Below are 72,089 nucleotides of genomic sequence, written 5' to 3'. Positions count from 1 at the left end.
AATTACACAGCTTCTAAAGCTTCTTTACATTTACTGTGCATATGACTGTAATGATACGATGACTTGTATTTGACACTATGCACAGTACTGTATCATTGAGGTCAATGGGGTCATGGCCTTTGGAATGTGTCTGTGATATATTCATGAGTGATTTTTTTTTTTTCCGGATATTTAGAAGGATTTGCATTTTCTATGTTCTATGATTGAACACATATCTCACGTTTGAGTCTTTAAAGCAGATTTAGACAAATAAAACTTAAAAGAACTTAGTCAAAAATAATAAAAGGGAATTCATATCTTCACCAAACTCAATGACCAAATATTTTTAACACAGCAGTTAAGTGCATAAATAAGATGGGACAATTTGTAATAAACAATACCCCCAAATAAAAATTAAACAACGTGGTTGGTGGTTAGTTAGTTAACCACTAACCGTACCTTAGTATAGAAATTCTTGGCTACAGCCCTGACATCATGTCATGAAATAAAGGAGAACATGTTTGGCAAATTGACCCTGACCACAGACAGGCAAACAGAGGAAACACACATACTGATATCAAGTTGTCAAACACGCAATTATGAAGGTATGACACACACACACAAACACACACACCCACACTCACACACACACAGACACACAGAACTACCTGGCTGATTTAGAGCCTTGAGCGACTAAGGTTGAGGGCAGCTCTGGCAGTCCAAGCCAATGGAATCCCCTGGTAAAGAGGATGCTAATCGTTGCTTCTTGTGCCTGAGCATGTCTTCCTGGGCCAAATGAGATTAGAGGGAGTGGGATATGGCGAGGCGACGTGCGTGGGGTTCTGGAGGTGAAAGGTAAAGGCACTTATCAGAAGGGTTCCCCTCGGGGTCCTCGACGGCTGACTCAATCAAAACCCTGCACGCACTTCTCACTGGATTAGACTAATCAGGAAGGAGCAGGGGATGTATAGACCACTTATCTGAAAAAAAAACATTGGGCTCCCTTTCCCTGTGAAAAGACCCTACAGAAATGTTTGTTAATTTTATTTATTACAGGATGCTTGTCGATGTGGCAATCTTCCATGGAATCATTAAAAAGGGCTCTTCCACTCACTGAAGGCACGCACTGTTTACATGCCACAAAGATAGAGCACTCTTTGATGTACCAAATCCCCCCTGTTCACTCTTTGTCATTATTATTTATATATTAACTCCGTTTTTTTTTTTCTTAGTATGTTTTTTCCGTTTGTGCTTCTTTTGCCACAGCCGATCCCACTGATGGAAGCCAGTCAACGTAACAAAGACCCTGAAAGGTATATGAATATTTATTACAGAGACGACTTCGGAGCCAGACAGGCCGTTAGCACTGAAAGGAATAGTGAGAAGATAACAGCAATTTTCACACTTATGATTACCTTCAAATTAATCTCTATTTCTTGAAGGGATATGGGGATAGCATGGTTATAGTCTATCTTTCATTGCTGCGATTAAAAAAAGTTATTTAATATAAGTTTCAGCGACTCGTTTGACAAAATGATCCAAAAACACTTGTACGTGTTAATGTTTGCACCTGAATTTTGCTACACCCAAAACTTTAGTTTCATTTAGAGCCTTCTATTATTAAACTATTATATAGAGCAAAGGAACATGCAGCTTCTGTCTAGTTTCCTATTTTTAAGTTGAGATAGTGTGATTACGGTATATTAAATATTATTACATATTTATTCCATATTCTTCTTAGACAATGAAAAGCTGAATGAAATAAAACCCTCTTGTTCAGATCATCTCTCAGTCTACACTACACGTGTAGTTAATGGTGGCTTCTATTAGCTAATATTACCAGTAGCTAACCACCACACACTAGATAGTCCTGTGACCTTTTCATATGCAGTCTATGGGTGTGATACCACCAAGTCAGTTTTCTCACTGAAAGACTCTTCTCTACTCATACTTCTGTTAACCTGTGTATACACAATGTATAAATTATCATTTAACCTCATGTAATTGCTACTTGACCAGAGCCACTGCTCAGAAACGAATCCATCCGTCCAACAACAACCAACAACAACCTTTTATCTGTATCGTTTATTCTTGGAGGGTCTCAAAGAGGGTTGGGGGTTGCTGTAGCCAATCCCAGCTGACATTGGGCGAGAGATTGGGTCCACCCTGCACAGGTCGCCAGCTTATCGCAGGGCCAACATATATAGACAAACAACCATTCACACCTTAAGTAAATTAACAATTTACCTAACCTCATGTCTTTGGATTGTGGAAGTATGCCCGAGTACCAGTAAAGAAACCATGCAGTTGTGGGGAGAACATGCAAACTCCACGCAGAAAGACCCCCAACAGACCCAGGATTCAAACCTGAAACCTTCTTAATGTGAGGCGACAGTGCTGACCAGTACATCCAATAAATAAACAAACTAAACATAGCCAACATTCATTAAGGGTTTTGGTATGAAAAGCTCAGTGAGTCTGTTATGTTAGGAATCAATCTTTTTCTCCATCCTGTCTCTTAGAGATTACGAAATCTAGTTTACAAAAGCCTCACGTAAATTGTTCACTGAAAAGTTTTTTTTTGTTGCTAAAAAATGTCTGTTCCTGTGGAAAATAGCAGCATTATTATGATTATTATGACTGGAGGCACGAGACACAACATTTACCTGTCGGTCCCAAACCTCAACCAAAGTGCTTTTCTCCCCGAAACCAAACCAAACCTCACACTCAATTATCAAGGTCCTGCATTTTGAATGCCAACCATTATATACATTAACATTAAATTAAAATAAATGAAACTGTTCAACTGTTCAAACTGTTACAATTTGCAGTGGCCATGCTGCTGTACATGTCCTGATGAGCTCATGTTTGTCCTTGTGTATTTATGCTGTAAATCCAGGTGAATACAAGTTGTCAGGGCCAGACCCACTGAACTGAGCAGCTCCACCATCTGACGAAACAAAACAGAACGGCCTTGAGTGCCTTACAGCCGTGGTTTGTGATCACATTGATTGTCTTACAAATTCTTAAACATATTCGGATGGAATTTGTATAACCATTTAGATCATTTGTAGAAAACCTTGTATGCAAAATTATACGGTAATCTTTTGGTTCGCTGTATTGATTTAACTTGAATGAGAGGTGCACCCTTTTACTCTCCATTCAGCCTGAAGGGCATGACGGGCACTGTACGACATTGTTCTCCGCACAAAGCAGTACAGTGTTGATTATGCCGACTCATTATACCAGAAAATACTGGAGGAAGCGCAGCGCAACAGATGAATAAGATATCAGCCTTGTAGAGAGGATTGATTCGCTGTATTGTTGAGTGTTGTAAGGAATCAGGTGCCTCCCAGGACCTGACATGATAGTGAGCTTCACACAAGGTGAGCGGTGAATTTCACAATGTTTCCGTTGCTAAAGTTGCTTTAGTGACCACATCCTCATATCACGATCTTTAAAGCTTGTTACACTCACATCAAGCTCATTATGAAGTTATGCACTCTGTGCTCTACTGCACTTTACTGATGGGTTGCAGCAGTTCTGAATTAACTTTAGACAGTTTATAAAGATGGTCGACAAGCCGACCTTCCAAAAGTGAATCCAAATAATCTTAATCGTCCCATGGTGGCTAGCTGCAGTGCGCCTCCTCCATGTTAGTGAATGGGACATAGCCCAAAGTAAAGTATGTGTAAAATATATCTTTCTCAAAGATGGTTTCTGTCATTTTAGATAGTTCTTTTCACCATGATGTTTTATTTAGTGTTAGTTATTCCAGTAAGTGTGGGTTGTAATAAGTTTTTTGATGCTATAAAAGTGGGAGTAAAACTTCATGACACAGCTCAGTGATTGGTCAGGCACATGTATTGGCGGAACCTCAATACCACTGCTCTCCGAAATTGCCACTGTACAGACTCTGGTTCCCAATGACGTCATCACAGTAAAATGGTCTCCCCTTGATCTGAGATATTTTGGTTTAATTTTTGTACAATGGGAGGTAGTGGAGACATGTTGAGCCTCTTTATATACAGTCTATGGGATTAACAGGCAAATTAGTTGACTTAATTAATATATATAAAACTGTGAGTTCACGCAAAACCAGCATACAACCAAACTCCACCAAAATATATGTATATAAAGATTGAAAAGTGATTAATTGAACTTATTTGTTAGCTGTAACAACACTTTTCAGTATTCCTGAAGGCAAGAAGCAGTTCCCCTCAAAATGAGCTTTATACTTCACTCCACCTTCTCCCTTATGGTAAATCTATGGTCTCTATTTATGTAGCGCTTTTCTAGTCCTGATGACCACTCAAAGTGCTTCACAGTACGGTTTTACTTTCACCCATTCACACACACATTCATGCAGTACTTCCGGAGTAGGGAAGACTGGGATCAAACTGCAGACCTTCTGGTTAGAGGAGGACCACTCTAACCCCTGAGCCACAGCCACCCTTACTTCTTTTTGTCAACATCTGTTTGGAGCAGGCCACAAAAGCTTGGCTTCAAGGGATCAAAGCAAAGAACCACCACTGACTGTCGAGCCAGACATGTGATAAGAGCAGGCTAAGAGCAAGATTGAAACCAATAGAAAGACCAAACCCATTAGTATAAAGTCACGTCTTACACATGATACTTAATTGAGGATCACATCGAGTTTCATTTAGCAGTTTTCATCTTCCAGGCGATGGAGCATGGTGCCATGAACAAGTGGCCAACTAGTTTGGGGAACATTTCATTTGTGCAGCAGCGGTGATGCAGCCTTCTGTGGACTGAGTCAAGCAGCACGTCTTTCAGACAGAAAACGAACCAGTATCACCACAGAACAAGTGAACAGCCCATTCCAAACCAGCATGTGTGGAATGGGCACTTCACCCGTGGAACTGAAGCTGGGTAACCAACAGGCAAACACAGGCAACTGCCCAACACTTCCAGATAATGAACTGTGCAACATAGAAAGAGGGGTAAAACCCAAGAAATATTTCCCCTATCAGCAGTGTAATGACATTATAGTAATACCAATAACAACGTCTTTTTTTGTGTTTACTTGTGATATGTGGGTCAGGATTAGTTTGGATGTGAAGGACACCGACTTGCTCTTTGCTGAAAATGTCTAGCACTGGATATGACTCTGTATTTAAATGTAAAGCCCAATGTGAATCTGGAGGAGGATCTCTTGGGCCTCACAGTCACTTTATTAACTGTGCTGCCCTGTGTTCAGGCACTGAGGCAGTTCCTTAAAACAGGTTTCTTAAGACTGGTCAATGTTTTGTCAGAATCGTTGCACCAACAAGCCCAAAGCACAACGTAATGCTGAACGGGTGCCCATGGTAAAGTTGTTGTTTTATATAATTACCTGGCTTCAGCCTCAACAGAGAGAGGAACAGTGGAAAAGGTGTTGTTAAAGCCTTGGTGACGCACAGACTATACAAAGTGACTGTGGTAGAGTAATGGGTTCGCCAGCTGGGAACATGCCATACTGAAGAGGTGTGGTTGTAATAGGGAATCCTGTCAGTTACTGTTGTGTGTACAACTGGCAGAGAACACCATGTTCCCCATGTTTGAAAAGAATAAGCAGCATGTCAATATTTAATAAACGTTTTTTAACAAACCACTATGTTATTGTATGTTGCTATTTTATGTCATGCCAAATGTGTTTTACTCGCTTATCATTTATTATTCCCTCCACCAGGGAGGTTATGTTTTCACCTGTGTTTGTTTGTTAGCAGGATGACACTAAACCAGTTCAACCGATTTCATGCAATGAAGAAGCTGTTCTGTGTACAGCCAGCAAAAGGTTTTGGATCCAATGATTTTTACTTCACTTTCTTTAACATTGTGAGACAAGTGTTTTAAACATTTTTTATCAACAATAATTCATTAATAATTCAGGCATGTTTAAGGCACTGATATTTATGAGATGGCGCAATTTGGTGCAGATCCAAATGAAAATTCTGATCTAGTGAATTCAAAAGTAGTTTGGTAAGGGGACTGTTGGGCTTTAGCTGAGGTATGTGCACAAGAGGGGTATAGTTGTCGACCAATAAATTAAAAAACACTCATCTTTATACAACTACATGACAGTGTGTAAACTAGTTATCACATGCTTAGAAATACAGCTTATACTATGAATATGAAGCAATCAACGTTTAATTTAGCTGTTGGTTTGACTGGGCCCCTTGAACATGTACTGTGACGTGTCACCAAATTACATTTTAGCAAAAAGATAATCAGCATAGTACAAAAAAGATCTAACATTATTATTTGCAGAACACGCTGATATCAGATCAAATGGCCAGTCCCACATTGATCACAGAAACAAGCTAATTGAGACAATTTGGGGTAAATAAAAGAAAATGATCATTATACTTGTAACAATGTTTCCACCCTTATATTTGTAATATAAACAGTAACTTGTGCACCATGTAACAGGGACAACAGAGCTGGAGAGTGGTCCCTCAGCTTCCTGTGAGGCAGCTTCCTCACCAGATGATATGTGGTCTGAACTGCCTGAGTGGAAAATGCTGGCTTCAAGCAGCTGGAGATGAGCAACTCACTGGACGACCATGGGAATGTAATGAATAAAAACATGTTTGAGATTCTGTGAGTGTAAAGGTGAAGCTGAAACTTCTCGGCCAAGTCGTCTGAATTCACAGCCAGATCGGACACAGCGTTTTATGTAAAGTGGTATAAAAAAAAACATCAAGCTGTGGCACTGTGATGATTTGTACCGTTCTGATGATTGTGAGTTTGAAAGCTTGAAGATTTTTACTCTTAAATTATTTGTGCAGTTCCCACTGTTAATCTGCCTGTTTGGAATGTTCTGTTCTCTTCTCCTGTGTTGACGCTCCTGATCTACGTCAGAACGATTCTGAGTCCTCCTCAAACAGTTCTACAATATACTGTCACTTATTGTAGTTTGTGTGCAGAGGTTTTTATAAACAGTCTGTGGTGCAGAGTGAAGTTATACAACTTTGTGTTCATCCTACCTGGTTTAGCTGCAGTGAAGATTTTATAATCAAAGTTTTTCGTGATGAAACAAGAAATGCCTTAATAATGTTTGTGTGCAACTTTATATGAGTTTAATAAAGTTCAAAACTTTAACTCTGTAATTCAACACGAAAAAAACATTAAAACAACAAAAGGAACATTGTGCCCTTATTTTGTAGAAAAATAGATGAATGTTGTTGCCATGATGAGATCAACACCCGCGTCAACAGTAATTTGCCTGTGTTAGTCGCAGAATACGAAAATGATCTGGCGGCGATTTTGACCATGCGGTTGCTGTAGTTTATTTGAGGACGTAGAAGAAGACGTATTCAACTGGGAGGCAGACTGCTCCGCCCCCACTGACTGCTACCAAGCACTAGGTTGCCTGTTCATTCGAATTTTGTTTATATTGAATTTATCGCGTTTCCAAAGCGCACCAAACTCGATACCGCACTGTCTCTGGCCATTAAGGTCACACATGCCGAGTGTGAAAGCAACAAGATGAAGGGATCATGAGATATGCTTTCCACATACAGTACATACAGACGTTTTTGGAATTACTAGTTAGATTTCTTTGCTCTTATACATTTCAAATTTACAGTAGTGATGTAATTAGACAACCCAGTTGGTGACTTTCGAAGAGGTTGCCGTGGCCCCAGCACCACTGCATTGTGGGGTATAATACGGGCCTCTTTTGTCTCTCTTGAAAATGTCATGGCGTAATTGATATTTCTCAGCGGGCCCTTTATCTTTGTGCCATGTTTCAGGTTCTATGATCTGGGTCCACGCTGACCTTTAGCAGTGCACTCCTTTCTCCGGCTTTTTTAGGGGCCTTACTGAAAATAGCTCAGTAGGATTTCAATGGGTTGTCTTTCATTTGAGACAATCTTCTCTTCCTTTACCGACCCGCAGCCTCTTTGACGGCGGCTATTTATTTCGAGACCCAACTTTTCAGCATGTTGTTTGATCTGGGATTTACTCTGGCTGCTTTGTCCGCCGTGGTCTGAAAAATCCTCCTGTTCCTCCGCAGTGAGAGAGGAGATGTGCTGCTGCTGCCGACTGTCCTCTGCTGCTAACTCATCAAGGTAAATATGATTGACATTGTCTGATCACACAACACAAACCTGAAGTTGTATTATATCAAGGGACACATTTAAGGAGTAAAGGTGCAATAAATGAGAACATCAATTTGGCTCAAGCTCAATCCAGACAAGCCAGAAAAATGCTAACTCGTTCTTCTTTTCATGTCATTTCTCACATTATTGTTTGTGGTAATAATTTGGTCTGACACTGTCACCTCTGTATTCACCTTGATATTTCTTTTAATTAGTCTCTTTTCTCTGCCTTTAAAACTACCTGACCGAGAACTACAACCTCGAACTAAATCTGCTCCATGTGCTGAATACTTCCATTGTCCACTAGGTTAATGGAGTTACACAGAAATGCTCTGGCCTTGTTAGCTCAGTAATATCACAATTGGCTTCACTGCTGCATTGTTTTTAAAGTTTTGTAGAGACACAAATTAAAAGCACAGCTGCTCATTTTACATCAACTCACACGTCTGTAGCTGGGTTTATACAATATTAAAATTACTATTCACTGGTAATAAAGATGCTCACAAATACCTGCATTTGCTGACTTATTGGCTTGGTCATGATCCGGTGAATGCAAACATTTATTGTGTAAATAGTCAGAGAAAAGAATCCATGTGAACCACTTCCATGTGCATGATCCATTCACACAACAGAAGAGTCTGCTTCTTCGTGTAGAACCCAAAGATCATAGAGGGTCTGAGTCATGTAGCAACACAGCTTCGGTACAAAGATGCAAGAACCTTTAATGGCTGCTTGCAGCTTCAATTCATTTAAATGCATGTCAATATTTGTATTTTCCTTATACAGCATTGTAATTCTTGTAATATTTATTAATGACCTTGGATTTCAAATTTGTTGAAAGGCAATAAACAAATCAAGATTTATTCGATTTGAAATGGTCAATAAATGAGGAGACTATCTTTTATAACCTTCAGCTGATTGTTTACAGACTTTGAGAGTGATGGACAGGGTAATGTCTTGACAACCCAGCCTTTTCACATGACCAGGACATAGGCCTTATGGACAAAAGAGGGTTGAACATTTATGAAACATTTTCTGTTCTACAAGATGTTCAAGCCACAAAAGAAGGTCTGAGGAACTTTGAAGTGTCACTGCTGTTGATTATCAGAGCTCTGCTGGATAGCCACTCGTTTCAGACCAACTGTTCTCTAGTTATCTCAAGCTTCTCTGAAGGACTTTACAGTTGAAAAGTTATAGCTAAGTAAGAGTCTGTTAACCACTGGATGAACCTAGTATGTGACAAATCAAATATAAAGAAAAACAAAGCTCCAGATGTATCATGTAGGTAACACATGCTGTATTTGTAGGCTGTACACCGACTAATCTGCAGTTTTAACCTGCCTCACACTCTTTCTGACTCTCAAAGTCTACCAGAAAACAACCAAGAAATACATTTCAGGAAAAATAATGCAGCAGCCTTTTTGTGGGACACATAAAACACATCCCACTCCTGGATGGTTAAGCATACCGATAAGCAGGTTTGGGGATGGATGCAAAATAAACTGTCTGCAACATTCTATTTTTTGTGAATACAACAATAAAATCCAGATTTCTATTTGTAGACACACACTGTGAAGATTGTGTTTTTCACCACTAAAGCAATAGATGCCATTTTAAGGAAAATACTTTTTGCTTTTTTGCTTACTTGCTAAGAGAGAAATGTCTTATCAGTCTCATGACTTAACAGTGAATATGAAGCTAGCATAACACATTATGGAGACTTTACAGCTGTCTTTGCTTGTTGTCTGGCAACCTCACAGTGATGACGTGACTCCAGGAAGTCCCTGCATCCAGCCAGGACATAATCTGTCACATAAACCCCTCCAAAGCCACAATGTTTTTTTTACACTTTAGATTTTGTACATATTGTAGATGTCAAACTACACTGTGATCTAATTAAAGGTCTCAAATTGGATGACAATCAGATATTAAAAAAATCATAGACATAATGATGTGTTTCTCTTTGCCCGGGGCTGTTTGCTTATCATTAAGACTCTGCAGACTGTGTCTATTTGTGAAATCTGCCACAGAATCTCTGCTCCTGAAAAAGCCTGATGCAGACACTTCATTGGATACTGAGCCCAACCATTTACTCTTGTGGACACGGCACAGTAGTACATCACTGGCAGTCTCCAAGCTCTTGCCTATGAAATGCTGGTGCCACCAGCTTTCTTTGAGTTCCTCTAATGCAGCATTTCCTTGGCAATGGTGATCTTCAGACCAGGTCAGGGAAATGTATCAAATCAGGCACCTGATGGGATCCTCAACTGGTTCCATGGTTGCCAAAGAAAACATTGCGGTTATGGTTGATACAACTTGAAGTATTATTTAACACTTACAGGACTTTGATGAAGATGTGGTAGTGTGTACGAATCTGATGCTGAATGCCAAAATGGTTTGCTATATACTTGGGATATCAAGCTAATATTTTAATATTTTGTGGGGTTTTTTGGGAAGGTAAATGTAGTTTCTTTTTTGGAATTAAGGGCAACAATATAACACTACTCGATGAAAGGTAAATTCGCAGTAAGAGTTGGTGAGATGTTTAAAAGGACATGCAAATCTTCTTTATCCTTAAAATGTGTCCTGATCTACTTGTGAAAGATATTCTTTGTTAACTTAAATAAAGAATATTAGTCCTTGGTTGAACTTATTCTTAAATGGAACCTATGATTTATTAGTAGGTGTCCCTGGATCAACAAAGTTGGTAACCACAGACCTAACTGACCCTGAATGTCTCAAAACCATGATAAAATATAACAAACACTTATGCTGCATTGTGTTGACTTACAAAATGCAAAAGTAGTGCTTGGCTTTACGTTCCATTAATGTACGTAAGTGATGATCAAGATTTCTTTGTCAACCGTGTTCTTGTGTGTAGGGCCTGGCATGAAACAATATCAATACATATACATTTTTATAAACAGCAATACAGCAAATGTCCATTATAGATCAATATAATTCTTATACACATTATTGATTTACCTCAGATTTGTAAAATGTTGTGTTGTTATCAAGTGTTTTTCAATCTCTGGTCGTAAAGAAGAGTTTAAAACCACAGTATCTCATCAGTCAAAGTCTAATTTTCAGTCTCAATCTAAATTTTAGTCTCAGTCTAAATTTGAACAGAAATAGTAATGTGACATTTGTCATGACAATTATTAACATTGACTGATATGGATATTTTTGATATTTATGACATTTTTGACCATAATCACCCAGCTTTGTGTAATGTGGCTACTGGCGAGATATAAATATACAAGAGTTTGTTGATCTATTGACATTTAACCACTTAAACGTTGAGAAACTGATTAGTTTTAGGATGTGAACTGTGTGATTACTCTGTGATTTTAGTGTACAGTACATTCTAAATGTTCTGAATTCCACATTTACACGTCACTGTTGTTAATAATGATCCCAGTTTTCTATTTACCAGCTGTTGTCAGACCCAAACAACCTGAACATACTTCTTTTGGTTAACATGCAGGAGTTTCCTGGCCAATTTAGACTGTGTAGTTAAACTATTGTAATTTGTTTGTGTATTGATTTTCCAGCACCAGAGACAGAAAGAATGTCTGCTCGGTGACATTAGATTCAGTGAGGAGCACTGACGGATTCTTTTTCTGAGGCGTGTGCAACTGTTGTCATTTCCACAAGGACTCATTGTGCAGTTGAATTTGTAATCCCTTTTGAAATGCAAAAATACGTTTTAAATATGATATGGTTGAATGCATCCAATTATGGCCTTTAATTTTTAAATGATTTGCTGTTGAAACATATTCCAGGCAAGTGTTCCTCACTAAAATGCTTGTACCCTTTAATCTTGCACTGAGTGTGGAAGAAAAGGAAAACTTAAGTGAAAATCACCCAACCTCACACAAGTGTTGCTGATGGCCTTGCAGTAGTGTGTCATTAGCATTCATTATAGTCCTATAAGCCAGAGTAATTACAGGCCCAAGTGCAGAGAGGAATAGCAGTTTACACTGCTAGTAATTTGATTTGCATCTACGCTAATAACTTCTTTTGTGTGTGTTTATGTGCCGTGTCAGAACACAAGTGCCATTTGGCTGCAGGCTGTATGAGGCAAAAAAAGCCTTTTAAATTCTAAGATTGAGTTGCCTTTGCTTTCAGCACTCGAAGCTCTCAATCTGCTAAGGCGTTCAGATTAGCGTGATCACAGAACAAGTGATACTGCGTTTTTCTGAAAGTCGTTTTTTGATGGGTTTTTGAACGAAATGTGGGGCAGCAGCAAAAGGAAACAGGAAATCAGACGGGCAGCTGAGCATTTCTCTTTGCAACCTGCTAAATGTGTCTGTGTGTGTCATGGAAATCATATCAGTTTCACAGTTTACAATACATGGAATTTATTTTCATGGAATAGATCATCTGATTATCTCTGAACAAAAGCCTTTTCTGCACAAAAGGGTGCGGTAGCATCACTGCCTCCTTCATGAAGCTGTTAAATGCCATTAAAGCAAACGCCCATGTTGCCACAAGTTGCAGTGCGTGTATCCTGTTCTGCAAGTGCACCAGTGGCTCCTGAGGGAACTAATACCTGTGCTGTCTGGGCAGTGTCTTGAAAAGAGCCAGGCTCCCTCTTCTGATGACTGACTGAGAATAGAAAAGCATTCCCCAAAGCTGATGAGGTCACAGGGTTAAGACTATGCTTTTGTCGTGGGACAATGACATCCTATTTACCTGGCGGGGTCCTGCTTTCTTCTCCATGCAACTGTGACCTCGCTGTGAAAACCAGACCTTTGTCTCCTTGACAAATAGAGGCTCAACGTTCAGATTCGCTTGGTTACACCTCAGTGGCCCCTGGTTGCGAGGCCTGCGGGCTCCTTCTGTGGACACAATGTTAGCTTCTGCTGAAGCTTTTCAGCAACAGCTTTGCTTCAGGGCCAGGATTTCTGATCTGATTTAGTGGTTATATCAGCATATCTCCAAATCTCTTTAATTGTATCATGAAGCCAAATAGTGCAGTTTACTCTTTACTGTAAATGTTTGAGTTAATACTTTCTTCAATGCCGTTGAAGCCACTTTAATCAATCTTTTGAAATTATCAATGGATCAGTAATGTGTGTATAATTTGAAAGGTGTCACTCATACTGATATACCCACATGGACTTAGTACTTGGTTGTACCTGGTTCACCGTTAAGGTGATCTGATTTTACATGATGCAACTGTGAAGGTTTCTCATTTATGTATGTTCAGATACGTAGCTGAAAGCAGTTTAGCTGATGAGCACAGAGGCGCATTTAGCTGCTAAAGAGATACATTATTAACTCTTTTACACCAAAGTCAGAAGATATACACTGTTTTTTTAAAAGCATGTTAAACTGGTAAAAGGGCGATTGACCCCCTTTCCCATTGCCAATAGAGGAGTTTCTGTTTTCCCCCCCGTGAGTCATAATGAACGTCACAAACGTGTCGGAAACTGAGAAGCTCTGTCACCTTGCTGTCTTGCTGATGTCGCATTTTGCATCATACAGAGATTTGTATGTTTTTCCCAAGATTTAAAAAACATTAAGTAAAATAAGGTATATGTACCTTTATTGCAAAAGTACACAAACGTTTATGGTTCTTTTTGCACCAATGCCTGGATGTTCAATACACGTCATAACATCACCCAGAAAAGGTGCAGCATCAGCGTCTAGATTGCCAAAATACAGAAGAAGAAAGGGTGTCATGTTTCCATCACTGCCCATTGGAGCCAGAGTTGATAAAACCCAGTGTCTACTGCAGAGCATAGACACGGGAGAGTGGGAGTGAATGCAGATAGTATCCATTCCCATTGCAGACAAAAGCCAGATGTAAGTGGGTTTTTTTGACCAGAGGGAAAGGGTAACACTGTGCCTACTTCTTCATTGTGCTTACTTTTATGACAGGTCATTGAATTATTTGAAGACAGAAGTGATACTTGAGTTGTGTTTGTATGTTTATCAGCTGGTAGCAGTGATAGAATCTTCTGGCTCTGCCCCAACGGCTCCTTTTATGAAGAGGAAGCTGTGGGTGCCGGTGCAGACATGTAAGTCTTAACTTGTTAAATGGGGCAGTGCCACGATCATCAATTCAGCCACCCACTTTGCTTTTATGCTCTGCTAATGTACTCCTGTCAAGGGAGGAAGTAAATGCCGGGTGGAAGGACAGCCAGACTGTCGAGGTCAAGGTTTTCTCTCTCGACCTGGGAAGTTAAAAGCTTTGAAAACTTGAATGACACAAAGATGAACATCTTCTATTTTCTGTACTTTTCTTGTGTAAAAGTTGACATTTGGATTGTATATCCTAATACAACTTGATAAGCATTTTTAAACCAATGGCTGAGCTGGTTTCTAACACTGGATGGTCATCCGAGGACGCCATTTATGAAAGCCACCTGATAGCTCGCCCCACGAGCCCTCTTGCGTTTACTCGCTCTCCTAATCCGCCGCTAATGGTTAGCAATGGAGGCCCAGAGCCCGTTGGTGTGTGGAAATCCCTGCTGGAGTGGGAGTGTCGCGCTTGAAGAAGTGCTCAGTGAAGCGCACCACAGACAGCGGCGGGACCCTCATGCCATGTGCACCGCAACGCTCAAGGTGACCCGGCAACACAAATTTGACAACCTCACACTGGTGTGCACGCTCACACAAAGGGACACACTTTGATTGCGATCGCTGTGAAAGGCTGTGCTGCAAAGACGGGATCTTCCTCTTTGAAAATGTTCAGAAATCTGTCACATTGTGGAAGGGGAATTTCATTTGTTGTGTCCTCTCTCCTGTTGTAGCAGTTATGAGTTCTTGTGGTTTCTGAAACGAGGAATATCTGAGACATGGATCCGCTTTAAGTGAGACTCGACTATGAGACCCAAGCAGAGCCCAGACTCCAGCACAAACAAAAGACCTGAATGAAACCCACTGCAAACAGCCTGAGGGCGTTCAGGGCAGTTGCAGGGAAGTGGTGGCACATACACTGCTGATTAAATGTTTCAGGGTTGTAGCCGTGTAATTTCCTTCATCAGCTGATAAGGGACTTAAAGGTTTGTTCTCAGCGTCTACCTTGCAGTGCTTTGGCCTAAGCTTTCTTAACCACTGATGGATGACTTCATGTCATTATTTCACAGGTCTAACTTTTCATGCAGAATTATTGTCACACTCCAACACAGTGTGCATGAGGAACCTGGTTGTTCCACCTCATTGTTTTAGCCTCAGGGCCCAAGGTCATGTTTAGAGGCCATTTGTTAGCGCCGGGGGTAAGTGTTGGAGGTCCGAACTTTGACCCTGCTTGTGTCTGAGTGGGATGCTGGTGTCAGCGGTGAACAATGGAGGGGTGACAGGACAAACTGATATGGCTCGGCCGAAGCTGTTGCCGCAGGCCTTTGGCGTAACCTTTGGCCAGTGATGCTGTCAACGCTGTAAAAGACGAACCTGAAGCAGCTTCCCATTTCCCTTCAACTCTAGCTGTTCGCACAAAGCCCTTGTTGGTGCATTATTTCCCAACTCACTACATGCAGTAAAACAGTTCATTGGGCGGATTTAAAAATGTGTTTGAACCGGTGGGGGAGAATTGATTTGTTTGGCATCATCTTATGCATGTGTAACTTAGATATGTGTGCGCTCGCAAAACCATCAGTTTAGGATTTTATTCTTTTAGCGCAGAGTATGTTTGACACTGAGAAAAATGAATGTCAGATTGGGGCAGAAAAAGAGGTGCTAATCTCAATGAAAAGACGGATAAAAAGAAGATTGAGATTAATATCAAATAAGGGCATGTGGGGGAGAGGCAGCGTAGCGCGAAATGCTCAATCTAAACCACAGGGACGTCCGTCGAGGGAAGCACTAAATGTGGACTGACCTCCTTAACCCAGCCACCAGGATCCTTTCTGCTGTAATAAATAATAGAGGATTGGTTGGGTCAAGCAAAGCACCACCGGGTGCCCTCTCCTCCCACACGAAGGTCTAGTTTGCCGATCACACAATACACAATGTGTCCCAGAAGCCTCAATCAATTATTGATGCTTGATGAGAGAGGTGCCAAGACAATCTCTTAACTTCTAACTTCTTGGTGATATGAAAGTGAGATTGCATGGTCCTGGAGTACAAGGCACACCCTGCAGGTTAATTGTGGTTAAGCATCATTTGTGTGCACGTAGCGTGATTGCTGCCCAGCACAGCTGAGATGAGACTGACCCTGAAAATGGGCTCTCTGAAATTGGTTCTGCGCACAGATTTTGTGTGGAGTCCTATTAAATCGTGAATTTATTTGAGCTCATTTGTCGCAAGTGTTGCACGCTCGTGCTAAAATACTCAAGCTTGCTCACAAGTTTCAGTTTTCCCTCCTTCTTCCTCCCTCCCATCGGCGCCACCTCTGTTCTCTCCGGCCACCGTGTTAACTACTTCATGGCAGCAACCAGCCGCCGCCTGATACAGATGCCGAACAAATATGTACAGATCAAAAACAACTTCCCATGTAGTCTCGCATTTCAGCCTAAATGCATGTAGTGTCCTAAACAGAGATTATCTGGGCAGCTCATCTTGATTGTCTTCCCCTTTTCGCTCCCAGGTGGCGGCGCGAGGTCCACATGTTTGCACAGGCACAGCAGCAGTCCCTTGGGGGCAATGCTACTGCAGCTAAACCCTCTGATGCTCTGATCGCACATCACTCTGTGTGTGCTTGTGTGTGTGTGTGTGTGTGTGTGTGTGTGTGTTTATCTATCTATGCATACAACACACGGACACATCCACACAGTGAAGCTACAGTTGATAGACTATATCACACCCTATTACGCCACAAAGAGATTGAGATAGCACCAGGTTTGTACGATGCTAATCTCCTTTGCGGAAACACAGTTTTACCTGAAACTCGCCGGATAATCAAACATGGAGACTTGTGAATATGTGAATCTGTCTGTTAGATGTAATATTATGATAAAATAAAGAACAATAAAATTGCATTAGTGGCTTTGTGCTGTGAAAGCTGACTGATGCCATCACTTGGATCCATGACAGTTGTTTATTGATGCCTTGGGGCCAGACGACAAAATGATGAATGGAGAGGAAGTAATCAGAAGCACTCTGAGATGCACTGCAGATACGCTCCCTCCACAGGGTCTGCTACACTGCCATGGAACAATTAGCTGCGTGATTTTATTAATAATAATATTCTCATTAAAATTTATCCTGTCGAGGAAAAAAAGAATAAATGTTGACCTGATTTAGTCTTTTCAGATAATCCAAATTAAAATCAGGATATGTCAAGCCTACATTTGCACTGCACTGCAAACAATGCAGACAAACCAGTTTATTTCCACTCCTCGAATCGCTGTCGTGCTATTTCCTGCTCCCTCCCCATCTTTTATCTTACAGTCTCACACAGTTGTGGTTTATGTGGGGATATTGGTGCCCAAGGTTAAACATATTACGGCTGCGATCGAGCCCGCAGTTTGCTCAGCTTTACACAATTAAAGAGAATTAAACTCTGTTTTCTCCCAAACATAATTACAGGCTAGGAAATGAGTCATAGCGGGGTGTTAGAGACTCAACAATGGCGGAGGAAAAACTTGTTCATCCGATTGTGACTGCCAGAACATTGCCCCGTGGAGACGGCAGGGAAACAAACACACACAGTGGAAGAAAAATAAAATCCAAATTCATCTGCTTACTCTTTAGCTCTTTTATTTGAACACAGATGTATTTACTCCTGTGTCACTCACTCTTTTAAATTTGCTCGCGTTGACTTAAATTTTTTACATTGCGGCTGTATTTGCTGTTCAGGTCGGCTGATGAATGCCAAAAGATTTCACTCTCATTGTGACAGATTTCCTGCTGCTCGGAGAGAGTGACAGACTGAACTTTCCTCCCCCCTTCCCACCAACTCCTTCTTCTTCTTGGGTAAATAGAAACACAAGGACACAAAGATGTGGGGAGGTTGGGTGTGGGTGGGGGGGTAGTACCTCGCCCCATGGGAGGATTTGCCCATGAAAATATTTTTGTAATCAGGAGCACATCAGATAGATAATAAGTGTTTAAGAATCTGTGAACCCTATGGAGTGCGTTCTCTTTCCGTTTATCTGGTGCAACCATCGCTTGCCTTTTCTTTATCAGTCTGCAGAATGGGATGCCACACAACAGCAGCAGCTGCAGCCGGAACAGAAAGAAGAAAAAAAATGCTTGGCTGCAGTGCCCTCTTGTGGTGGCTGGTGGTAACGGTGTTGTGGAAACTTGGAAGAAGACCTCAGAGACTGAAGCTTGTCCAAGCCCGAAGTTGTGTTAGGCCAGACCACTTAAAGAGTGTCATATCATCAGGGTTTTTTGCTTGGTAAAGACAGTGATATGTGTTTTAAGATGATGTTCGTGGTCATCTCTCAGCGGCACAGCTCATCGTGGTGTTGAGGTGAGAAGCACCTCTCGAGATGACTGCTTTGGTCAAGTTTTAAAGAGTTAAAGAGTCCGTCTCAGAGCCAAATCCTCCTGCCATGTTTGGATTCTTTTGTCCACTGCCTGTCCAAATGAGCCTCCCCCTGCAATGGGGACGAGAGGACAGGAGATAGGATTATGCGATGACTTGTGTTTGCAGATGATGAACAAGCCCTCGTTAGCGGGCACTTTAATGTGCGGACAGATAGCGCGCTCATTAGCTCTAGTAATGACCACTTCACAGTGTATTGCTGCTCTAATTGCATGTTTTGTTCTCTCCGAGGCTGCAGCGCTGCAGAGTGGAAGACATCTCTCTCCTTCCCTTCCGAGAACTGAGCGCTATCGCTCTCGAACTTACCGTCCCTTCTCTCCCCCTGCCTCAGCCATCTATCACAGTTTGAGGACGCGGCGTATTTGTGGCCGCCGCTGTGTCTGAATGAGGCATGGCAGATTAGAAGCTCCGAAAATCATGTCGACTAAATGGAACAGATGAGACTGGATGAAAACCCGAGTACTGTCCCTGTAGCTAGGGCAACGGAGGTTCCAACTCAATTGTACTTCGGTCGATTAATTCAGTTATGCAGCAGTAATAATTTTTGAAGATACTGAGCGATACGATGGAGCAGTGGAAATATGAAAAACTTAAGATCTCACCTTTTGATGTGGAATAATATATGAGTAGCTCCCAGCATCAAAAGCCCTAATCATATCACATTTTCTCAACATAAAAGACTCTCTCCCTTCCCTATTTTATTTCCTCTGCTGTAGTCATATGTCATGTCAGTCGTTATATTATGCATAAGTGCTGTCTTTTTTATTGTTGATTCCAGATCGGTTGGAGCATTTGATATGGAGGCTCAGAGGGTTCTGATGCCCTTCTATTTTCCTTGATTTCGTTACCAGTGGGACATTTTTGCCTCCATTTTCTTTCATGTCCCTCCCTTCTCTGTAAAGTAAGTTGTTTATTCTCCATGATGACTATCTCCAGCTCAAAAAATATCTTCTGAAAAAGACTTCTGAGCAAATCTGTCCAGGCCTGGTCCCTTTTTAAATCTAAGGCTTGGGTAGAAGCCTACAATGGCTTAGAGTCCTTGGAGGAGGCAGCTTTCTTTTACTCTCTTTCTCCTTCCCAGTCATCTTTGTGATACTTGTGAACACACAGCTTTATGACAAGGAGCTAACTTAAATCAATTTAAAACAGCTTTTGAAATGCCTTTCGATATGCCATTGTGTTTACTTGAAAAAGAATGAAAAGGAAATCTGAATTGTAACATCTGTCATACTGGGTTCCCCCCTTCCGCGCAGCTTTCGTCACACGCACAATGAAGTATTGATCGATTCAAGTCCATTTAGGTTTTGAAATAAATATAAAAAAACGTATAATCTATCGGGGCTAGAAAGCAGGGAAAGCAGGGAGAAAGAATTGGAGGGCCTGCAGGCAAACAAACGCATTAAAGACATCCAGAGCACAGAGGCAGCCAAGCTATGCTAAGCCAGCAGGATGATTCATTTAAGCACATCTCTCGTTTCTGTAAGCGCCACAGTCATTGTTGCTCAGCTGTGTACACTGCAGTGAACAGCGGCTTTAAGTGGAAGGGAGCCGCGGTGGTCATTCTTTGGAACAACAGTAAAAACTATCAAAGTTTGCAGAATAAAGAGCTGCTCGCTCAGTTCATCTGGTTACTGTATTTCAGACCCAGGCTTGAGTGCCTCTGCACTCCGAGGGGATCAAGTGCTACTTGAAATCATACTGACCATGAAAAAAAGACTTCAGCCTCATGTTCCACGTTATATCTCACAGACCATCAGCCTGGTGCACAATGCAACTTGAGACCCTTCATGTGACATCTTAGTGCGAACAGAACGGCAGAATTCTGCTGAAATACCTCTTTGCAGAAGCCAACCTGAGCTACAAGCAAATCCTTTTAATCCAGTACAGTATACTTAAGGACTGACCATTGGTAAACCCTAGAGAAGAGAGAAGTATTAATAAGCTGTCACAAGGCTTACTCATTCTGTGATTTCCACAGACACTTAACTGCCATGGTGAGAGGCAGGGGAGGGCTTGGGGATGAGTGCTCACCCCTGATCTTTACCCCTCTTAAAGCAGTAGGGAAAATGGAGTCAGGCAGGGGATTATGGAGTGCAGTAATTGTGGAGAGGTGTTGGAGTCAGGATGCAGCATTTCTGCTGGATTAAGACAAGAAGACAGGCTAATCTTGGATTGGGAGAGGAGACACAAGGGTCGGAGTTGTTCTGGAGCCCTGAGGCCGTTTGCAAAGCTTAAGTGGCAAAAAAAGGACTGCTTATCCATACCTCTCTTGTGCTGCAAGATGGCCCTCCGCAAAATCACGCAACGCTGCCATCTTTCAGCACATTCAACGTGCCCATGTGTTGTCATTCAGTGACGATAGAAGCAGACTAGAGCTGCTGTCTCATTTTCTTGCTTCTGATGTTACCAATGCAAAGGAACGGATGTACTGTAGCTTTTGGAGATTGGTCACTTTCGTTTCCTGCGTTTTGATGCCGCCGCCGACATTCAGCAGGCCTCGATGGTTATTAGCAACAATAATCGGGATAGAAGATGCTGGCAAATTGCATTTTCCCCACTTTATTTGCCCCCTCTTTGCCTTCCTCTCGCTGCCTTTGTGCTGGCACAGTCCCCGGTGCTTCCTCACTCCAGTTTGTTGTTGTGCTTCCATTGTCTCCCTGAGGGGAGGTGACCCTGTGTCTGTTGGTTGTATCAGCAGCCCTGCATTGTACTCAGGGGGGGATTTAGACTCTCAAAGCATCTTCCCGCTGCAGCTTTCCCAGCAAACACCCAAAGTGGTATCTTGCCTTTTCTCTCCCTCAGACATTAATCTTGCTCTACCCTTCTACATCAAAAATGCTTGTATTGTCGGAGAGCGCTAATGTTTGCCTCCTATTCACTATATATACACATATATGTATTTTTGTGTCTGAGGGAATCAGTCGAATGCATTGTTCCCAAATCATTGTAATATCTATTTAGAGTGGCAACAGCACTGGCTGCCGATGCTCAGTATTCATGGAGCATAAACCAGCCTTAAGACTTAGAAAAGCTGAAAGGGCTTATCCCTATATTCTTAAACTCCCCTCTTTTATGTTGGTCTTAGGCATTAAGGATAGGATTGTGAATAGCAATTGTTCAACTGCTGCACTGAGTGTGAGCGTGTATACGTGGGTGGGGGTGTTTTATTCCCTGGCAAAATCCTTTCCTTTTCTCCCTTTTTTTTCAACTGTAAATATTAACTGTGTTCTTAACTCTTAACGGTGTATGGGACAGAGTAATGTGCTTTTAAGGATATATTATGTGAAAGATTTTCCACTGCATACAGTGCTGCTTGAAATAAGAAAAGGCTATTTTATGGTGCCTGAAAACAAATTTGCCACGGCAGAAGAAAAAGGAGAAGAAGAAGAAGGAGGAAAAAAAACAGATAGAACTTTGCGGTATAAAGTCGTCAGCAAACAATGAAAGAGAGATCTCAAGGGGGCTGGGCGAGGGGAAAAAATGATTGCATCCCGTTTTTATTTATTCATTTTTTTTCTCCTTCTGTCTCGTTTTTGTTCCGTCGCTATGTTTCAAATCCGTGCTCGGTCTTTCTTCAGAAAGTGTGTAGTGCTAATGCATTTCAAAAGCCCATTTTCAAAGCACAATAGAATATCGCCATAGAAGTTTAGTGGTTCCGCTGAAGAAAGTGGCTCAGTCATTGAGAGCTGTACTCCATTGTGCCCGAGCCTAAGACATTCTCGCTGAAAACTCACAGTTATTTTTCAGTTTTCATAGCAGCGGCTGGAGTTAAAAGGTTGTCAAAAAAGCTTACATACTTCTGTGCTGCCTTATAACCGGTTGTAATAATTACCCTTGTGAATCTAATTGTGTGGGGCATTACTTTACAGCAGAATAAGATCTAGAGTGTACAGAAGATGCAAAGAAGCACCGATTGCAAGTTAAGTTCTGCACCGGTCATGGAGTTGCTCCGTGGAGACCCATTCTGTAACTTGACTTAGTCTATCTTAGCACGGCCTTAGCACAGCCTGTATAAACATAGCATAAGAGGGAGCTTGGAGAAAACCATTACATGTACTGTAAAGTGCAGTCGACTGTGTATAATCAGAATAGAGAGTGGCACTTAGGGGGTTGTGACAGCCACAGCCACCCCTGTTGATATCAAATAAGACCTTCTGAAACCTTAAGGATGAGTTAGCATGAAACAAATTGCTCCTAATTGTCAGGAGGATAAATTGTGACTGTGAGCGTTTGTAATTCTGTCAGCTACCATTCACCCCCCCTCCCCGCATCTCCATTCATCTGGGCCCGAGTGCTTTAATTGACAGGGTCTGGACTGGGGTGAGTGAATTGGTAATAGAAATAAGGGCCGAGTGTGGATATTTTAATCAGCGGTGACTTCTGTACCGCGGCAGAAATGAACCAGCGCAGCGCGGAGCAGTGGGGCCATCCATCTCCAGAGCCTCAGGTGGAGATGGAAGAGTGGCTCCTCCATTGGATGTGACAGTCACTCACGAGGGGGGTTAATGGCCCAACACGCACCACTGATGGTTATTGGGATTTATGCTCCCTATCAAAAACAATCAAGCTACCTCTCTGAAAATGGCAAGGGCAGAAAGAGCGTCACCAAAAGACATAAGAGCTTACTGTTGTTCTACTGCTGCCCAGCGGTTCAGATACTGTAAGAACTGCACTTGCCATTGTCTGCTCTGTCTGCCATTACAGTTTAGATTGAAATATTTGACCTTTTACTCCATTTATTTAACAGCCATCGTTACTGGTTATTTTAAGATTTTATAGACAAGCTGTGGTCTATTACAACCACAATTCATGAAATTATATCTCAACCTCAACCAAATTTATCAATTTATCAATTAATGCATTTAGTTTTCAGCATTTTGTTCGTCTAGTGAAAAGTGTTGTACTAATTGTTGAGGTAAATTGTGATTTGTGAATACAGGTAACACAAAATAGATTAAATTTAAAATTTAGATTTTAATATTCTTGATGAAGAGGGACCCATACACTTTTATTTTGATACTTGAAGTCGTTTTACTCATACAATATTTGTATTTATACGTTAAGGAATCGTTTTTTGGGGAAGTTTGTGTATTTGCCTTCTTGCTATCCAGTTTGAGGATCAGTACTGTCATGTCTTTTCACTAATTATAAAGCTGCAGTAGGAAGGCAGTTAGCTTAGCTTAGTTTAGCATAGCGACTGCAAACAGGGTGTGTGTGTGTGTGTGTTCATCATTACATCATCGTTACACCATTTAAAAACAATCATAATATGTCTTCCAAAACCTCAAAAGCTCAATAATCAATCTTTATGTTTCTTTAATTGTTTTTCACTTTTTTAATCTAATTGTATATCTGTAAAAACAGAAAACAGGTTTTGGGTTAGTTTATTATTACAAGACTCCAGGACTTCACTAAGATGAAATCGACAAATAACACAAATTACCACTTGTGAACTTCAAACCAAGGATCCCCTACAAGATAGAGAATATTCTGAGGACCCCCCCTTCATGTTGGTCCCTTTGAATAATTTGACATACTTCTACTGAGATATATGAAAGGACAACACAACAGAAAAGTCCAGGACAGATATTAGACCAACATTAAAGATGTTCCCACTGTGTCAACACAGAATACACATATATCATGATGATTTTAATGGATCAATCTGGAAACCTGTCATGGACCCCCAGGGAGTACACAGACCTCCATTTGAGATCCACGGCATCACACAAACAAAATGCAATGTGTTATTTAATTAAACTTAAAGCTGCTTGTAGTTAGATTTTTTTTTTTTTTTTACTTTTAGCCAGACTCAAAGCAGCATCTTCCCTCTGCTGTCAGTTTGGGACCAAGCTGAGATAACTTCTCCCGACTGGGGTGTCGTATGTAATGAGACATGACAGTTTTATCATTCTTATTTAGACTGTGGTGTTACAACTTACAACTTCTACTGAAGGATCTGTGCACGTCTTCCTCCACTGCTGCCAGCTCAGCTTTAGTGTGGTGCTGCTGACTCCTATAGACGTGGATATGCTAATCATTCACTTGCTGTCTGCAGCATTATTACACATGACAGCTGAAGCCTTTGTCCATTTAAAAACACATACTCTCGTAGTTCATAAATAGGCCGACAGGACTATTTATAAAATTGGACAACAGGGAACAGACCAGCATGCATGTCTTATTATTTAGCTCCGGGATATTTGGCGTGACTCGCACATGCTAACTTCTACAAATTCTAATTTGTCCTTGTCATGTTTATCATTAATCTTTGGCCCTGGTTTGCCTGAGACGTGGTGATTTGTTGAGATGTCCCCTGGGAGGACTAAAGACATTCTCCACTGTGATAATGGCATTATGCCCGCCTCAGTGAAAATTTATCATATAAATTATACATCATCAGTGACTACACGCGTCATATGTTGATATGGCAGTCCTCAGTCCGGGGCAAAACACTTGCATGTGTCATTATAAACATTTTCACTGGCCCAGGGCCCCAGTTAGGTTTCCTGTCAGAGCTCAAGAGTGCTCTTTGATTATAAATCATATATGCAGCTTATATATAGTCACTTAAGAATACACAGGACACTGAATAATCAAATGACAATGCAAAAACATGAAATAATAGACAATACACAATAACTCAAGATTTAATCAGGCACCATACAGAACCACGTTAGCATTACACTATCATAATTTTACAATAATGTGGAGGACAGTGACAACAACAACAGTGTATTAAGTTTCGAAGGTTGTTGGCAACATCATCTTTATAATATGAACTCCCTTTTTATTAATCATTCATTTGACATATGCGTAAACTGTTTCAGGCTGTTGCTTGACTAAATTCATCAATCAAATGACACAGCACTGCTCACTTGATCTCATTGGGCATTATTCACCATTGTCCCTCAGTGAGTATATTCTCCGAACATCGTGAGCTCATATATCAATCACAAGCATTGTTCACTATTGATTATTTTAACCAGGCGGAATCACAAGATTATAAGGGAATAATCAATCATGAGTTTATGGTTGTAGTTTAATGTGTTTTTTCTCTTGTTTTGTTCAAAATTACTTTTGCAAAAGAGAAGTCGCAGATGCTGATGGCTGGCGGACTCGCTGTGCAGGCCTCATCTTGGTACAGTGGTGAAGAAAAGGAAAGTAGAGACATGATGCTGGCAGAGATGAATTAGAGCCGTGGAAAAGCACTCAGATACGAGCAGGTGACATATTTCGCCCTGCCTCTCTTTTCCCTCTCTCTTCCATTTTCTCTCCAGCGAAAAAAAAGGGAACAGAGGGTAAAAAGGGTTGCATTGTGTGAAATGGGACAAAGTATAAAACATATTCAAAGTAAGTATGAAATTCGCCAACTTCGGAAAGCCATTTAGATCATCCATCCAAGTGACGTAAGGGAAAATAATATACTTGACCCTTTTGTCTGTGCACTTTGAGAAGTTTGTTATAATGGCAAGCCCTGTAATAATTCACTGTAGCTCATGTATATTAAGTAGAAATTCACTGGCTTTTATGATAAATTGCCAGGGTAACACCAGGACACCTCTTTTGCATTTCAATGCGAGAGAGTGTCAGATTCTTATTTCATTACCAGGCGACACATTAGCTGATGGATTTTAATTTCCTTTTTTTTTTCTCCTGCAGGGAGGAATCCACAGAGACCCAATGGAAACAGAAAGGGCTTGAATATAAGGATAGCTGAAAAATGAAATAAATAAATACAACTAAGTGTCAGGTACTATTATTACGATTTGGAAGCCATCACCAAAAAAATAATGATAAAAAAAAAAAGTCAGTGTATGATCTTTGCATACCTTTGTGGATTGCCTGTCCATAGTGTGAAATGATGTCGCCCCAATATCACTGGTGCAGCTCTCTCTTGCTGAGTAGACAGAAAATCAAGGTTTAATTCACATAGTGATAAAAATCTGGATGTGGCTGAATCTAAGACATGCTGAGCAGGGGCAATGTGGAGGAGACACGGGAGCGTAGCCTTTTCAGAACGTCACAGAGTGGGGTGCTGAGCCGCTCCACAGCCCGTTCTGAATTCACTGTAAAAACTCAGCTCAGGGAATCTTTCTGCTCAGCTACAGGGAGATGAGAACAAAACGCAGGTGCCAAAAGCAATTATCAAATTACCTAAGCCTTTCTTGCTCCTGTTTAATCTGTTTGTAGTAAATCCAGCTAACACAATACATCAGGGCAATCAAAGTTGTCCCCTATAGAGGTAATAATTAGTGTGGCTTCAGTTTTCAACAGGGAAAGAAAGAAGAAACTAGGTCAGTGTGAAAACTCTTAAAACACAAGTTCTATTTCGGCATTTAAGGGGTTTGTTTGTGTTTTTGAGGTTCACATCAAACATTTGAAGAACTCTCTGAATGAAGTTCACTACACACTCATAATCTATAGGTCAAAAGCTTGTTAAAGGTCCAATGATGTATGGTCGAAAAGCAGATTATCCTAATAAGTAAGTAATTTAACAACTGAGAGGTGAAAATAAAACGTTGAATAATACATTCATCTTAAATCTTTTTTAATCAGAAGTGGCCAGCTAATTTAGCTTGGCTAGTGGCTTAAAGCCTTTGAACACCATCTGCGTAAATAAATCGCACAAAAGAGGGATTTTTTAAATCAACTCAAAGATTGAATCCACATCAAGTGATGATGATCTGCTTCTTTTACTTAATTTGATGAGTTCCACTGGTTCAGGGGATGAAACTTCAGGACATATTTCAGGATGTTTAAATAACTGCTGCAACAGCTGTTACCATGAGCATAGTTTTTTCTTGAATATTTAATATAACAAAGGTCTAGTTTGTTTCTAAACTGTCCCAACCCAACGAGTTGCTGGTGGACATTACAGACACAGACTAGGTAACACATACAAAATAAAATGTTGGCAATATGGACAACCTAACTTGTTATAACAGATAGAAATCAGCTAATGGCCATAACAACCATTTTCACAAAACGCAAACACCAATCACTTTTATCAACATGTCGATAGAACACGCAAACTATCCACTGATGAACAAGCTACTTCATGCTAACAACACGCTCAGACCCCACAAATTTCAATCGTACTATTCTTTTCTGTCTACGATCAATAGTCACTAAACCAGCAGCCAAACAATAGCAAAAAATTAAGTTATACATCTTACCTCTGATGTTTGGTCACGATAAGTTATGTCAAATTTCATAACTCAAAATTCGGTGCCACTAGGGTGCATACCACCACCTACTGATCCTCTTCTCTCAGTTTCCTTTCTAAAACCTCTAACTTTGCTCTGCTTCACGTACCAATAATTAAAGGTGGCACAGACAATGTTCAGATGTTGTGCTATGGATTGCTAGAGATTGTGGGTTACAACTACGTAATTTCAGGAAGGGCTATTCACTCTAAAAGTGCAAAATTGTGTAAGGAGGAAATAAAATGTTTCATTTATGGTGCCTTATGATGTGAGCATCTCTCAGTCCTGCAAGACTGAACGACCTACACATCTACCTTCAGCATTTGCAAATCGATCCATTTAGTTCACTGTTTAAAAAGTCTCATGTTCAATGGACAGCGTATTTTAGCACGCTCATGCAAAACATAGAATTGGTTAGATGTGTACAAGCCTAGAAAAATTTGCCTTGGTTTAGAAAATAAATCCACAATATCAGTTAGCAAAATTTTGTCACTGATGTGAAAGCTCGCATTGGCTTGATACTTGTTTGGAAAAATATTACTAACATGCAAGTAATTCACATTGTCTTGTGTGCAAAGGCTATTTTGGCTAGATTTAGCAGGCAGTGGGTGTTAGGAGCTAGTTTTTTGGTGCAGCCAGTTTCAACGTAAATACAGCTGCTGGTGAAAACCGCTCCAGGTCTTTCCACAGACTATAATTTTTAACTGGATTTGTCCAACAGGCCATCAACAGCTCCAATTGTACTTAGCTGCTGGGGTTGGGCCTAAACCAGTCGAGTATGTTTTAACTGAGAAGGAGCACTGCAGCTTCTCTGCCTCCCACATCTGACTGTATTCACATTCAGTGACAACAAGATCCTCCCTCATTTCACACCCAGTCCTCCGTCCGCAGAGCATGCTCCTACCATCCATTGTTGCAGCATTAACCGTAGGCTAACATAAAAGTAATTGGAAACTGATGCGAGCCAAAGCTTCAATTAATGCACCACCAAAGTCCCCGTTCTGTGTAATCGGCAATAATGGTTTCATGTTTGGGAGGGCGCATGGTCACTCGCATTCAGCACTCACCTCATGACAGAGACTGTTAAACCCTGCTCAAAATCCCCACTCCACAGTAATCTTCATTTCAGTCATTTCCCCTCTTTCTCCATCTCTGATGACAGCTCCAGTGTCTTCGCATTGCTTGCAGTCAGATTGTGCGCCCGAGTGAACAGGAGGTGTAATTGACTACTGACAACTCAGCGACAGGATTCTTAATTATTACTCTAGGGTATGGTGGCTGGCTGGCCTGGGTTCAGCTTTCTTACCGAGTATGCTAACAGAGCCATTTTCCTCTTCTCTGTGAATATTGAAATGCAGTTTTGTTCGCTGCGTTTCCGTGTCAGACCCTGAGACTCTAAGGGAGGATTGCAAATGTAATGCAGTGGGATGTTAGTTTAATGCTGCACAAGTGCTCTGCGGGTTGTAGATGTGTCCCTGACACTGCAGGCGTATCAATAACTGATCCTATCAGTGCAAAACAAGATATTAAATTTGTCCTTTGTAAGAATTCTTGACTGTTACTTAATAAAATAAAAATATATATAACAGTGAGGCTCCAAGCATGAGACTACATGGTACCTTTTGTTTCCTTTGCCTTTGTGTGTCGACACTTCATCTGCCCTTACAGTGATAAGACATTACACTGAGGCTTCTGCTGCTACTAGTACTACACAAGAGCATAATTCCTCTGGCCCTTGCCTGTTTGTGCCTGCACTGGGCCTGCTCAGTGTGATAGAGCAGAGTAAAGAGGGTGAGCATCGCTTTGTGCTGCAGTCTGTATCTTTTGTGCGGGTGGATATGGAAGAGGGCGTGAAACAATTGGACAAAATGGCCCTAATGTGCTTAAAGAATCTTCTGTCTATAATCAAAGCACACACACATGCACCACAAAGGAAGACAGAGCAAACCCAATTCTCCGCTCCTTCTGCCGAGTGGCTGTTCTTCTCCTGGCTGCAGCGCTTCTCCTCTCCGTGCTCAGGATCAGGTTGGCTTTGTTGTTCTTTTTCCCAACTGTCATTCTCAGAGACTCATTGCCTCATCTCTTAAAGAAGGGACAACAGGGAATTGGCTTTAAGACAAGACAGCAAAGTGTAACTTTGTATTTGTGTTGTCATCATGATGGCCCATTGTTTGACTGCTTGATCCACTCAGAAGTCATTCTTTTTAATCCACCTATTCCACATCTTAATCAAGTCCCAAAAGTAGCTGGAATAAAAATGAAATACATTATTAATTGAATTTTTTTTTACTGTTAGCTTAACATATTTCACCAAGAAACTGTCCAGTCTTGGGAAACGCAAGTGAATGAGTGATACATGGGATTTATGAGCTTTTCAATTTGTTTTACTTTAGCCTTTCCAGGACCAAAAACACAAGGTCATGTTTATTGGTTCTAATGATAGCTGAAACCATTGGCATGTCGAGCTAACTAGATTACTACCTCCAAAGCTAAAGAGCACATTATCAATATTTTGAAGGTTGACCAGCTATGTCAAAAATAAAATTTTTCAAATAACACATTCACTTAGTAGTATTTCTCAACTGTAAAAAAGTCAATGGCGGATGCTAATATAATTTAGGCTAACATTAGCAGTTCTGTTTACACAGCATCAACCCCAACCACATAACCCAACACCTTGGGTTGCCCTCATGCTAAACATCTTTTCTCTTATAACGTTAGAAGTGAAATTAGCAGGAAAAAATGCTGCCATTCAAACCAGTCTTACACACTGGATTTCGACTGTAGGTATAAACCATAGACTGTATGTATCTTGATTTCCCCCTAGTGGCTGGCTGCAGTATTGGTCAGACATTTAAGCCTTGCCTCCTCCATGTTAGGGGATAAGATATGGCCCAAACTTAAAAAGTCCTTGTTAAACACATTTTTCACAAACAGTGGTTTCTGTCATTTCCGGTAGTTCTCATCACACTGATAGTTGTGTTCTAGAGCAAAATGTTCTATTAAGTTTGGTTTAAATTAGTTCATGATTGGTCGAGTATCAGTGGTCTTGGCAAGACTCCGTTACCGCGGCTCCCCGATCTCTACCATGCAGATTTTGAAAGATGGCAATGTTCTTTATCCGGGATTTGGCTTCATTTCTGGATAGTGGAAGAAGCTGGAGGCGTGTTAACCATATTAATGTACAGTTAAAAGAAGAATCCTTGGACACCTATCTCAGAAATCTGATAGGTGGCCTACAGTATCAAAAGTGGGCTGGGTTTTGTGAGGGGCCATTTGTGAGTTTAAAATATATTCAGGCTTTTGTTTATGATCATGCGGCAAAGTTCAGGCAGTTTTAGTGATTACCACCTGGCCCACTGACATCAAATTCCTTTATTCCCGGTTCTGTCTATTCAGCAAAGTTAAGAGATCAAGAGAGTGATCAGAAATGGCCGCTCATCTCATCTGTAATTTGATGCGGAAATAGATGGGAATGAAAAGAAAAAAAGGGAGCATACCTGGGAGCGTTGAAAAGCAAGATGGTTGCTTCATGACCACTCCTCTTGCCCTTAGTGTAACATTCAGGGGAAGAGTGTCCCTTTGTTATCACCCCCCTCTCCCTGGCAATTATCACAAACTCCACTTCCCCTGCCCTCCGGAGCCCAGAGAACTGAGCGGCCGGAGTGGGAGAATAGCTACATTTATAATTTTTTTTCTTCTCTTTCCATAGATTAATTTTCTAGGAAGCCCTGTCACTGCTGTACAGGAAAGCGAGAGAGAGGAATAGAGTGTGAGGAGGGGGGAGATGGGGGTGGGCGGGTGGGGTGTAGAGATTGGGGCTACAGTGCACAAGCCTCCTCGCTTTTTCTTTTTTTTTCTTGACAGATCATTTTCCATGCAGGGGTATCAGGGGGTCTGGCCGATAATTGGCATGCAGATTGCAGCTGATGGCGTCCCGCAACAGAAGAAAAGAACTGGCTAGTTAGAATAATGAGCCAGCCTGCCTGATGGATGGGCGAGGGAGGAGGTCATACAAAATGTTTCCGACACAATTCTTAACACCAGCCCCCCCTCCTCCCAGCCACACTGCTACCTGCACCTCCCATTTTTATTTTTCTCTTTTTCACAAAGCCCTGATATTTCATTATTTCCTCCTCTTTCTACCCTTCCAGGGCAATGAAAGCGTCCCATCTTCCTCTTTCTTCTCCTCACCTTTTATTTTTTGCCTTCCTCCCAGCCCAGCTGAGAACGCTTCCCGCCCGCACTCTGCAGAACGGGCTCTGTGTAGGTGAGGGCGCACAGTGACAGTACAGTTTTGGGTACGTGGAGCCTCTAAAATGTCACAACTCATTAGGAGCCCGACACCCTTAAGAGACTGCCGTGTTTTAATTACAGTAAAGGAGTTAATTACTGGCCTCTCAATGGAGTTCTGTTTCTCACCCTCTGCTGGTTTCAAATGCAGGAAATAGAGGCCTTAATATAATGGAAATCAAACTCTGACGCTTGTAAATGTAATTTTTTTGTTGAAAACTTTAAATAGGTTTTGAAGTTGGGACGTGTAGGTTTCTGTATTTCTGTCACTTGATTCCTATTTAAATGGTTGCATAGGAATTTGAAGTATATACTTAAATGGAAATGATATTTATAGGCCAGTGTAGATCATACATAGTACAAGAAATTTGCTTTTGTTTATGCATAACTGATATATGATTTTTTGGACTAGGTTGACTGATGAACCCTGGTAGACCCCCACCCCTGAAAGCATGTGTTAACACCACCCTCAATTTATTGTGAATTCCTCTAATCCTCACTGCTCTGCAGATAATTAGTTTGTCATTTTACCCTGCATGTCACTGTGCTTTTGATCTACCTTCCAGGTCTGGTAGTTACAGGTAAACTGACAAATTTTAATATCCTGTAAGTGTCATTAAGTACCTTGTTTTGCCTGAGAGGATCAAGCACATTTACTTATTCTGTTGTTTTTCTGATAGACTTTGCTTCTCCATCTGAGAATGTACTCTGCATTTGAGAAAAGTGCAAAATACGAATGAGAATATGAGAAAACTATCAGTAAACCACCAAAAAATGATATTAATGTCTTAATGGACGTAATACAAAGTGAACTCGATTATCAGTAGTGGAAACTAATTTAACAAATTAACTCTTAGGTCACTTATTACTGTCACAAAATTTCTGACCGAAATGTCATATACATACACCACTACAGTTATTCTTATTTATAATTCTTATTTATGTTGCAGATTGTTCTTATATTTGTTTCTAGTAAAGTATGATCCATTAGATAAAACTATCCAGGATGCAAAGTGGATTTTAGTAGCATCACCAGCTTCGACACACCACAAAGTTTATTTACACATTTAAACATTATTACCCACTTTTTAATATTAACAGGGGTAATTTGGGGTATTTTTGGCATTTTCTATTTAATGCCATAAGTACCTTAATTACAACATAATATCAACTAAAAACTCAAACTTAAAGAAATATCTTCCCCCGATGAGTAAAAGGCAATGTCTGTTAATCCAGTGTGTAGAGATGTACTGTTCATACTCCAACACTTTCCACGGTAGTTTGGGCGACCTGCAGTGTCCTCACCACAAACAGTATGAGCTGTTAACAGTTTGTATACATGGGTTGTTGAACTGGTGCGGTTCACACACAGTTCAGTTCGGTTTAATTCAACACAGCTTTATTTATTTATATATTTTTTTTACTTTTCTAGGGGGAACGCACAACACTAAAAAGTGTGTAATATGAAACTGGGACAAAGCTTCTGATTGGTCCCTTCAAAGTAATTTCTGAAATCCTCATCAGGCAAATGACAGTGTTTTCTAATGAAAAAGGGGATGACATTAGACATATAGTGTTCAAAATAGTGTGATGGATATCATGAAAATGAGGTCATGATGGAAATACGATCACAAGAAGAGCGTCATTCGCTCGTCAACATCACTGATTCACTTAATGTGAGCGTGCTCTACAATCGTGAAAGACACGAAGAAAATAACAAAAGTTGAATGGTACAAAGAGCAAAAGTCATTGTTGGATCAAGTTCTGTGGCTGCAGCAGCTCAGTGAGCAGCTCTGCTCGCCTAATCTCACTTGCACCCTCATCAACACAACACAGAATGGAACAAATTTACTGTTTCATCCTCATTCTTCCAGCAGCGCTAAGGAGCTGTATACAGTACACAGCAGATCAAAGCCTTAATTGAAAAATAATTATAGGTACTTAATCATAGAAAGCACTGGGCTAATTGAAGTGAAAACAAGGAGGCAAACGCAGACCCTCAGAATCATGGCAGAAAGAGGATATTGTAAAAGCTTCTTCTTCAATCCCCATTGTCTTCCAGATTAAACAGGAGAGGGCTATTAGCAGAGTTAATTGGCTCTCTAATTTAGATCTCGCCGCAGTGAAAGCATAACGGATGCGAGCCTGTCGACCAATGATGTGTGCACTCTGTCACACTGTCCTGCTGGACTGTGATTGGTTAATTGCTAAGGGATTTTTGAAGTTTTCTGTCATTCTTCAAATGCAGCAGATTTGTGGGGGGCTGTGTTGGACTCCCTAGCTGCCCAGGTGCTATTCATTGTTTGGAGGTTTGAAGTGGGGAACTCACGTGACGCAGTCATCACAGCTAAATCACTCACTGCACCGACTGGCTCTCATTAAGTCTGTTTTATTTTGTATCCAACCGAATCCTGTAGGACTTTTAATTTATATTAATTTCTGGCGTATGAACCTTATTCTTATGGGGTAATATCTAGTGAAATGCGGATCCTCCTCCTCCTGACCTTCTCATATATTTCTTTTAAAGTTCCTGAGAAACAGCACAGTCTCCCCAGGCCTTGTTTTGTGAAAGGCCTCCTCATCACATTCCCAGCTATGTTGCTCCCTGCTGCGACAGCTGCTGCCTGTTCTCTGAACTCACTCTGCCCTCTAGTGTCCGCCAGCCAGCATTGCACTGAGTACTGGATCAAAAACCTGTGCAGACTCCCAAAAGGTGGACGAAAGTAAATGGGGCATTTTTCCACCATTTTCCGAGACAGCCTTTCATCATTTCAGCACCTCTCTTTCTAGTGTTTTCTTATTGTAGCCTGAGTGGTAATGGAGCTCTTGACTGGAGTTCAAAAAAGAAGTTGGTGTGGAGAATTTTCCCTCAAGGTCTGTCACCCAGACTTTCCTTCTTCTCTCTCAGCAAAGTCCGTGACAGTGACAGCAGATTATGTTACATGCCCTGCTGTATGACACTCTGTGGGACTACACCAGAGAGGGGAAGTGTAGCCCCTTCTCTTTCCACTGAAGTCTCTGCTAAGCTGCTTTAATCAATACTTTTAGTCTTACCGGTGCCATGAGTGTGGTGATGGTAGTGCTTCTCTGTCTGTCAGTTGTTTGGCTTCACCACTTTTGCCCGTGAAATTAGCTACACACATTCAGCTCACCTCCGTCTAATCTGGCCCCACAGAGCCGCTTGCACGAGGTGGTCATATTCAAAATGTATAAAGTGACTATGTATACTGTGGGTTTTCATCTTTTAACTCATTGTGTTGATTTCATTGCCTGTAGCTTTGCTCTCACTGCTCTCATTAATGGCGGATTCAGCCCAGCAGGCAACTGTTTTCAAACTGGTGCTGGTGAACACAGTGAAGCATTCAGCAGCAAAAGTGCAAGATACTCATGGGAGATTTTTGAGAGAGAGATGTGACCTGCAAAAAGAGAGTTACATGACCAAGACAGACCGCTTAAGGTTTTACTTTGTAGTTTATTAGTAGTAGTTTTCCAACTTGTTCTGCCACATCAACAACCTTAAGGGTCTCTGTCTGCCCTGCACAAACTGAAGTTGGTTTTGCATTAAACAAGTGCTTCCTCAAGTTAATAGTGACAATATTTAACCCATGGTTAAGGTTTTTGGAAAAGTCATGGATAAAAGAAACTCTTCTGATTATTGGCTTCACACTCAAAACAAACAGATGGCTCTCATGTGAAAGTCTTGTCTTTTGTCAACTCATCCATCCACCCAGACCTCCTCTCAATGTGAAGCCTGTTATTTATCACCTACCTTCCTCCTTGGCTCCCGTCATAATTACCATGCCCACTAGAGGTCATCAGCTTTGAGTCATAATAAACTGCATGCACACACAGAGACTCAATTTTTTTTAAAAGCTTGCTACTTTGAAGGGCTAATTTATGTTTCCACATCTCTGATGCTGCAAGAGTCAATGCGATGTACATTTCATTGTATAAATTATATTGTACTTTCTGTCTTTCTTTCTATTGTTGTTACTGAGCAAAAAGCTCTGTTCAGAATGTTAAAGAAATGAGACACAGCTCTGTGTCACTGCAATTCTGTAAATAGAACATTTTACTAAAAGTTTCAACAGAAATATATTCATCGTTTCATTTTTAATTAGATAATTTACAGTGTGTGAAGACAGAACATGAGCCCAACTACATCTATTGGAAAACTAAAGACAACTACATGCAAACATAAAAGCTTATAGCTCACATACAGTGTAAACGTCAGATGTTTGGGGCAAGCAAACACAAATAATCCAGTGTCCACGTTCTCATGATTGATGCAGCTGTGTGAACACATATTTATACTGTATAACATACTGTATAGACCACTAAAACTTTGAGAAAAAAACTTATTTGACATGTATTAACTTTTTAGTTTGTTTCTTATCTCATCCATTAACACGGAAGAGGCATGATTTATGACCTATTTTGCAGCCAGCCACCAGGGGGTGATTGAGACGCTTTGGCTTCACTTTAGGGAGCTAATGTCGTTCATCTTTATCAAAATCAAAAAGAGAAAGAATATTCAACAATCTTCATCATACTCTCTAACTCTCACATATTCCGTTTATTAGCTTCTTCCGGCCCTTCAATGGATCATCTTCTAAAAATTCAAACTCAGTTTGATTTGTATAATTCATCCTAACATTTACTGTCTCATTGAACAATTTAAGGTCGGATTCTAAGAATTCTTACTCATTTAAAACTAAAAAACCTCTTTACAACTTATAACTGGTGTGATAGCCACTTCGCAAAAACTTTTACCTTCTTTTCTTCTCATGTGCATTTTCAATGGGCAGCTCATGAAAAGTAAACAGTGGCTCCTGCAGATGCTGGAAAAGTTGTTTGCTTAAGGTTCAATCTGCTGCAGCACAAATGGGTTTGACCTGCAGACAGAAATAACCATTAGCACTGTGTGTAACAGACGATGTTATTCCTACTGGCTGTGATTGAATCAGGTTGCCTGTTTGAGTGTGGGCAGGTTATTTGAACTGCTTTCACGATACTTTACTAATGTAAATATATTTATTTAACCTTGTTTGCCACTTGACTTAAGCTTCTGCAGTTTTTCCTCTCGACAGCATGATTTATTATTATTCTGTTCTTGCACTTGATTGCGGAGATTCTGGGGATTTGTTAAATGTGTCAACATTTTAACTTTTAGGGTAAATACAGTACATCAATAATGTGTAAATCAATAATAATTGGATAGTTCAAAAATAAGATCAATAATGTGTCTTCTGTGACTGAAATATTGTGTAGCTGCAATAGTTGAAGACATATTTTTCATAATAAACAGTTAAATTACTATTAATAGAGGGCTACATGAAAATGGTAAAAATATCTGAAACCACAGCAAAGCTTTTATACAGGTCTGATTCACTTGACATTCATTGTTAAGTTAAGCAATGGTACAATTATAATATTCCCCTGCCCAAGTTTTGTTGTGCACACTGAACAAAGCCACAGCCCAGTTTCGCTTCCGTCCCGGTGTCTCACATGTTCTCCTCCACATACAGTATCACCCACAGGCAAATTCGTTTCAGTTCATCACAATCATATCAGTATTTACTTTTACATGACTGGCTGATGGTGCCGCAATGATACCGAGCACCCACCTCAACAACAGTGTCATCTAGTTTTGTTTAACGAAGCCGGGCAAAGGCATAGAGTAATATTTAAACTGTAAATGTTAAGCCTCTAAAATGAAACATTGTTTTATAACATTAGGAATGCATTTGCTGTATGATGAATCAACAGAATACTTATATAACTTCAAAGACTCTTGTAGTAGAGATCATGGCAGTATAAGCATGATTCTTTTTTTTTTTTTTAATCCAGAGCATATACTGACAACACGGTTTTCTGTGAATTTTGGCGGTAAGCAATTATCAGCAGGAAGTCAGAGAGCATATTTACATCTCTCAATCATATTGTTAAGATGACATTTTATTTACTTACTGCTACATAATTATTACAACAAACGTGAATTCAGTTTTAGAGGCAGTGGAACTTAAATGTTTTTTTTTAAATGTCACACTGGCCATTAACAAAAAATCATGGTAAATGCCAAGACATTAACATGAACACAATCTGAGATATCACCAAGTAACTGAACTGACTTTGTAGAATTCGTTAAGTGCTTGTTTGTATCTGACCTACGCTAATGTGAGCTAACGTATCAAAACTGTGAGCTTTATACTTACTGGCTGGTGCAAAGCTACTGCTTATCAGTTTTCATTTGTTAAAGGAAGACCCAGTCTGTCTAGAAAGGCTCTGAGCACCAGTCAGAAAGTCAAACAACTGAAGCAGCTTGACCATTGATTATGAGCATCTGACCTAATTTACATTTTGTGACCATCTGAAGTTTTCAGTAAATGATGATCAGTCATAGTACCACATCAAGTTCAGCAACATTAATCATATTTTACTGATACTGTTACGCTCCACCCAACTCCTTGTGTACATGGCTGGGCTGTGTGCAAATAAACAGGGTCACTGTTGAAGTCCTTCTTGACTTCGCTACTGCTGATATCGTACTCAAACACACAGTCGCAGCTCTGAGGAGAGGCCGTTACTCTTTGAATCCACGGTTCAGTTTTTGGTAGAAGGAGCAGCACCATGGCCGCCACTCTCTGTCAGGTGATGGGCTTCCTCCTCGGTTTGTTAGGGACGGCGGCAATAATCGCAGCAACGGGAATGGACCAGTGGGCGACGGAGGACCTCTTCGACAATCCTGTGACCGCCGTGTACTCGTACTCGGGCCTGTGGAATTCATGTGTCCGGCAGAGCTCCGGCTTCACAGAGTGCCGGCCTTATTTCACCATTCTGGGACTGCCAGGTAAATAGTGGAAGACATTGATTCACGGATGTGTAAATGTTTACATTGTTTGTTGGCTGAATAGAATACAAATCACAGAAGCAAACAAAAGAATCAAATCTATATACGGAAATACAGAGATGAATTGTTTTTCTTATATTCTCACTGGCCAAAAAGTAATGGCGTGATATGAAACCATTTTGTGTCTGTTTCCGTGTAATGATTGGAAAAAAATATGTCAATGTCAGACCACACCCTTTGTTACCAAGGGGTGGAGACTCATCACCAGTGTTTCCCGAAACTGTGACAAAGACTTTAGGTAAACATCTGATAAGAGCTGTTCCCTGTTGAGGCGTACATAATGATAAGCGGCAGCACCGATGCTGCCATTTCACGACGCTGTGACATTGGCGGTAACTTCGTTTGAGCGGGACATCTAAAATGGCTGCCTCAATGATTCAGTTAATAGGATTCATGTTGTCTGTTCTGGGGCAATTTTTAATATCGGCAGCAACAGCAATGGACATGTGGAGCTTACAGGACCGTTCTTTTACCGTCATAACAAACGTGTACACCTATTCTGGGCTGTGGAAGTCCTGTGTCGGGACAGCATATGGAACATCACAGTGCAGGCCTTATTTTACCATATTGGGACTGCCAGGTAAGAGAATTACACTTACACGAGAAAAAAAAAGAGAAAAGTTTATCTTGAATATTTCTCGAGCAGGTTGGATTAGGAGAACATTTTCCAAAGGACCTTGGAAGGTACTTTAGCATATTTGGAAGGTTTTAGGGCAGATTTTCTCCATTTCCCCTGCTGCATAAAAGTGCAGTCGACTGCAGAAACGATGGTGTCTCTCCAGAATCAGATGGAAATTTGATGAAACATCCAAAGCTTAGCTGAGCAAGCACAAGCTTTACCAGAGTGTCACACAATGTAAAGTACATTTCCACACTCTGTACTTAACAGCTGAATGTAGTGTAGAGCACATTGTATATACGGTTTTAAAGGCTTAAGTCTTGAATAATACAGGTACAATATCTATGGCCATGGACGGGTGGCATTTAGGTCAATGTGTGTTATTACATGGTGCCTTCAATTAGGAATTTAAAACTCACTGCTCGAGGAAAATATATAATTGCAGTCAACTTTTTTTCTTTATTCGCTTTCTTTACTCTAATTGAAGGAGAGAACCGCGTCTGTTGAGCTCCTTAAAGTATATTCTGATTAATCATTCGATAAAACTTTTGATCTGTGTTGAAATACAATTTTTTCCAGGAGATTCTGACCCAACAGTACGAAGTTGTTTCCTTTATGCATGACCTAAAATAATACCTCTAACCTATTAAGTAATTTCCTTTTTGCATTGTTGCATCTGTGTGTATATATATATATATATATATATATATGTACACTATTAGTGTATTAATGTCTATTAATTTTCTAGCAAGAAGTCAGGAATGTGTTTTTCTTTCATATGAGGAGTGATTTGTGAGGCAAGCATGTTTTTTTGCAATACAACAAATAATCTCATGTTCGTCAAAAGTTTACAAATATTAATAATATAAATTAATTGAATATTTAAATATTAATTAAGCTGCCATGATTCCTTTTTGTGGTAATATGAATGCTATATTACGCGTAATGACACTTTTTAGGGTACAATATTGTTACTGAATGTAAAGTATATTATATTAGAGGTTATTAATGTGAATGCGTTCATGTCTAACCAGCAGCTGGTATAGCTGGATCCAATTTACTGGTGTAAAATTGTAACTTTAAAAAAGAACAATGTTTCCTCCTGAATTGGAGTTAACTTGAAGAACTGGGTCGCATGAACACAAAAACTGCAAGAAAGGTTCAGTGCGTTGGCTTTAGTGACAAATAAAGAAACTACGGGGGCCTTGAGGCAACGTAAAATTCCAAAAGGCCTCCTTCTGAGTCAAACTTTGGTTTGTTCACCCTGGGCTTCTGTAGAAAATTGGTGCTTTTGTAGGAAAGGCCAATGTAAATATAAAGGGCTCATACTAAGGTGACAAAAAACACAACAGTTCTTAGTTTCAGGTGATAATACACTTATCAACAGAAACTAAGAAAAGTTTCGATCCCCCTGAATCCTATCCACTGGACCTTTTGTGTAAATCTTAAGAAAATCGACTCATGTTTCCATCCAGCACACGACGTGGATAGGTTTAAAATCTGAATTGTGCAACTTTGACTTTCAGCTCTGCTCCAAGCCGTCCGAGCCTTGATGATTGTTGGCATTGTTCTTGGAGCCATTGGCTGTCTGATCGCCATCTTTGCACTGAAGTGCTTGAAAATGGGGAACATGGAAGACAACATCAAAGCCACAATGACTCTGGCCGCTGGGATCATGATTCTTCTTGCAGGTGATTTTTGTATGGCTTTGTTCACAATATCTAGTTATCTCATTGCAGTTAGAAATTTTTTGTCCTTATTCTGTCCTGTATCTTTTGTTCAAATTTTAGGCATCTGTGGCATTGCCGGGGTCTCAGCCTTTGCTAACTTGATTGTGCAGAGTTTTCGGTTCACAACGTATTCTGAAAGTGGGTTCGGCTCGTATGGAGGAAGTATTGGTGGACTCTCAGGATCTCTGACACCAAGGTCAACATCAATTAAAATGAGTCTATTACGGGAGGTTTTATCTCTACATCACTTTCATTAGGTTTTTACCATAATCATCATCTTCTCTCAGGTACACGTTTGGCCCGGCTCTTTTCGTGGGCTGGATCGGTGGTGCTGTATTGGTCATTGGAGGCATCCTGATGTGTCTGGCTTGTCGTGGAATGTCTTCAGATGGGAAGCAACGGTACGTTCACTCACAGACAGAATCAATCTATGGCTGCTTGTGACCTTTAAAAGGACTGGTAGCAAATGCAGCACTTTTTGACAGCAGAACTCCTCTTCTGTATAACAAAATAACATAAAGGCGGCAGCTCTTAAATAGAGCAATGGTCCCAACAGAAGTGTGTAGTAAGCAGAAAAGACAGCACTGAAAGACAGAAATCTGACAAAGCTGGAACATCATATAAAACCCATGGATTTTGTCATTATATGTGGTAGTAAAAATCTAGGTTGCTTTAACATTTAAAGGCACATACTCAGCTAAATGCAAATTTAAGTCTTTTGTTGTCTTTATGTTTTTTTCCCTCTGCATATGTATAAAGCGGAGCTGCAAATGCTTACAAGGCTGCTTGCAAAACAATACACACAGATACTTGTATTCCTCTCCTAGTCACACAGATGATGATTCACTGCAGGGGCCGAAAAGGTCTTCTAACTAAAGTCTTTATCCCTGCTCTTTCCTGTCTTTTTTTTTTAATGGATTACTTCCTGACATCCCTCAGGTACGACGGCATGACCTACAAAGCTGCTTCACAACACACCATGTACAAGTCGGACACTAGACCCCGTCCGGCCCACAATGATTCCTACAAGGTTCAGAGTGTGGATGGAAGGCTTTCGAACCAGAGATTTGATTACGTGTAGAATCGTTTCACCCTCGCTGATACCTCTTTTTTATATCCTACAGCTCTGTGATGATGAATGAGTGTTTTTATTTGCCTGCATTCATAGGGAGAGTGGATGTTTTGTATTTCTCTGTTCTAACATTTAACAAAATTGCTAAACATTTAAGGTGTATTTTTTTAATATTCTTTCAAAAATATTTTTCGATTATAAAATCATGCTGTTTTGTGGTATTTTCTATTTTTGTGTCAAATAAAAACAACAATGATTCTTATTTTTTTTATTTCAAATATACATCCACAATATGTAACACAAAATGGGATGATATATGATGGAACCTGAGGTTGGCTGCTTTAACTGTTTATGAGTATGGAGTTGAGCCAGATCACTGAATTAAAAATTCTTCTCAAATGTTCCTATGTAGAAAATGTGGTGATATGCTGTTCAAATTTTTTATTAAAAATGCTGTTTAGTAAGGATGTCAACTGTTTGAAAATACATTTTACAATCTTAAACTTTTTCTATCTCAATTTGAAAACATCACGTCAATATTGTTAGCATGAATGACTGAATTTGTGTTTGAAGCTTAGCTTCCCCGGATACAAGCATTTTTCTCTCATGTATGTACATATGAATAAAACAAATCCTGACTTGATTAGCAAGGATTTTCTGATTAGTTCAAAATACCTTTTGCAGATTATGCTGCATCTTGTAATGCTACAGGTTTTTTTCCTTAAATAGGAGGTTAGCCACAGATTTACGTGTTACAATGCTTTACTAGTCTTTGCTAGCCAAGACATTGCCATATGTTTTACAAGTGTGATTAAACTTATACTGTCACTTTAAAGATATTGTAACAAAACTACACTTTTTTTTCTATTTCAATTGACAGGTTTAATTAGATTACCAGGTGTTTTCAATGGGCTACTTCATAATGTAATTAAAACATTTAGTATTATGTGATTCTGTACATGGACGATAATATACCTCCATCCAGGGCTCACCAAAAAAAAAAAAATGAACCACATCTTTATTTTTTCATATCCCACTACAATGATCAGTCCACATGCGACAAACACCCCTGTTGATGATTGTGTTTTTGTTTATCCAATTAGTGTTATCAAGAACAACTGCAGTGGTCATCAGTTTGTCCATAGTAGCTGTTATCTCCGGCCCTCCAGCACCAATATGATAAATATAATAATTATCACAATGTTTCCCAGTAACTGAATGAAACAAATGTTTTCCATCAGATAGACACTGCTTGTTCGATGTAACCCTGGTTCACTGGTCAGATGCTCAGATACAGGAACAGTGTCTGGACTGGATCCCATGGAATCACTGTTTTTTGCGCTCCTCAGAGATCTGACCATCTGTCCCAGGAGAACACACAGAATCCGGTTTGATCCTCATGAAATGACATTTATTGATAGAACATGGGATCAAAGTAATAAGTAGACGATAACATTTAATCACACTCAACAAGAGTTTTTCATTATCATGCATATAGTAGCAAATTAATGTCTCTGCATTAAGAAAACGTGATTTACTTTTTTTAAGCTCCAGTGAAGAGTGTCTTCCATGTTGGAGGAGGTGTGAACACACTAATATCACCTGCTTCACTCCTGAGCTGAGAGCAACCTGCTGGAACACTTTTTTAAATGGCCGTTTACTGTTAATAATAAGTCTAATCTGATTTAATATCACATTATATATGTGTATAAATATTTTTACTGCCCAAAAATGAACTTTTTTGTATGCTGTGCTGTGTAACAATCAAGAAACCACTGTAAGCTGTTTTAAATTGAGTAAATTCATGATAACTGTAGTTAAAGATTCATAATAATGTGTTGGGGGTAAATAGTTTTTTTTCATTTGTTCAATCATGACAACAATTGCAGATAGTTCGTCAGCCTGAATGATCCACCCTATTCATTAACAAGGTCTGTTACTGCTCTGAAGTCGACTTGAGTTTTCCAACTTTTGGTTCCACTTTACACAGATGGGGAAAAAAAAGGAATTTGTTTTGCTAGAGTTAGCTGATGAAAATCCAACCAATATTATTCCAACCTTGGATGTCTTGCACCACCTACTGGCTTTGAGACGTCACTGCTCTGTTCAGGCCACGCATTTTATGTTGATCTGATCGACATGTCTTAGATCTCAGGGGTCCTGCTTTATCTTTTCTCTGTCCTTTTCCCAGATGCCGAGACCTTGGTCTTACACACTTGGGGACCTGACAATCAGCACCACCCTCTACATGAATCCCAACTAATCATAGGCAAATTGCTGACACACAGGCCAAGTAATACTAGGAGCAAATCAGCTTACAAATGATGATGTATGTTATACAATTTTGGCAGGAACATACCTAAAAGAACAGATATTTACCCAAAATATTTCCACACATTTATTTATATTTTTTTTATATGATTAACAACTCAAGCCAACATTTTCCATTCTATATGTTGTACATATGTAATTTCAGCAGCTTTCAACGTGCAAAAACCTGCATTTAACTGATGTAATCTTAAAAAAATAGCGTATTGACTGTCTGATCATAATGGAAACAAATTAAAATGAAATGTAAATAGATATAGTTTTGGAGGACTTTTCTTTATTACAATGGAAAATGTGGAAATCTGAATTGACTGGACTCAAACTGTAAGGAGCCTCTCACTGGTGGCACCCAAAATATCTAGAAAGATATGAATACAAGTGTAATTAGTGTAAATATATAATTACAAAAAGCAGATTTCCCATTTCTTGGTTTTGCAAATCTGCCATTTTTATCTTGAATTCAAGGAGGCAGAGCTGTAGACTACAGTCCTTTGGTACCTTTCCCTCCATATCCCTCAGGTCCTACATTAACTTTGATAGCAAACAATCAGCTCTCAGAAGCAACATACGAATTCTACTGACGCAGGATAAAATGGAGTTCCAGTCACAGTTGTTACTGTCAATGAAAAATGGCTCCAGCTCAGACAACAGCTGTGTTAGAGCTGAGGCAGCAAGAACCCCGAAGGCAAGCAGTGAAACAAAGGAGCTGGGCAGCTGTGGGTGGAGGCTGGGACACGCCACATCAAGCTTAGCCACATTAATGGCATCAGTAACAATATACATGTTGAAGATCAACGGCGGGGAAGAACTACAATATCATCACACTTATTTTTAAGTCTTTGTGATCACAAGACAAGAGACTTGGGCCTGTGGAGAACTTCCTCTTGACCGGTCAGAGATGTAATGTTTGTGTCTGTGAATGTGAGGAACACTTCAGTCAGAAAAATCTTTACAGTTGAGCATCTCATGCCAAATCCCATTCAACCTGGGGGAACAATGGTGTTTCAGATTTGTAATAGTCTGTATGAACAGAGAATTTTATTGGGCAGGCTAAAAGTTATTCAATGTATTGTAGTAACAAAGGTGATGTATAAAGTTAACACAAACCGCCAATGACCACACTTATTCCTATATAGCACACACACTGAATTTGGTTGATTTAAAGGAAAAAATGGACAAATGAAAATTAAACACAATAAATAATATTAATATACTAAATGTCTCATTATTGTTTCTTCAAGTTTCTAAGTTTGTTCAATATCTGTTATACAAATGCAATATATGACAATATGGTACCACGTTTTGTGTTAACACATATTTAAGGTAATTGTTATGTTGTGCGTTTTTGGATTTGTGGACGTGTACGAGCCAGAGACAAATTTTCAACTGTAATGGAATAAAATCGAAAACCAGAAAAACCAAAAAATTTCAAGGGGCATTATGACAAACACAACAGGAAGCCCTCCATTTTGGTCATATTCCACATTTTTACTCTGAGGTACTTGTACCAGGGCTTACATCAGATCAACTTCAAATTGAGATGAAAACAAAAACAATTTAACATTAAAATTAAAATTTCTAGGACTGCAAAGCAGCACTGAACGGGTCCGAGCACATGCATCTTTTGAAGAGTCGCATGAGTTTTGCGCAGTGCGGCAAGGATAAACGCTTCACTTCCTGTGTCCGTCACTTGATAATGAGCCTTGCCTGCTAATTCCTCATTAGATTAAATATGTTTGTTTTGAATCACTGCCCTATGATCTATTTTGTTTTATGTAGATCTGTGATCTACTGAGTCCAGTATCAAACAGATTGACCGACGGAACCAAACCATCCCAGTACAAACACAAGCATATAAAAATAATGATCTTAAATTTATAGATTGGGGACATCACAGCTGTCTCTGAATTTAACAATCCTGCTGTTTGACATTTACCGTCATTCATGTCAACGAGGGCTCCTCCGTCATCGCTGCTTCACTGTCCGTGTGTGTGTGTAATGCTGCGTTCCAGACGAATCGTTTGTCAGATGTTCTGACCTGAAATTGTACAGTTCAGACGTCACGTCAAACGTAAACAAACGTGTCTGACTGCGAGAAGCTGATTAATTTGTCTCGTGATAAAACAATTCAACTGTAGCCAGTGCAGCCTCCGTGCGTACAGAAACAAAGAGGAGGCGGGCGACGACGCCATTATCTTTTTATTAGACTTTTATTCTTGGAAACACATTCAAATGATAAAGGAGAACACACATTGTCATCGAATCTCACGAACCAAGAAACTATTTTTTTAAAAGAACATATTTAATCATATGAACTAGTTAAAAGCACACTTTCTTATACTGTCCAAGGAACCATTGTTGTGCATGAACGAACGCAAAAGAACGCGTTCATTGAACACGTTCACTTTTATGAGAACGATGAACTGAACGCAAAATAATGAATCTGAACATGTTCACATTGTAGCGTCCTCGCTTATAAACGACAGGAAACTTCTCTTTATGTGTAGCTTTATTAAAGTCCAACGTACACGACAATCTTCTTGTTCGTAACTCCGACACTCCTATCATCCACCACTGTATTCTTCACTCCCCTTCCTCATTCACCCTTTACATGCCAACTCATTAGCCAAAGAGAGCCTGCTATCCCACAAAACCCTACAGCCATTGGCATAGAACTGTCACGTGCCCCGCCCCTACCTGTTCACCGACCCTCAGGACATTTCAATACTTTCTCCTCAGGAGAGACGCTGTCTAAATCAAACGCTTGCACCATGTCGTGGCTCAGTGCGCTTGAAATGTCCGCTATGTACCCTAACCTAAACCATTACTCGACTTCGCACTACGTTACCCATGATTCATCGCAAGCACATGCAGACCAGACAAGCAACGTATTCCAAGTGTTTTCTCCTCTGGCCAGTGTCTCAGCTCACGTGTCTTGGCTCGCTGTCTGGCCGGTAACCAGCCGTCTGGACCGCTCCGTGAAGAAGGAGGAGGAGACGTTTCTATACTTGGAATGCGGTCACTTTATTTCTCGGTTCACTTCCCGTTATACACACACTTTGAGCGTCTTTTCCCACAATACCCAGGTGCACTACGTCACACACTACAAACTTTCTTTAAAGGGGCAGGTCATACCTGCAACACAACAGCTCTCGCTCTCATATACAAATGGCAAGAGAAATATATGAAATGAACTGCACTATGACATCGTTCAGAATTTAAATGGTGATCTATGAACGTGAACTATTCATGTTTACTTGTATGAACTGAACTTTGAACTGGTTCATGAGAGGTGTGAACTTGCACAACACTGCAAGGAACACACCTTAAAATGACATGAAGGACATTATGAAAAATAGATCAATTATGTAGAAATCAATAGAAATAAGATATACAAACAAAAATCTTTCGTGTTATTCAATGAGTTATATTTTCTACGGACATAAAAACTGTTAATAGTCTATTTAAAACAGTGAACTATGAATATGTATAATATGAATCTCTGCTGATAATTCCTAATAAATCTTTTGTTGCAACGGTCGCAACTGAATCACTTCTCTCCTTTAAGAATCCTCACGTCTCGTACAATAAGACTGAATCTTCAATCTTTTACCACTCAGATCAACTAATAGGTTTATCTCCTGTATGACTCTTCATATGTGTATTTAGATGCCACCTACGGCTAAATCTTTTACCACACTCAGAGCAACAAAATGGTTTCTCGCCTGTATGACTCCTCATATGCGTATTTAGAGTGCACCTATGGCTAAATCTGTTACCACAATCAGAGCAACAAAATGGTTTCTCGCCTGTATGACTCCACATATGTGTATTTAGATTGCACCTATAGCTAAATCTTTTACCACAGTCAGGATAAGAGCTTCCCTTCCTGCGTCCTTCATGTGATGTTGATTCTTGCCTGCTAATTTATCATTATGGTCAACACTATCAATAACACTGCCCATCACACTGTGAAAACTTTATGTAAATTGTATGACAGTTGTAAAACAAAGCCTATTTCCTGTTGCCAGTAGGTGGTGCCATCAGTAATATTACATACAGACTAATGGATCTGTTCAAGTAGGGGCGCTGATGTAGTGTGAGCCATTTTGTGTTAATTGGACAATGTTACAACAACGTCCCTTTAGTTTGTATCTCCATCTTGTTGAGATGACATTCATCTCAATTTGAAGTTGATGTGATGACAGCCCTGGTACAAGTACCTCAAAGTAAAAATGTGGAATATGGCCACTAAATGCAAAATGGCAGGCTTCATGTTGCGTTTTTTTTCAAATTGCACCTCGAGACTTTTTTGTTTGTCTGGTCATGATACACATGTGTATCAATTTTTTTGAAGATCGGTGAATGTGAACATGTTTCGGGGGCGCCGTTGGGCCATTTTGCCATACCCATTGAAAATTACTCCAGAATACGTTTCTACAAATTTTGGTAAGTATTTGAGCATGTTAAAGCCGGTTATAGGAGAACAAAATACTCTGGCCTACTTCACAGCAGAATAAAAATGATCTAGTACTACTGATTCTTAATAGCTGTCAACAACCAGGGGATCTCGCATAGGGTACCCCCCCCCCCCCCCCCCCAATTGTGCAAGCTATAAGTAAAATCCCATCTCTTTATTATAACACAGAGCTCCCTATGAGACATATTGTGATATGTGAATATGGATTTACACAAATAAAATTTGATGGCTTGATTTAATTGGGTCGGTAGATGTGCCCGAGCTACGTACCAAACAGATGTCATGATTTTGAACACGTGGTTGTGGAACTTGTGGTTACCAGATACATCCCTATTTGACTGATAATCTGGTAAATGATCTATATTCACTTCCCTCTTCACAGAAGATGAGGAAACCCACTCGTAGCAGATTGCACCACACATAGAGTCTCTACACTGTGATATTCTGCTGGACTTTTGAAGCTGTAATCAGCTCCATTAGAGGATGAAACACATCACCATGTTGTTATACAGTCATCATTAGTTCCTCCAGTAATTTTAACAGAACAGTTTCTGTGAAAGGTTGGAAAAAACAACATTCAAAGTCAATGATCCTTACTGATACACATATCTTTTTTATGTTAAATAAGTTGGATTATCGTTATTGTAGCAATTTAGAAGTATATGTTTATTCAAGGACAAATAAATTCCTAAATGTTATATACAACAATCCAATGTAAAAACATATTGCCTTCACTTTTATCAATGACTACCTTGTGTGTCAAGGGATACAAGAGGAAGATTGTTTATTTTAATACATTGCTTTTTGATGGATACAATATTAACAAAATCTTAAAGATTATAAAATAAGCTATATGCATGTTTCCCCATGGACTTCACCAATTTGTAATCCCTACAACTAGAAACCCAGACGAGGCTATAGAGCATTTAATGTGGTGGAGCAAGTGAGAGTTTTCACATCACCTCAGCCTGCATCTGTCATGGAGCTGTATCTTCCTGTATGCTGACCATCAATAACTTTTACCATTCTGTTGGTAAAGTGTGGGTTTGTTTCATCCCTCTCTGAAAGGAAAATGACCATCAAACCTGTGTCAGTGGTTAAATGTGCAGTAAAACTCATGTTTATCTTATCTTTGTAACGCATTTTTTGCCCTGTGTGTGTGTGTGTCACACCCTCCAGTCCAGCAGATGGCGCCTTGCACCTGTAACACTGTCTGCTGACGCTCCGGTAAACACGAAGAAGCGACGTTTCAGTGATGCTAGCAGCTAACGAGCCGCTGCGGAGCTCGGCTGCAGTTTGAACCCTCTGTTAGAGATGATTTGATGTCACTTTCAAGCCGTGTTCAGGTGGACGGAGCTTTGTGGAGTCTGAGAGCTGTCTGCGGAGATTCAACACACGCACTCACCGCGGTGTCCATCCTTAGAGGACGCTCCTGTGCGCTTTACGTGGCTGTATGATGCCAGCGGAGAAGCTGGCTGCTAGTAGTTTGTTTCTCTCAAGGCAAATTAATCCCACAGCGTGTTGATCCCTGCAACATCCGATGGCGCTAACGTCAATCCGGTTAGGTTTAAAGTGACTCAACTCGGTCACTCGTATAATCGGTTAGCTGTCGAGTTAGCCTTTAGCACTGGACCTCTCACTGTCTGTGTCCCTGATGATTCACCTGGCTGACTGATCGATGGGGTGTCTGAGGATCATGGTGCCGTCTAGGATCCAGCTGCTGGCTGTTTTGGCTTTTGGAGTGGCGATGCTCTTCATCGAGAACCAGATCCAGAGTCTGGAGGAGTCACGAGCCAAACTCGGTAAGAGCTAAACAAAGCTGGTCGACTTTGTAAACATCAGCTTGTTGCTTTGAGTTGTTCAGCAGACTCTGATTTATGGAGAGTTCAAAAGCACTTTCTATTTCGAGCTTGAGTAACTCCGGTTGTCCTCCAATGCATCCTCAGCCTCAATCTCAGCTGTCACAATATATCCAGAATGGGACCAGTGTTTATATAATCAATGTAGCTTAACAAGTTTTTTTATTTAAACTAAAGCCGTTTGCATTCACCAATGTTGAAACCCTGTGTTTAAAGGCTTGAAGTTTAATACAAATATTTTGCATTTGATTTGAGTTCTCCCTCTACAAAACTGCAGAGCTCCGTTTTAGTGTTTCTCCCTAAGACCTTTTCAGACATTCAAACTTCTCACTGCTCTCCCAGTGCATCAGGATCCCAACTTTCCCAACACGAGTTGTGGGACAGAGCTGCCTAAACTCAAGTGATTCCCAAGTTTGCAAATGTGGGCTCATCTCTGAAAAGTGGGTAATTTAAACTCAACTCTGATATAACAGACTTGCAGGTATACGTCAGCAAAGTTTTCAAATAAAGATTTGCTATTTCAAAGCTCAAGTTTCAATGTTTCAGAACTTTTTTCCATCGTAAATGCAGAAGTTTTCAGATCACTGTTTCACAAGGTTTCCAACCAGTGGAAACAGTTTTTCAGAGAATTTAAACAATATACAAAGTTTACAAAACTTAGATGCAATCATGCAAAAATAAAAATAATAAAATATTATTACATTTCAAGCTTTCAAACACTGAGTTAAACCTTTCAATGCCTTTTTTTTTTAATTTCAGAATATGGCATTATATGCATCCCATAAATATAGTGTCAGTCCACACAGGATCATCATCCCCACTGTATTACTGCAGTGAGCGCATTATGATCTCAAAACAAATAAATGTCTTGAAACTGTGGAAACTCATTCTGTAGCTATTCTTCTTTTAAAATCATGGATGTAACGTCTACTGTAAATCAAATCTGTAATATTTATTATATACTGTATCCTGTTAATAGCTCACGGTGGGCTAGGAGGCAAATATATTTAATTTACTTTAAGACAAATTTATGAGTGGTACGTTTGGCCCCTGTCTTCAAATTCATCTCATGGGTAGCCTGCTGGCTGGGGTGTCGCCTAAGAGACAGCCAATCCACTCATATTCTGTAATATGAGCAGATTTAATAGAGTGAACCAAGAAAGCTGATAAAAACCTGTCTAGTCAGAACGAGAGCATTGCAGACATCAGCAGCAACATAGTCGACCTGGGTTTTAATCGTCTTATTTTGGTTCACAGTACAGTAGTATTTGTTGGAAGAAACAAAAAGTAAAAAAAAGTCTCCATGTTCATATTTATAGCGATATTTTCCATTCTGCAGTCCATTAAAGCGGACCGTTGAGTGGAATTAGAGACATCGATATGTGTTACATTGCCCTAAGAGACACTCGTAAGACCGTCGCTGTAATTAGCTTTAATTAACACTGCTGTGGAGAAGAGAAATGTGAGAGAAAACACTTTGATATTTTAATTATGTCTCTTGTCAACACTATCGTCAAAAGCTTAATTACATGTTTTGATGTTATTGTCTTTTGAAGGACTACGTTGATTTCCTTAATTAAGGACTGCTAACGCTCGTCGCTGGCCCTAATTTTAAAACCACTTGTTCATTTATACAAAGGACGTACCTTCGTCTTTGGTCTCACACCTGCTGTGTGCGCCGCTGAATGAGAATAACAATAGGCTACATCTTATTCGCTCATTAAAAGCCAGAAAGCAGATAAAAGCAGCCAGTTCATAATCAAATAAATCGAAGATTATCTTGATTTAATTTAGAAACACTGGCAACTGACAACCCAGAAATCTGATTTAGCTATATTCAAATGTATTTTCAAAGGTATACATGTGTCTGATCATTAATGGGTAATACAATCATGTGTGCCTCCTCAGAACGTGCCATTGCCAGACATGAGTTAGCTGAAGTGGAGCAGCGTCACAGCGAAAGTACCGGGCGGGAAATCTCTCCACTGTCAGAAAATGATGACATGGTCGTCATCTACAACCGAGTGCCCAAGACTGCGAGCACATCCTTCACTAACATCGCCTACGACCTGTGTGGGAAAAATCACTTCCACGTCCTACACATCAACACGACCAAGAACAACCCTGTGATGTCTTTACAAGACCAGGTAAGAACAGGGGCCATTGCTGCATCTACAAGCAGTGGTGCAAAGTAGAACAAGCCAATAGAGGCGTGAGGATCCCATAGAAGAAATTAAAAGTCAGTACACAACACATTTGAATCATGTTTTTATTTGTGTAACAAAAAAAAACCACAGCTCACTAGATCAACAACTCGAGACTTCTTTTACATTATCATTTTGGTCAGGACTCTCCTGTGAGAGAGAGAATGTATCTCAAGAGACGTAAATAAATAGATATTTAATCTCTAACCAGTTATGACGGGAGACCACTTTCATAATGTTCGAACATTTGTTATCAAAAACGATTTTCTACCTTCTGTCCTCAGCAGGAAGGAGCCTGCTTTACAGATCTTTACACACTGCTAATGATAAAACCATCATTATTGCAAACAAACCGCCGGACTCACTCTTGATTCCATAGATCAGCTTGACCATAAATCTGCTGCTTTAACTCTTAATGTCAGTGAAGAATATTAGAGGAGCTGTTACAGGAGAGATTTGTTGCCCATTTGTCTCACAAACCATTAATACAGGGTTGTTCACAGCATCTTTGTTGAAATGCACAGCTAAAAGTATTTCCGTTTCACTGTTCAGACAGAAAGACAAAATTGTAGTTCTTTAAACAAGTTAATCAGTTGTGTGGTAAGGCGTCTGCCGACTGATATTTCAGGAATCTTTCAAAAATGATTACAAGCCACACTGTGTCACGTGGATCTAACAGGTTGTGACTCCAGGTTTGAGGTATGACGAGTGTACAAGGATAAGAACTCCTGAATCATAGGCTACAAGACAAGTTAATACACAGGATAAAACGTCATCATGAACAATGGAGCCAGGCAAGAATGCCCCCCCCCCCCCCCCCCCATTGTGAGATAGTCGGTTTAAATTTCTCTCGGTCATCTTTGAATTTGTATACATATTTGAATATTTACTTTTTTATTGTTTATAAGAGGCACAATTTTATTGGAGAATAACTTTCGTAATTACTTTGCACTTGCACAATGACAACAAAGTTCTTGAATTCTTGAAACATTGACGTTTTGGTTAGAGATAAAATGGTGTTATTCTTGGGGCAAATAATATACAGACTCTGTGTATGTTTTGCAAAGCTCCAGAGAATATGTGTGGCATCAGCACACATTACCGCCTGCTACACCGTTTGTACTGCTGTTGGTGGAGCTTAGGACACATAGTGGAAATGCCCTGAAGTTATGCTCATGTTATTTTGGGCTGCGAGTGCCACGGTAATATCCTGTCTGCCATCTCACAAACAGTGCCTCTTCAGAGACGAGGGGAGAAAATCAGTCTGCTGATACATCACAGTGGAACTCATTTCACTGCAGGAACATTCACGCTATTTTGCAGGAATAGCATTTAGCTTGGCCCAACACTGGGAAGTCTGTTTTACTTCATCATAGTTTTTTCTCTCCCAGACAACAGAGTTGGTGTTAATGATACCTGTAGAGAATGGAGGTGGTTTGCTGCTATTCACAGTTAAAAGGGCATCTCTTAGATTTTACCTGACTTTGTTATCTTAAGCTGTTTTAAGACGTGGACATTTTCAGTGTAGACATTTTCCTGAAATTTTCAAGAGGTTATTTGTGGATCTACAGTTGCAATCAGAAATATTCAACCCCCTTTTTGAGTGGTCATCAAGACTAGAAAAGCGCTATATAAATACAAATCCATTTACCATTTACCCTCACCTCAATAGACATTATAGTGATGTGGATGACAGATAATGACAATAAATGACAAAAAAACCTCATCAAACAACAAAAGATATTTATTGATGCGTATTTTTGTTATTTTGATAACAGAAGTTGACTTAACTTTGAAGTTCAAATGAAAAATGTAACTCTTTAAACACATGTGCATGTTCAGTATTATTCAACCCCCCAGCTTCAGTACTTTGTGGCGCATCCTCTAGCTTTTATAATTTCTAAAAAATGTTTTCGGTAAGTTGCGGACAAGCTTCTTACACCTCTCGATTGGAATCTTTGCCCTTTTTTCAAGTGCAAAAGCCTCTAGATCAGTTATGTTTGATGGCTTCCATGCTGCAACTGCCTTCTTTAAATCCCACCAAAGATTTTCAATCAAATTTGAATCTGGTGACTGTGAATGCCATTCCAGGATGTTCCAGGATCTTTTTCTCAACCAAGCTTTGGTGGACTTGGAGGTTTTGCTTTGGATCATTGTCTTGCTGGAAAGTCCAATGATCACCAAGGTTTAATTTGTCAACAGAAGGCATCACATTCCTCTTTAAAACGGCCTGGTATTTCTGTGAATCCATGATGCCATGTACATAATAAAGATTGCTAGTTCCTGCTGCAGAAAAACAGCCCAACATCATCCTTGACAAACCCCCATGCTGGACTGTGGGGATGGTATTCTTCTGGTCATAAGCCTGGCCTTTCACACGCCAGACATACCGCTGGTCCATACATCCAAACAGTTCCAGTTTGGTTTCATCAGTCCATAGAACTGTCCCCCAAAACTCAGTAGTCTTATCCAAATTCCTCCTGGCATATTCTAGTCGACTTTTGATGTTCCTTGTGGTCAAGAGCTGAGTGTGTCTTGAAGCCGGCCATGAAGTCCTTTTTTATTCAGTGCACGTCTTGTAGTTGCCACTGACGCACTTGTACCAGCCTTCATCAGGTCCTCCTGTAGGTGTTTATCTGAGTTGTTCTGACTAAGTTGCTGAGGGTCCTTGATGAAATGTTGGGCTTTCTTCCACGGCCAGGCAGGTTTGAAGCTGCTCCATCAGTTTTAAACTTCCTTATAATGTTCCCAATTGTGTCGCTGGGAATATAATTTTTGGGGGAAATCTTCTTCTACCCAAGGCCTTTCAGGTGTGATGAAATAATCTCCTCTCTCAGCTTTTGTGGAAGCTCCTTTGTCTTTCCCATGATTGCAACTCACCTTGAATACCTTCATGGGTGGGGTTTATATATGCATCACAGCTGAAGCAAATGAAGGATCAGTATAGAGTTCCCAAAGGCTTAATAATGTTTCAGCTCAACTTTAGGACAAAAAAACTGTCAGACAGCTATAAAAACAACAATATTATATAGGGGTTGAATAATTGTGACTATCTTAACAAAATATACTGCTACACACAAATACTACATTATGCATTTTCCGTGTTGATTTTCTGTATCACTCAACTCATAAAGAAGTCATCCGAAGCAGAATCTGGCTCAAAAAGCAAGATTCTGTCAACTTTAATTGATAAATCCTTAAAATCTTTGGGGGGTTGAATATTTCTGATTGCAACTGTATATGCCTAAGTCAGTTGCTCCAGACTTTTTCCGGAGTTTTTCCTGCCAGACCCCTAACAAAATGCCTGCAAATGTCCAAGTGAGTCTGTGTGTGAATACAGCAGGAAAGTCACATGCCAAACTGGAAGGTACAAATATCTCAGGATGAAAAAGCATATACATAGAAGATGAAGATGAAGATGTAAACTTGGAAAGACAATGAGATTTGAGGGCCGACCCTGTACACAGATCATGTGATTTCTGTTGTTGTGAACACGTCTGACCTCTGACCTGGACAAACTCCTGCTGTGTTCTTCATATGAGAAAGGCAACGTGAGCTAATGTCCGAAAATTGCTTTATATGAAATATAAACTGCTGTCGGAAAACAGAATGAGTAGAATGAGTTATTTGCGAAAAGGTTTTATACTATTGACACAGGGTGACATTTCTGTTGGGGCTTCCTCCCTTTTCAAAACCTGAGAGAGTTTCAGATTGATTTACTTTCTAAAGGTGTGCTTGAACTGTACTGCTACTATAATCCAGATAGGAGATAGGAGAAGCAAGGGGTGTGTATCCCTCTGGCCCTAGGATTTGACTGTCAGGCTTCATTCAGTCCACCTTACCTTATGGGCCCCTGTTGGAGCCATATGTAGTCTGAGAGCATGTCGGGAATTTTAAAGTACATTAATTTTGTCCTCGTTTATATGTGTTTCTGGGTTTTAAAAAACTGTTACAGTAAGTGGGAGTGAGTCCTCTGCATCATTTGTGTACAATAGAAGAGAAAGCTACTACATTTAGGAGAGTTTAATTAATTGTTTTATTAAAAAAGAGAATCCATCAATCCACACTTAAAAAATTCTAGAAATTTATGAAAATTCAAAAACTGAAGTATCTCATTTCCAAAACATTGACACAGTTTCGTTGTAGAAGCCTTTTGGCAGCTCCAGCTCTCAGTGTTCTTGGCTAAGCCTGTGCACACCTGGAGTTAGGCAGTTTATCCTCTCTGGCTGATCCTTTCAGGCTCTGTCACATTTGAGGGGAAGCATCTGTAAACTGTTATCCTCAGGTCAGTCCACAGATGCTATATGGGGTTTAAGTCCATGCTTTGACAGTCAGAGACTTGTCCTGAATTGGCACACAGTGTTGTCTTGTCTGGGTGCTTCAGTTCTCTGTTGAACTGAAGAGGAGGACTGTCACCAAGGTCTCAGCCAGGTCTTGTGAGCACTGGAGCTGGTTTTATTAAAGAAACTCTGTTTTAGCTGCTTCCATTCTTCTCTCCAGTCTAACCAGTCTCCATGTCTCTGCTGAGGCTTCTTACCCGGAGGCTTAGTTTGTCTGGACAGCCATCTCTACGAAGAGGCCTGGTGTTTCCAAACCTCTTTAATCTTCTCCTGATCTTTGACACAAAATGGATACACATACCTTCACAGAGACTTCAAAGCTAGTTTTTGTCCAGCCATGTAGTGAGAACTCTGGGACTTAATATAAACAGGTGTCTATACTAACCATATCTAGGCAATTCAAATTGTACACAGATGGACTCTTTAAAGCAAAGAGGATGCACCTGAACACAATATTGAGCAAAGAGGCTTTTCCTACTTCAACTTTTGTAAATGAGAGCTTTCTTTTCTTTCCAGCTTGCTATTAAGAACTTTTCAAAGTCTGACACCTTGGGCCCTCCATCAGACGAGCCACACAGACTTTTCAACACAATTATCTGTATATGAACCATGATGGTTAATCATTCTGAGCCTTACTCATGGTCAAACTAATTGATATTGCAGAATATGAAAGTAAATACAGCAACTCTCAGGCATGTAATAAACTCTAAAGATTCTTCAGACTTTCTACGGAGGGGGTGTATGTGTGGAGGCAAAATTCTGCAGAAAGTCTGGAGGAGCCAATATGAGAACACAGCAGGAGAACCTCCGCTGGATTCACCACAAGCCAGGCGTTTCTAACACACAATGCTAAAATGGGAGAAAAATTAAAACCCCCAAAATATCACTCACTGCATAAAAAAGTGGCGCAATACAATAGAACCCACTGACAGACATGTTGAAAAAGTTTGGGGATAAGACGTCTGGGTTGAAGAACACGAGATCTCTGCAGCAGAAATAATACAAACTGTCCTGTCTCTGCCTACTGCACCCCCCCTCACCTGAGCAGCCCAGAGATTTGTGCTGTATTGACGTCTTAGCAGAGAATCTCCTGCTGAGCTGTTCATGTGTGAGAGCCATAGTCCGGAGAAGGTCAGGGCCCAATTCTCCATCAGTAGATTTGGCCATTGATCATTTTTCGTCTTACTCTTATATCTTGTACGTATGCGAATGTAACAGACTTACCATTCACAATTTAGTTTACATTTTTTTAGTAGCAGGTTTTCTAAATTCATTAACTTCCTTCACCTTTAATATTGTCAACAGAAGTCTGCGAGCCACTCAGTCAGCTGATGAACTTTTGAGATCATCTGCTGCAGCAAGGTTTTCTTAAACCAATTTGATTTAAATACAATAGACTCTCTCAAAACTCTGTGTCCCCAAACCTGACGTCAGCCTTTTAACATGCTTGAAAATAAGAGCAAAGACTTAAAAGCATTTAAATAAAAGGGTTCATCTTTAACCAAATCAGCCACTCGATCTTGTATCCCTGTATTTTTGTTGTGGCCTTTTCCTGTCTCCCGCAGTTTCCCCTCCTCTCCATTAAACGTTCCCGTTATCTTTGGCTACAGGTGCGCTTTGTCAGGAATGTCACCTCATGGAGAGAGATGAACCCGGGCTTCTTCCACGGCCATGTAGCTTATCTGGACTTCTCAAAGTAAGGCCCTTCATTTCCTGTAATACCATTCATTTCCACATTAGTTACAAACAGTTAGCAGAGCAGATAAAGGGAGGTCATGTATTGACTGTTCAACGTGAGCCTCAGTGTAGATTAATCACATTGTTGTGCTTATCTCCTCCAACACTATCACTTAGTCATCGCAGGTAATTACCCTAATGGTCTAAGTGTTTTTCAGTGAGAGGGATCCTGTTAAGTCGCTGTCTCACTCCTCACTGATGCTGACACTCTTTCACTGATGGAGACGCTGATTCTCGAGTGGAATAAACTGTAAACTTGGTGTAGAAATGTGACGGCAGCCTGGGTTATATGTCTTTTGGTCTCTCTATTTGTCAACCCTTGTCTTTTCGTGCAGATATGGCGTGCGGCGGAAGCCCCTGTACATCAACGTGCTGCGAGACCCTATCGAGCGCCTGGTGTCCTATTACTACTTCCTGCGATTTGGAGACGACTACAGACCTGGCCTTCGCCGAAGAAAACAAGGAGACAAAAAGGTTTTTATATACAGTTCTTACTCAGTGATTTCCTGTTTGACGGCCCCCTCAGGTCTTTTTAATATGCCCCCACCGCGCCTGTGACAGCCAGTGGCCGGAGCCATTACGTTTACGTGTTTTACATCTGCCTGTCCGTCCGTCAGTCCCATTCCTGTGAACGCGATATCTCAAGAATGCCTTGAGGGAATTTCCTTCAATTTGTTATAAATATTCCCTCGGACTAAAGGATGAACTGATTAGATTTTGGTGGTTAAAGGTCAAGGTCGCAAAGTATGTGTATGTTTTTCTTGAACATGATATCTTAAGATCAGCTGAAGCAAATGGCGTAAAATTTTGTACAAACCTTCATTTGGGCTCAAATATGAACTGATTCGATTTTGTGCCTGGAGGTCAAAGACCAAGTTCACAGTGGCCTCAGGTTACTGTGAATGTGACATATTAGGACTGAGCAAAGAGAATTTGATTACATCTGACACAATTTACTTGGACTCACTGATAAATTGATTAGATTTCAGTGTCAAAGGTCAAGGCCATGGCGGCCTCTTGAATGTAACATCTCAAGATTGCTTGAGGGAATTTCTTCCCCTTTCATATCAGTTGTCGTTTCGAATCAAAGATATAGTGGTTCAGTTTCAATTGGTAAAGGTTACAGTGACATTTATATGAATCTGGTACAAAAGCATTTAGAAATATATACATAGAAAACTGCACTGATTGGCAGAGTCATACAACTGCAGTGTGCTAATTCTAGTTTGTCTGCACATTCATTTATGAGCGCTTGTGTTTATGTGTTTATCTTTTAGACCTTTGATGAGTGTGTGTCATCGGGGGGGTCTGACTGTGCTCCTGAGAAGCTCTGGCTCCAGATCCCCTTCTTTTGTGGCCACCATTCAGAGTGTTGGTGAGTGGGCTGCACTCTCCTCCTCACAAGCACAACACACTTACAGTTAATATACATTACATTCAAAGTGCCTTACTGTACAGTTTTTACTATTCACACACATTTATACAGTGCATCTTTGTCCAACATGCGCCACTGACACACTACTGGCACATCCATCAGGACTTCAGCCAGTATGGAGAAGCCAGGGATCGAACCACAGACCCACTGGTTAGTGGACGACCCTCCCTACCTCCTTAGCCAAAAATAATAACTTAATAAACAAACATGTTCAGATTTTCTGTGAACACAGTAACTACAAAACAATACATAGCAGAAACTGTATTCTTAAAGCACAATGTAAGTGTTGTTTACTCTCTCGGGAGCGACACTCTTGTTTTACAATGTATGATTTTGACCAATCACAAAGAGTGAGCATCCCGTCTGAAATAATTTGATCTAAAACCTCTAGTCATCCATAGCAAAAAAATCGTAACGCTATTTGTGTCTCATTTTATTATAATAAAGTGAAGCAGAGCTAAGTTAGAGAGGTTTTAATCGGGATCACCAGTAAACCGAGGGAAGAAGAAGAACAGTAGGTGGCGCTGTGTACCCTTGGAATTGTTTCAAAGCAACACAGAGACATTGGATTAGAGGCTTTATCAGAGTTATGAATTAAAACAAAATAATCTGACGAAACATCAGGTAAGACGTAACTTATTAATGTTGCTCTATGATGTGACCTTTTTCGCTCTTGTTCGTTGCTCTTTGGAATCTGTGGTGTCTGGGCTTGTATTGTTAGCATCAAGTAGCATGTTTGTCAATACCGGCTTTGTGGACATGTACAATTTGTGTTATAATTAGGCATATCATGTCCATTTAGACAAAACATGTTTTTGCATGTTACCTTATCTGTGTCCGTAATGTCCACCAGTGACACGGTGGCTTTAAAGAGGTTAAAATAATTGAAGAGCGTGAACTTGTTAATTATTGGGACTGAATTTAGTTCAAACTTTAAAAAATTGCACAACACTGACCACAACAACATTGTGCGATTTCAGTTACCAGCACTTTGGCCTTATTATCATGCATATGACAGCTCTACAGTGCAAGGCAAAACTAAAGAGAAACATGTGGCAAACAGAGACAATGACTGTATTTGATCTGCACTTACATCAGGGCAAACACACTGGAAACACCAACTGGATTGTTCTCAGGTCTACTTGCAGTGATTTATGTCCAACATGTGGTGTGCAGGAATGCAGGCAGTAGATGGGCCCTGGAACAGGCCAAACACAACCTGGTGAATGAGTATCTGCTGGTTGGGGTAACTGAGGAGCTGGAGGACTTCATCATGATCCTGGAAGTAACACTGCCACGCTTCTTCAAGGGCGCCACAGAGCTCTACAGGACAGGTACCAAACACCCTGCACATTGTCCCACCTCTCATTCCCTGTCAATATTAACCCTGTGTTGCCCTGACCGGCAGACTCATTAAACTGTCTTACATTACCCCAGGGAAGAAGTCCCACCTGCGAAAGACTACAGAGAAGAAGCCTCCCACCAAGGAGACAAAAGCCAAGCTGCAGCAGTCCAACATCTGGAAAATCGAAAATGAGTTTTACGAGTTTGCACTGGAGCAGTTTCAGTTTGTGCGTGCACACGCTGTCAGGGAAAAGGATGGGGAACTTAATGCCCTGGGCCAGAGCTTCTTCTATGAAAAGATCTACCCCAAAGTGAACTGAATATGGAGCCAGAATATAGTGACAAGGGCTGTGCGGACAAAAACCCTATTACAAGTCGTATACACTGGGACACAAAGGGACACATGAATGCTGGAATTATTGTTCCTGTACTTCCGCTTTTTCATTTTTTTTAATTATAGCCCTGTTAAAGTACAGAAAGGTACTGTACTGTGGGATTTCTATGAGGAATGTGTTGAGTTTCTCTTATTGCTGTGCAGCTGTTGAGGAAACCTAACATGGATAAAGTGTCAGTCTGAGCTGTGAGACAGAATCACCGCTCATACGCTGAATGTGCTGCATCACAAGAGCCAAACACATGATGATTGTTAAGTCATGTGTCTTTGTTTCTTGGTTGGATCATTGGATCGATAAAAACAACTCAAACCTCAACTAGTTCGGAGTTTAAAGTTTAAAATTACATTTAAATGTGTTGTTTTTTCCATTGCAAATTGAAACAAACTCATTTGTTTTAGTATGTTTTTTTTACAGCTTAGTTGCACCGGTTTATAAATGACATAGGATGTTACTGTTACAAAACGCAACATAAGAAACAAGCTGCGGTCATACACACTGCATTAACCCAGTGTTGTGCTTTTGGACCAAATGATAGTAACAGAACATAGATTGAATCACTGCATCCTGTGGATTTGAATAGTACATTTTTTATCCCACTGAGATGTTTTACACATTGTGTCAGTATTTTATCACAGATATGATGACGTGCATCTTTGATATAACTGATTGCTGCTGTTTTTTAACCTGTGGATAGAGCACATTGAGCTGGATGAAGTTACTAATCAACAGTCAAAGGATTGTTTGTACAGGGTTAAATGGATATTTGTCTTGCTCACAGGGTTCTTTCCTGCAGTGTGCAACAAGGGGAGAGGTGGAAGCGATAGTGCCTTTAATGCCATATATAACACACTTTTATTGTTTTAAATTTTCCAGTGATCTCACAATCATGTTTTCTCTTAATTTGTGTATTTACTTAATTCTTCAATTCATTTCCTTATTTTTGCTCTGTTTTGCACTTACCACATTAACAGCTTAAATACAAAAACGTTCATATCTCCAGTGTTTCTATTTTTGCTTTTGATTGTGTCTAATGTGTATGTTTGTGTCCTGTGAATTAAGTTGGCACTGATGAGCAGAAGGACACTTTAGTTATCACTGCACTCTTAATGGCACTATTCAGTCTTGAACAAGCATCTTTTTTTTTTTTATAATTTACCATTTGCTCCAAAATAACTGGTTCCTAAATTGTTCATTGCATATATTAATGGCATTGTTTGTTAGATTGCTTGGATGATGAAAGGTTTGTTTGACATGTTGAACATCAGGAAGTTAAGGCTGAAAATCACAGATTGTTGTTGCACAGTAGACAAAATCGGTTTAAACTGACAATTCTGACAAGAATTTGACATTGACATTGAATATACCATCCTATGCTCCTTTTTCAATACTTCTGAGGAACAATACACACTTCCATTTTTTTTTTTAAACTGACCACGTATGTAAAGTAGGCCTTCATTAATGTATAGATAATTGCTGGTTTAATCGTAACTGTTTTACTGAATAATTGATGCTAAGCTAGCAGCTCCAAGTTTGCACTGAAGCAAAGCTTTGAGGTATGCAAACATGTTCCAGTCACTAATATGCTAGTGTTAAGCTGATATAATATTACATTTGTTACCAAAAAACATGGCACGTTAGCATCCTAACTTCGCTAATTAGGACAAAACTCAAAGTGTAGTTAGAGCTGATGGGATGAGATTAGTTTTTCAGCAGTTTGGTTGTAAACACAAAGAGTTTGACAAATTAGATGATGGCACTGGAGGAAAAGACAGGACATAAAGTCATTACAATATGTGCGCTGAATATTTTATGGCAATTCATCCAATAATTGTTTCAACATCTCACTCAAACGAGAAATGTAAAAGGTGGTGGTGGCAGGTCAAGGTTGTCAATTAAAATCAGGGGCTGAGGATACCAATAGTCTAAAACCTAAAGATTTAAAATAAAAAGCTAAGAATCATTACATTTAGCAAGATTTGTCATTATTACTGAATAGTTGATTGATGAAATAGATTTATTTGGTTCAGCGACCATTGGCTCTGTTTTTCAGCCTTTTGTTTGCATCACAAACAGCAAATGAAGAGCTGAAACATACTCTCGTGTGTGTGGCCTGTTTTTTTCAGTCTCTCGCAGTGATTTGCATGAGCCCAGTAACTCTTGACTCCATTTCTCGTCTTTTGGCTCCATAATTACAGAATAATTGCCTCGCTATATCTTACTCAACAGGGAGTACTTAACCACTGAAACCGTGAAATAACAGACTGGGATGGGATGATCTGCTGAAGTCAGCGGTATTACCAACTCTTGCCTCCTCTCTGATGGGAGAGTAGACAGGAGGGAGGGCGAGTGTCTGCAGGGAGAGAGAGCGGCAGCATGCTCCATCAGTCCACAGCCTGTTCTTGTGTCGACACAGAGACAAGCACAAAGGCCCCAACCCATATTTGACGCTTTGTGGCCATGGACACAAGGAGAGGCTGCTCGTCTCAGAAAATAGAACTTAATTAACAGTTTTGCTGCAGGCATATTGGAACATTGTTTCATTAACGAGATGAATACAGTGTGATAATTACTTCATCTCAATTAGGGGAAAAAAAAGCTGCGGTCTATATTGATTGTGGCTGATGAGCTTGAAGGTTAATTAGGAACACAATATTTCAAAAGTCTATCCTGCTTTGTTGGTGTTGTTGTCAGACAGTTGTGGGAGCTGCTGTTTTTTAATGACTTTGAGCTTCTGTGCACTTTAAAGACTCTGCAGGTCTGCCTGTCACAATCCAACTTATTGATTTTAGGAGTGAACAAAGGGTTCAGCTTTTGTTTCTGCAAAAAAAAAAAAGAGAAAGACCCAAAAAATCCTCCTTCTCTCCCAACCTTGGCTCCAGCCTGTGTTTGAAGCATCGGCTTTGTTTCCCTTAACTTGTCATTGTGCTCTCTACCACTAGAGGGCGCCGTGGTCCTGCTGAAAGAGCAGGAGGAGCAGCATGTGGGCTTGGACTGACTGCAACGGTTCACCAGAGCCCATTAATGCACCTGTGCAAAGCCAAATGGAACAAACTAATAGTGCATTACCATTAACAATACAAATTACACCATTAGGCACACTTGGCTCGCAGGCCTTGTGATAGCTATAAATAGATTCACTTGGTCTTGGGCAATTTGTGCTTTACTTGCATAATGACAGCTCTCAAATGAATTCTGGGTTGCGAATGGAGTACCCATGTGGCTGCGTGTTGTGAAAGGAGACATTTTGTTTTTTTTCTTTCAAATGAAGCTCCTCTTCTTGCAGCAGCACCTTTGCAAGAGGAATTGATCTGCAGGGGCAGCATCTCTAACATAAGTAAAATGTCTCCATTACGACCCATCGAGAGCATTTACTCCTGTTATTGCTGAGGCTGTGCACAGACTGATGACCTCTTTTTGTCAATGAAAGTTGACCGGGCTTCTAGAAATGGCTCTCTGGACTGGTTTTGGATCCTTTTCTCAGCAGACCATGGGAGACCCAGCACAGGTTTTTTGCAACTAGCTGACCTCAAAGTGTTCTAACTACTGCTCTATAAAACAAACAGAGCAGAGCAGAGGCAGCTTGACTGCCCCTCACTGGGACTGTGGACAGGACCTTAAAGCGCTTGGCCAAAGGGGACTATTATGTGTACTACATTTCGCTGTGTTTTATGTAAATGTGAAATGGAAAATAAAATTAAGCCAGCATGTCAGAGGCACTGGGCCAAGAAAACCCCAAGTGTTCCTGATATTACTGGAGCCTGGTGCAGATGATAGATTGCAGTTGATGGGGGCGAAGCCATCACCTTCATAAAGCATTGCCAGATTCATCCATTAATGGTTTCTTGCCTTTTAGCCTGTTAAACACTGACAGCTACCGTGAAGAGGAAAGTGACACAGGACTAAGTGTCTGCAGCCATGGGAGCAGCTCTCTGAGGCCATAGGTCCAGTTTAACCCCAGAGCTGGCCATTCATTTCCAAAGCTTTACACATACACTCAACGAAGCATCTGTTTCTCTACAAGATAAATAGTGTTTGAAAACCCCAGACAGTCATTCAACAGCACTCAATGTTGCTATGAAAGCCATTTTCAGAATCCTCAAACAGTCTCGTAACCATCTGGATGAAAAAAAATATATATTCTTACCATTGCACAATAAGAAACAAGAAAACAAGCCAAACAAAGACAGTAGCCAGTGGGTAATGTGAAAAGGACAAAGACTTGGAACTTGGGAAGCTGGTGAAAAATCTTTTTTATTATGTAGCGGACATCCAAATAGTCTTTGAGGAGCCTAGAAATATCTTAACTACAACAGTATGCATTTATCATTTAGAGAAAAGGAAGCTGTGGCTGTGACTCAAATGTTCTGCTAATTAGCGCCCAACTGATTTATCTCTGTGCTGATACAAATCCAATATGTATTTTTGTGTTCATTTTCTCAATTCAAGCTTATTAGCATTGTAACATTCTAACTACATCAGAGGAAAAGTCAGAGGATTGTCAACTTTAGTAGAGTTCAACCTCTGGAGACCATGCATGTTCAACATTCTCTGTAAATCCATTATATTGATGTTGAGATGTTACCTCTGGAAAAGGCAAACATGTGAGCAGGTGACGTCTAATGAAAAGGCAGGGGAATCAGATGAAAGTCAGAAAGGTTCATCCTCTGGAGACCATGAACTTCTATACTTTCTTTTATGCCATCCATTCCATAGATGTTGATATGTTGTTGTCATTGGATACAAAATTTGAGTGGGGCACATTTGAGGAAAGGTAAAGAATGATTCATTAAAGTCTGAAAAAAGAATCAGCAGTTAATCCCTAAACTAGTGACCTGACAGTTGACTCCCACCATCATGGGAGTCAACATTTTACCTTTATCCATTCATGTATGTTGCTGGTCAAACTATCAAAGTAAAACAACAGTGCTACAACTCTATTAAAATATTCTCATCAATTAAAAGCGTATGGAAGGGGGGGATGAAATTAAAAAGATTTAATCAGCATCACATCCATCATTTACATGTAGGAGTACATGATGTATCACAAAATGGACAATATGAGCCAGTGAGCACAACAGGGAGTTTGACCCCATACAGGAAACTCTCTGATACTCTTAATTAGATTGCTGCATTGTAGTTTGACCTTGGTGGAAGACACTCTACACTCCTCGGTCTCTCCCTCCCTCACTCTCCGTCTTTCTCTTGCTCTTGGTTGCGCTGGCAGGCTGAGAGCATATAGTGGAGCATGGGCATTTTCTCCTGGAGGGTAGGAGAGAAATGCAATCAGCAATTCAATCGTGGCCATTGTGTAGCAGTGCTGATGAGCTTTGCAGAGTAGATAATGGATTAAATTATTTATCCCCCCTCCCTCCTCCTCAATGCTCATTGTTGCCTCCTCTTTGTGCTGCTACAGCGGTACACAGACGTAGGTTGAAGGCCTAGATCACTCGCTGCCTTTCATAGATCTAATTTTTCTAATTAGCGCTTGAATGCAGAATGGTCTCTCCCCCTTTACCCCCTGTCTCCGCCGCGGCGTTCATTGTCAGATACATTCCATGAGGTGAGCATGTGAACCTATCAGCGTCCAATTCAGCAACAGAGAATACCACTCTACCACCACGTCGCGTCACTCCCTGTTCTTCTCTCATTGAAACATTAAATGATCTTAATAATAACCTAATCAAGGACAGCTCCTTCAAATGGATGTTATTAGAATGCAGCAGCTGTGCAGAGGACTGGCTGATCTGGAGTCTGTAGCAGTGTGACCGAAATGTCACCCCCTCTAAGTGTTTTCAATTACGCGCTGACTGTTCGGAGGAAATAAGAAAACTGCTGGATCCAGTTCATCTGCAAATTGAAACATGGGCAATCCATATATGATACTGATTATGTAGGCCATGGTCCGGGGTCAATACACGCTGACTGAGATCTGTATGTGATGCACCGCACTCGTGCTGCGGCAGCGCCTGTCACCGCTTTACCACAAGTTCACTGATGGTTCCTGAAGATAAGATAAACTTTAGCAATCTCATAAAGGAGAATTAAAGCCCCTTAGCAACAAAAAGTCGGGAGAAAACCGACATATTGTGAAGGTGAGACACACAATTACTTCATATCATGAGCACGAATGAATGAACGTTTTATAGATTTTGACTAGTCTGAAAACCTTCTACCTTTTGTAAGTTCCTGGGCTCTGTACTGGTTTCACTCTTTTATTTCCATATACCTTCAAGGTTGAAAAAATCATCTTATTCAATGCTGCCTGACTGTCTCACATAAGCTGTATCAGTTTGGTACAAAGCTGGTCAGGCAGCTGCAGCTACATGATGTTTGCACAGAGAGAAATATTTAAACAAACATATAACAGCTTTGTGAATTGTTATATTAAATGTTGTTTGGGTCGTATTCATCTTTAAAGAAAGACACAACAGACAAAAAGGTCAAAATCAACAATGCCCTATCATAATACTTACCTACTAAAGATTGGATTCACAAATATATACTTTAATTTTTGAATAAAGAATAAGCATCTTTCCCAAAACTGCAATGTCAATTTTAGAATTAGAACATACAAACAGGTTAATAGTACACTTGTTTGGGACTATTTTCAGCTGCGGATTTATATATATTTACTGAGCACAAGAACATTTAAGGCAGCAGGATGGAATGTTCTGCATGTGGGGTTGACTCTGAATAAACTGCAGCGGCCACATTCATGGCAATGAAAGAAAAGCATCATCCAGTGCAACAGTGTGGCTCATGGACGTGTTTTTAGTTTTGGGACGACAGTGAGAGCCAAGAGCACAGAGACACATGATACATCAGGGTTTGATATACACGCACACAGTGCTTTAGTACCGGGATTAATGAGCTGTTGGTTTTGGGCTTTTGATGAGATGTGTTGACAGAAAATTGCAAACACTATTTTTAAAACATGTTTATTCACAGTCCCGATGGCCACTCTATTTAAGAAAAGTTACTTAAGAGTTGTGAAAAATCTGAGAATATGGTATGTATGCATGTATTATAATTAAGATTAGGAGTAGTCGTAGTAGTAGGAGCAGTACAAGTGGTAGTACGCAGCTGTCCCTGTAATATATTTTGTGTATATGCATGTGTACCGTTCAAACAAGCAAATTCCCCCGTTGCTCTCAGGCCTGTGTGGCAGCACTAGCTCCTCTTCCCTACAACAGCTAATAGTGTGTGCTGGCAGATGATGGAAGTGTTGTGGTCACATCCGGAAAAAACAGAAGTGCCACCACTGTCTGTGATGCAGACTCCATGTCTACAAACACTCCCTATTATCCCCACTGTGGCTGGTGGAGGCTTGCATGTACTGTAAGTTCCACAGCAATGTGGCCTGCTTGTGTTACATACTTTTGTGGGCCGCCTCCCTGACAACTGGCAACAAAGGAGCCATTGAGCAGAGGCAGCGACGCCGGGCTTTGATGGGTAATCTGCATGCGTTTGTAGAGGGAAACTGGAGCTGGGTTAAAGGAAACAGGTGCAACTAATTACAATATCTCCAGTCCGTCTTTCCTCTGGATTTCCTCCTGCTTTATCTCCTCCTTTCATTTTCTTTATCATCCTTGTTTTCCCTATTGCGAAATCTTTCGCCGGGCTAAAATTCTCTAATGAGACTCTACTTTGCAGACACGCTGCAATAACACAGAGCATGCAGGTTCCTTCACTTCCTCCACACAGGTCAGACTTCAGAGGGACGAGGTGAGATCCACGAGTGGAATAACAGGAAGACGCTTTAATTTAATGCTTCATGCCGCACGTGTTATGGCTTTGCTCTTTGCACGTCATCAATAAGCTTTGCACCTTTGATAAACTGAGGCAGGATGACATTGTCCTCAATGCAATATGGTCTGTCTGTGTAAAGTGCATGTATTTTGTTTGTGTGTGTGTGTGTGCTTTCAGGACCAGTCGACAGAGAAAATAATTCGAGAGGTGTCTAAGGTACACAGAGCCAAGAATTGCTTCCACAGTAGATGTGATTACTAGTATTTAGAGCATCATGCTCTATTCCTGAGCACAAGGCTCTATTACACAAGAGCTCATTCTGTGTCAACACACTAGATATACATTTAGAAACTGTTTTTTTCTTTCTCCCTTTCCTCCAGTTTCCTTTAGAGCTTGATTTGACGATTGGCCAAATCCAATCCAGATAAATCATAAAAATAAGCTGCTCGATACATAATACTTTATGTGTTTGGCATCGTCATTGGTATTTTCAAATCATAAGCAGATTTTTAGTTATAGGCCGATCTTGACTTTTGGCATGGACAGTAGAAGGGATTTCCATGTTGATAGCTCAGTCTGAAACTGGCATCAGGTGACCATTCGCTAGATAGCTTAGGAACCAGAGCTATAAGTAAGACAGGTTTTAGGTTTCTCCACATGTCGAGTTGGTGAGCATGGTAATATAGCAGGAGGATTACCAACATTTAAAATGTGAAACGGGTACAAATATATATTTACATAACTTCACTGGTATGGCCACAGGTAAAACATTGATTAACACAGATGTATGTTGTTTTTGGGAAGTATTGACTATATAAGGCTATATATTTTGTACTTTTATTTCTTCTTCTTCTTCTTCTTCTTCTTCTTCTTCTCCCATGACACCACATTTGACCACTTCCGCTCAGATAACTGTCAGTGCCAACACAGAAGAAGCTAGTCCAGCAAAATGGCCAGTGGTGAAACATTTTTCAGTGCTTCAGAGTATTAGCTGCTGCTGCTGAAGAAACACAGCTGCAGAAGAGTATTGGTGGTGAAACAATTCAGATACGTTTCCAAGAACACAATTCAATCACCTAAACAGGAGAACAAGGCGGCCATAACCTGTTTGATGTCATCGAGTAACTGTGTGTGTCTAGCATGTGTGTTAAATCCTGGGTGACAGGTCGGCTCGCGGGTCGTATGTTGACGGGTCGGAGCGGGTTATAGCGGGAAACCGGTTGGGCTGGTATGGGGGCGAGTTTGCAAAAATGTAACCGTGCAGGACTCTAGCCTGGAACTCGACACTTTACAGTACCTTTACTGTCCTCATATACTAACCTGTCATCTGAATACATATGCCTAACACGTCAGTTAGCTCCCATCCTCAAATTCCGTCTCCTCTCCAGTTTATCAACAGCATGATTGTTATAAGAATCATAACCTCTGTAGTTTTAATAAGGGCGTCCTATCAATAGATGCATTAATGTAGACAGTCAGACTGTGTTAATGCATCTGAAAAAATGCCTCCGAGAAGTTTTTTGTTTCACGATGCAGTCTCTTTGACATAAAAGCTGGATCAGGCTGTTAATTGATGCCTTTAGATCTCCGCCTTTTGTTCTACTTTATCTCATATGTCTAGTCCTTGAGCTCTCCTTTATATCAGCACACCATCAAAATACGGAGTCATTAATTTGCAGACGCGTGTCATGTGGTTTCATTTGCTGCTGCAAATACAGGCACAGACTGTCAGTAAAACAAAGTGCTGAACTTATGCAGTTTCTCAGTGGTGTGTTGCAGTGCCCGTACTTGGATTTTTGTCTTTTTCCAGATAATAAGTCTTTACAATCTTGATACATGTAGAGAGGTGGCTCCCCT

At 40.4% G+C, this 72,089-nt stretch overlaps 2 protein-coding genes across 2 annotated transcripts; both read left to right on the top strand.

Annotated features, from left to right (window-relative positions):
- The first annotated feature begins 38,660 nt into the window (after nt 1-38,660).
- LOC128448473 (claudin-18) lies at nt 38,661-42,370 on the top strand. The gene is made up of 5 exons (XM_053431149.1): nt 38,661-38,880; nt 41,086-41,250; nt 41,350-41,485; nt 41,577-41,690; nt 42,229-42,370. Exons 1-5 carry the CDS (start codon nt 38,661-38,663, stop codon nt 42,368-42,370), a joined length of 777 nt encoding a protein of 258 aa, XP_053287124.1.
- An 8,037-nt stretch (nt 42,371-50,407) lies between these two features.
- Nucleotides 50,408-64,443, top strand: hs2st1b (heparan sulfate 2-O-sulfotransferase 1b). Its single transcript, XM_053430979.1, has 7 exons — nt 50,408-50,971; nt 52,937-53,175; nt 59,183-59,268; nt 59,645-59,783; nt 60,587-60,684; nt 61,921-62,078; nt 62,182-64,443. Exons 1-7 carry the CDS (start codon nt 50,848-50,850, stop codon nt 62,406-62,408), a joined length of 1,071 nt encoding a protein of 356 aa, XP_053286954.1. The 5' UTR covers nt 50,408-50,847; the 3' UTR covers nt 62,409-64,443.
- The last annotated feature ends 7,646 nt before the right edge of the window (nt 64,444-72,089 follow it).

The sequence above is a fragment of the Pleuronectes platessa genome, chromosome 9 (assembly GCF_947347685.1).
Source record: "Pleuronectes platessa chromosome 9, fPlePla1.1, whole genome shotgun sequence".
NCBI lineage: Eukaryota > Metazoa > Chordata > Actinopteri > Pleuronectiformes > Pleuronectidae > Pleuronectes > Pleuronectes platessa.
Note: the sequence above shows the minus strand (reverse complement) of the source record. Positions and strands in the feature narration are given on the sequence as shown.

What these genes read in the sequence shown, in the direction of transcription:
- LOC128448473 (XM_053431149.1), top strand. Translation starts at nt 38,661, where the DNA reads ATGGCCGCCACTCTCTGTCAGGTGATGGGCTTCCTCCTCGGTTTGTTA. An exon ending in CACCATTCTGGGACTGCCAG is followed by an intron (nt 38,881 to 41,085) that starts GTAAATAGTGGA and finishes TTTGACTTTCAG; the next exon opens with CTCTGCTCCAAGCCGTCCGA. An exon ending in TCTTCAGATGGGAAGCAACG is followed by an intron (nt 41,691 to 42,228) that starts GTACGTTCACTC and finishes GACATCCCTCAG; the next exon opens with GTACGACGGCATGACCTACA.
- hs2st1b (XM_053430979.1), top strand. Translation starts at nt 50,848, where the DNA reads ATGGGGTGTCTGAGGATCATGGTGCCGTCTAGGATCCAGCTGCTGGCT. An exon ending in GCTTATCTGGACTTCTCAAA is followed by an intron (nt 59,269 to 59,644) that starts GTAAGGCCCTTC and finishes CTTTTCGTGCAG; the next exon opens with ATATGGCGTGCGGCGGAAGC. An exon ending in GAAAACAAGGAGACAAAAAG is followed by an intron (nt 59,784 to 60,586) that starts GTTTTTATATAC and finishes TTTATCTTTTAG; the next exon opens with ACCTTTGATGAGTGTGTGTC.